At 31.8% G+C, this 71,270-nt stretch overlaps 7 protein-coding genes across 14 annotated transcripts in view; 6 read left to right on the top strand and 1 right to left on the bottom strand.

Moving 5' to 3' along the window:
- LOC109356490 (phosphoinositide phosphatase SAC3-like) overlaps positions 1–7,851 on the top strand; it is a 10,016-nt gene extending 2,165 nt beyond the window's left edge. For 2 of the 4 annotated variants that reach the window (XM_019599817.1, XM_019599809.1), the window contains exons 5-17: positions 246–468; positions 634–710; positions 1,493–1,680; positions 1,794–1,891; positions 2,277–2,410; positions 2,511–2,639; positions 2,801–3,161; positions 4,146–4,267; positions 4,603–4,704; positions 5,836–6,027; positions 6,477–6,644; positions 7,023–7,137; positions 7,307–7,851. In XM_019599817.1, the coding sequence (XP_019455362.1) occupies positions 246–468; positions 634–710; positions 1,493–1,680; positions 1,794–1,891; positions 2,277–2,410; positions 2,511–2,639; positions 2,801–3,161; positions 4,146–4,267; positions 4,603–4,704; positions 5,836–6,027; positions 6,477–6,644; positions 7,023–7,137; positions 7,307–7,423 (2,026 nt within the window). In that variant the 3' untranslated portion in view covers positions 7,424–7,851. The remainder of the gene's footprint in view (positions 1–245; positions 469–633; positions 711–1,492; positions 1,681–1,793; positions 1,892–2,276; positions 2,411–2,510; positions 2,640–2,800; positions 3,162–4,145; positions 4,268–4,602; positions 4,705–5,835; positions 6,028–6,476; positions 6,645–7,022; positions 7,138–7,306) is intronic. The other 2 variants (XM_019599826.1, XM_019599832.1) reach the window with 2 other exon arrangements.
- LOC109356508 (sucrose synthase-like) lies at positions 13,795–19,091 on the top strand. 3 transcript variants are annotated; one of them, XM_019599843.1, is made up of 15 exons: positions 13,795–13,897; positions 13,928–13,929; positions 14,717–14,839; positions 14,951–15,077; positions 15,300–15,451; positions 15,542–15,734; positions 16,068–16,403; positions 16,500–16,595; positions 16,693–16,866; positions 16,959–17,075; positions 17,180–17,346; positions 17,451–17,675; positions 17,758–18,321; positions 18,495–18,633; positions 18,831–19,091. In XM_019599843.1, exons 3-15 carry the CDS (start codon positions 14,739–14,741, stop codon positions 18,861–18,863), a joined length of 2,424 nt encoding a protein of 807 aa, XP_019455388.1. In that variant the 5' UTR covers positions 13,795–13,897; positions 13,928–13,929; positions 14,717–14,738; the 3' UTR covers positions 18,864–19,091. The 3 variants fall into 3 exon arrangements, with proteins under 3 accessions (XP_019455388.1, XP_019455397.1, XP_019455408.1); XM_019599852.1 differs by lacking the exon at positions 13,928–13,929 and having other exon boundaries at positions 13,811–13,897; XM_019599863.1 differs by lacking the exons at positions 13,795–13,897; positions 13,928–13,929 and adding an exon at positions 14,068–14,081.
- Positions 29,711–30,509, top strand: LOC109356482 (auxin-responsive protein SAUR50-like). The gene has a single exon (XM_019599797.1). The coding sequence runs from the start codon at positions 29,779–29,781 to the stop codon at positions 30,142–30,144; it is 366 nt and encodes a 121-aa protein (XP_019455342.1). The 5' UTR covers positions 29,711–29,778; the 3' UTR covers positions 30,145–30,509.
- On the top strand, positions 35,141–38,329 carry LOC109356462 (2Fe-2S ferredoxin-like). 2 transcript variants are annotated; one of them, XM_019599785.1, is made up of 7 exons: positions 35,141–35,378; positions 35,529–35,596; positions 36,383–36,498; positions 37,063–37,169; positions 37,513–37,562; positions 37,660–37,742; positions 37,838–38,329. In XM_019599785.1, the coding sequence occupies exons 1-7, from the start codon at positions 35,321–35,323 to the stop codon at positions 37,950–37,952; spliced, it is 597 nt and encodes a 198-aa protein (XP_019455330.1). In that variant the 5' UTR covers positions 35,141–35,320; the 3' UTR covers positions 37,953–38,329. The 2 variants fall into 2 exon arrangements, with proteins under 2 accessions (XP_019455330.1, XP_019455336.1); XM_019599791.1 differs by having other exon boundaries at positions 35,143–35,378; positions 36,392–36,498.
- On the top strand, positions 41,362–50,980 carry LOC109356452 (RRP12-like protein). The gene is made up of 18 exons (XM_019599776.1): positions 41,362–41,926; positions 43,351–43,870; positions 43,950–44,210; positions 44,372–44,463; positions 45,433–45,642; positions 45,726–46,127; positions 46,415–46,593; positions 46,739–46,832; positions 46,934–46,990; positions 47,355–47,495; positions 47,631–47,702; positions 48,544–48,657; positions 48,820–48,981; positions 49,087–49,215; positions 49,338–49,439; positions 49,508–49,587; positions 49,833–49,973; positions 50,268–50,980. The coding sequence occupies exons 1-18, from the start codon at positions 41,426–41,428 to the stop codon at positions 50,842–50,844; spliced, it is 3,834 nt and encodes a 1,277-aa protein (XP_019455321.1). The 5' UTR covers positions 41,362–41,425; the 3' UTR covers positions 50,845–50,980.
- Positions 51,848–54,480, bottom strand: LOC109356435 (20 kDa chaperonin, chloroplastic-like). Of its 2 annotated transcripts, none has more exons than XM_019599759.1 (6): positions 54,368–54,480; positions 54,037–54,238; positions 53,635–53,814; positions 53,156–53,311; positions 52,844–52,921; positions 51,848–52,161 (listed from the first exon to the last, which is right to left on the bottom strand). In XM_019599759.1, the coding sequence occupies exons 2-6, from the start codon at positions 54,211–54,213 to the stop codon at positions 51,985–51,987; spliced, it is 768 nt and encodes a 255-aa protein (XP_019455304.1). In that variant the 5' UTR covers positions 54,214–54,238; positions 54,368–54,480; the 3' UTR covers positions 51,848–51,984. The 2 variants fall into 2 exon arrangements, with proteins under 2 accessions (XP_019455304.1, XP_019455310.1); XM_019599765.1 differs by having other exon boundaries at positions 54,037–54,232.
- LOC109342740 (ethylene-responsive transcription factor ERF017-like) lies at positions 64,888–65,644 on the top strand. The gene has a single exon (XM_019580713.1). The coding sequence runs from the start codon at positions 64,958–64,960 to the stop codon at positions 65,603–65,605; it is 648 nt and encodes a 215-aa protein (XP_019436258.1). The 5' UTR covers positions 64,888–64,957; the 3' UTR covers positions 65,606–65,644.

The following is a 71,270-nucleotide window of genomic DNA, read 5'->3' as shown; positions in this document are numbered from 1 at the left end:
ATATATTAATTTTGAATGCTGATATCTTTTCATTGTTTTCTTTTACTGTTTAAGACAAAAAGTCACTTCAGTTCTGTTCTTATTTACATGCATTTCTCATGACCTTTCAGTTTCCCCCTTTCTATCCTAATTCTAAATTATTTCCGTTATCCTCCTTTTATATATCTTTGAAGTTAATATAAAAACCACTGGAAACTTTATGTATAAATAACATGATTGTATTCTTTTTCCATTGGTTTTTCTAGATACAAGAAGCTCCTATGCACGGTTGACCTTACAAAGGACTTCTATTTCAGCTATTCATACCACATTATGCGTAGTCTTCAAAGGAACATGTATGATAATGAGTCAGGTCAAGTCCTTTATGAGACCATGTTTGTCTGGAATGAGTTCTTGACTCAAGGAATTAGGAATCACCTCCAGAATACTCTTTGGACAGTTGCACTAGTATACGGATTTTTTAAACAGGTGAAAATAGGAGGCTCTTGAAATATGTTGGATACTTTATTCATTGTTCAAGTAATCTTGTTAAGTACTTGGTTTATTTACAATTTAGTAGTATTTCCTGCTCAATTGAAGTAATTTTGTCATCATGTGCCTGAATATCTGATGCCTATCTTATGGCTTCGTTAGGACACACTTACAATATCTGGGCGGGAGTTCACACTTACGCTCATTGCGAGACGATCACGTCATTATGCCGGCACCAGGTCTGTAAATTCGTTGTATTTTATTTCCAAACACATTAAATGCATTTAGTCAATTTTCTATGTGATTACCGCAGAGTATGCTTCAGTTGGTTATACATCTGATCTGTATTTTGAGAATGTTATGCGCAAACTTAGCTAGTCTATTAAGCGACTCCTTTGACGATTATTTCCTTTTGTGTTGAGGAACTGGTCCGTACTCCTTTGCCACATTTTGTATTTTCTAGTTGTTTTTAATTGTCACAATGCCTCTGAAGTTTGCATATAACATGGGTATCCGTCTTCCATGTTCTGATGGTGGGATACACCTTTGTTTGCCATTCGGGTTTTGAAAGAAAAGAGAAGAGGTGGACTAAACGCAATCTTTTTAGCATATTAAATATTTTTTTAGCTTCAAAATTACTAAGAGTATATACTTGAAAGCACCAGGCATCATGCTAGATTTTCTAGCGAAGTAAAAAGAAAAGAATATAGGCGATACAATCTTGTAAATTTTAAGGATGGGTATGAGGAAATGCTTAAAAGCAGCAAGAATGATACATATTTGATATGATGAATGATGATATGTGCGATTTATGGCTTCAATTATTTGATGATGAGATATGCTATATTGTACTGTATGAAAACTGAGGAATGAATTGATGACCAACCAAGTGTTAGCTGACCAAACATGTGTGGTAAAAAAAGTAAACAAGGCACACATATAAGAAGTTAATGTTGTTTTTTAAGGTTTTCACAAAAATACTTGGTACTAATAATCTTTTCCAATTGATGATTATGGGTAGGTATTTGAGGCGAGGTGTTAATGAGAAAGGCAGAGTGGCTAATGATGTTGAGACAGAACAAATCGTGTTTGAGCGTGTTCCAGAAGGTCTTCCAATCCGAATAAGCTCCATTGTCCAGAACCGTGGTTCAATCCCTCTTTTCTGGTCACAGGAAACTTCTCGTCTAAATATTAAACCAGATGTTATATGTATGTCTTTCCATTTCATGAACATTGTAACAGTTGCGGAGTTATTTTTCTCTTCTCTATTTTGGTGTGGTAGTGTCCATTTGTTTGTTTATGTAGCACTTGTTTTCCCCCAGTGTCAAAGAAAGATCAGAATTATCAAGCTACCAGACTTCATTTTGAAAATCTTGCAAAAAGATATGGGAATCCCATAATAATTTTGAATCTAATAAAGGTAACTTTCCTTCTCTTTTTAAGAAAATGAAATTATTTTCTCATTTATTACATGTCACCGTCTTTCTCGTTTTGTTTATACTATAAAAGCTTAGGGTGAGGAGAATCTTTCTCACTAGGGTAGACTATTAACCTCAGTGAGGTTTTGCAGTGGGGCTACATAATCTACTTAGTATTGAATTATCTTTTATCTTGATTGTGTTGACACATGTTGATGTTATATTTGGATTTTCCTTGACTAGTTTAATGTAATAATATTTGCTAAAATGAAAGAGTGATATTTTAGTGACAATGTGGATATCCGCCAATGAGTCGTACTGTTTTACGCGTGTTTAATTTTCAATATGTTTCTTGGGTGATTGATATTTTTTCTTCGTTTAAAACAGACCCTTGAGAAGAAGCCTCGGGAGTCCATACTTCGTGCTGAGTTTGCTAATGCCATAGATTTTATTAATAAAGATTCATCTGAGGAGAACAGGCTTAGGTTCCTTCACTGGGATCTTCACAGACATTTTCAGAGGTTGGTGTCCTTTATTATATAATAATTTTATCCTTCGTAGCAAAATACATTGCGTGTTCTTAGTAAGCTGATTAATGAACACACTTTTCTCTACTTTCAGCAAAGCTACAAATGTTTTGCTGCTTTTGGGCAAAGTCGCTGCATATGCCTTGACATTAACTGGGTTTTTCTATTGCCAAGCGACACCAACTTTAAGACCAGAAGACTGTCTAAAACTGTCATCTACAGAGTAAGTTTTTCATTTTTTCAATTATGTCTCTCAACATTCATAGATAAGAACAACGATGTAATATTTGCCATAGAATAAACCAAACAATATTAATAAAAAATGTTAATGCTTGATGGAGAACTGGCTTAATTACATTGTATTTCTTGTTTACTGATTTTAAGTTTTGCATCCAGCACTAGCCTTTCACCTACTGGACATGATGATGACAATGAGGATACTAATAACTTAGAGAGGAAACCTAGTAAAGGAAACAGTGTTTCCGATGGAAATCATTATGTCAAACCGCCCATGTTGCAGAGGGGGGTGCTCAGGACCAATTGCATAGACTGCTTAGATCGCACAAATGTTGCACAATATGCATATGGGTTGGCTGCTCTTGGCCACCAGCTCCATGCTGTGGGAGTTATTGACCACACAAGAATTGACCTTGATGACCCTGTAGCTGAAGATTTGATGGGGTTTTATGAGCGGATGGGTGACACACTTGCACATCAGTATGGTGGTTCTGCTGCACACAACAAGGTGATTTGTAGTTATCAGGATTGTTACAATTGTTCCGGTTTGCAGATTTGGGAATTTATTTTTGCTACTTTTTTCCTTATTACTTTTGAAGTCATTTAAATAGTTTTCTATAAATTTTGTCATTGGGTTTAAACTTTGTAGTGAGTAAGATAATCATCAACCTTAGTGAATTATTTTTGTTTTGGCGGGGATACAGAAAGGATAATCTTTAACAATCACTTGCTTAAAAGTTTAGGGGTCAACCACATTTTGCAGCTTTCTAATAATGCTGTCTGCACTGGATGGTATATGATAACATTGTTAGATTTCTTATTGGTGCTGTGAGAGTGGACTTATCTACTATATTCCATGTGTCATTTTTAGAGAGCATGGACAAATTTGGCATTGTGACTAGCTTTATATATTGTGGTGCATAATGTAGAGTGTTAGAGTTAATTTTACTTTTGTTGGAAAGTAAGTCTCACATCGCCTACCTCATTATCTCGGGAATGATTTAAATACCTGTTGGACTACTTCTCTCATTGCCAATTGGTTTTGAGATGGAACCTTGACATGGTATCAGAGCCAGAGCCCCACTTCTTTCCGGTTGTCATGGACCAAAAGATGCCCTTTAGTTATGGGTCAAAGATAACCCTTCGCCTGGTCCGACAGGCTTATGTGGAGGGGGCATGTTGGAAAGTAAGTCTCACATCACCTACCTCATTATCTCGGGAATGGTTTAAATACCTGTTGGGCTACTCTTATCATTGCCAATTGGTTTTGGGATGGAACCTTGACAACTTTCATGAGAATGGGGATTGCTTAATATTTAGGTTCTCTAGTTCTTGCTGTTGTAGTACACTTCAATGTTAAATGGGCAGAGTAGCAGTGGTTAGAGGATTTTCATCATATAAAAGCTCATTAAATCGTTTGTACATTGTTATAACATAACTGCTTTTTACCCTTTTCTGATGGTCCTTTTCTATAATTTATGTTTCTATGTAGATATTCTCTGAAAGAAGGGGTCAGTGGAGAGCTGCAATACAGTCTCAGGAGTTTTTTAGGACTCTTCAACGCTATTACAGCAACGCATACATGGATGCTGTGAAGCAAGATGCAATTAATGTGTATGTGCTATAGTCACGAATTTTCTTACTTTTTCTATGTGCCTCCAAGTCATATTGTTTTTTCTCTTATGTTCTCTATCTCTAGCTCTCTTATAGTTCTTTTTGTTTCGGGTAATAATTTACCTTAGATGGTAAGAAGTATTACACATCGGGATTAGGAATCATCCACAAACACTGCTAAATAAAAAACAAAACAGAGTTTCCAATCCCTCCGCGAAACTATTTTTGGCAGCTGTTGCATTTGTGATATATTTTCTGTTGACACGTTGTCTTTGTGGTGTCAAGTGGTTATTCTTTTCAACTAATGACATACTCTTTCTATTTTATTGGGTCAGATTCTTGGGGCATTTTCAGCCTCAACAGGATAAACCTGCTTTATGGGAATTGGGTTCGGATCAGCACTATGATGCAGGGCGACTTGGGGATAACGATACAAGGTATTTAAATGCAATTTATGGGTAGTATGATACCTTTTGCTCTTCACCTCTATGAATTGGTCTTTATTGAAGATCTAAGAGTTTGCTGACGGGTTTGTGTCTGTATAACTTACACAGTTCACCTTCCGTTTCCTTGTCTTTCATATCGTGATCAGTGAAACATAGACACTTCAAAATAACAAAATCTAAAAAAAAATTGGTATAAGCTAAAAAAGCCTAGTGTTAAGTTATTGCATTAGGAGAGGTGAAGTGATGTGGTTTGTAGCCAATGGAGGGATGAACTTTTTGGATAACAGCAAGTGACAGAATAAATTCTTCTGTTGTTAAGAAAATCAGAGCAATCCCCTTGCAACCATAAAACCCCCTTTATATAGGATACAAACCGGAACCTAAAAACAAGTTGTCACCCTTTATATAGGATGCCTTATGAAAAATACAAATAAGATAGAGAATAAGACTGCTGCGAACAGTTAATCATAGTTAACCATGTTTGTCCTGCATCGCAATGACATGGCATAAGCATATTTTAAACAATAATAAAATTACCACGGTATTAGTGTCAAAGGATCAAGAAGTATGCCATAATATAGCTAATATGCATTTTAAAAAGTGACAAATGTCAAATATTAAAATGAATGTTGTTTGATCCTCGAGTACTATATTGAGGTGTGAGATAATCAGCAGCAAACTACATGTGACAAGTTTGGAAGCTTCTTTATGATACTGAAACTCAGGCAGGATAAAAAGTCCTCTAAACTAATTAAAAAAGAAAGAAAACTATGAGCCATAGAACATATTGTTCTGTAAGAAAGTAGTTTCCTTTCAATGCAAAACTTACCGAGCTCCAAATGAAACACTCAACTAAAAATAAATGAAAGAAGTATATGGTTTTTACTTGAGAGGCAGGCTGGAGGGTTGATGACATTCTGCAAAAAAGTGACGAAGCAAGAAAGTAATAAAAAGGTTTCGCTCAAGATATGGAAATTATTTGGTTTTGTCCTAATCGTGATGAATTTGTTCATACTGCATATCATTATAAGTGGTTAAAATATATCATGATAACTTGAAGCATGTACATTGAAGATGCCTCTCAGTGAAGCTTATGCGGTAACTTTGAAATTTGTTTTTTAGGCCATATTTTAAAAGATCCTTCTCAGATGGAAACATTCTTCAAGAAAATTCTACACCTATGTCAGCCCCTAATGCCAATCATGAAAATTTTCCAAACCAAGGTTTGCCGAACCGTTCAGAAGAAGGAAGCAAGATTTTTAGTGAGTCATCTCCTGAAATATCTACTACAGAGAGTGATGTATCATTGTCAAGGTTTGGACTCTATCAATGTTGTGTTAAATATTATTCTGTTTCGAAGTATACTGGATAGCTTATTAATTCCCCATTTTCTTTCTTGTTCACTGTATTTATATTTATTAGTCATAGTCACCTTATTCTGGAAGATTTTTTTAGGCCTTTCTGTGTGAGAACTTTTGTATAGAACTAAATGGTAAATAATCTTATTTTCCTGGAATATTGGAAAAATGATTCTATTTGAGGGTCTTCTCTTTTCTCTGTCTTCTGCTGTGTTTTTATATTAAAATGTCCATTTGCAAAAATCATAATTTCTAGTTTGTAATATATAATTGGGTCAACATGCGCATACTGTACCGGTGCAAGTTGGAAGCTTGTGTTGCTTGTTTACACGATCACATGTTCTGCCATTTGCTGCTTCATTTTGTCCATTTAAGTGAATGATGTGAAATTCTTTGCTTGTGTAGGTACACTCCCTCAATGCCCCGGAGACAGCTTTTCGGAGTCATGCAAACAGTTGAAAGTGATCATATTTACTATTCCGAACGCAGCGATTCTCTCAGCTTCTCCAACTTTGTTGACTTGGATTGGCTATCATCTTCTGGAAATTCATGTGAAGAAGACGCATATGAGAGGTAATGCTTTCTAATAAAGAAATTGCACAAGTACCTAGCAAGAATGTTTTGTTAAAGGAATATTGAAGTTATTGGAAGAGATGCATAGGCAACAAGGCAAGGTAGAAGTGGGAAAGTGAGAAGTATTTGTTCGCTTCTTCCTCGTGATGTATATTTAATCGAAAGAAAGTTGTGTTTATTTTAGAGAGTGAGCCTTGGCGCGGCGCTAAGTTGCTTGCCTTGCGACTTGGAGGTCATGGGTTCAAACCTGAAAACAATTTTTTCACTTGTGAGGGTAAGACTATGTACATATCCCATTTCCAGACCCGACTAGGTGTGTCTCGTACAATTTTCTTTAAAAATGTGTTTATTTTAGTGGCCTATTTGTACCTAATGCAGGTCATCAATTACCAACTCTCCAATTCCCGGGCTTTCTTCAGAAAATATTGCCAGTGGCATTATAGTAGGAGAAACAACTGCCTCCGCTAGTGATTTGGGTGGCTCCAGCCGGAAGGTACGACCCCTTCTTGCATAGCATACGTTCACAACTGCCTAATTTCTAGAGTCATTGTTCCTACGATATAATCATTGAATCATATAATCATCCACACTAGTCTACATTCACTAGATGCAATACATGTACATTTGTAGCATAAAGTTGAAGCTATTTGTCGCATTCTCAGGAAACTGACCGAACTGAACCAGACTTATCCTATGGTGATGCACGGCCCGATGTTCCGGAGGAATTTCCGGATACATTTGTACAATGGGTGAATTATGGACAGACACTTTGCCATTGATAATTTCCTTTGCACTAATATATAACTCACATTTTGTATAATTGATTTGGCTTTGGTCTAAAGATGCTGATTAGAACAGACTAGAGAGAGTTTATAATAAGGAAGCCGGTGAAGGAAAGAAACATGCATTCAAGTTGGTGCAACCATGCAGCATCAATTCTGTGGTGAAAAAAATGGATCAAATCCTAAAAGAATACTAGATTTGAGTATATAACAAAAGGTTGTAAAATTGTTCTGTTTTTCTTCTATGTTTATTTTCTTTTTTTTTCTTCCAAATCTGAAGCTCACTTTTTCATTATTTTTTCATCAGTTGGTGATAGTAGGTTCACATGTAAATATTATTACCATGTTTGTGGGAGCTCAACATTTAGAATTGCGGATAATTGATTCTTTTAAATAACTTTGCTTATTTTAATGTTTGATTTTCAGATTTATGATATTATTATGCATGGTGTCTCAACTCAAGGGTACTGTTGTGTTCATGAAATACATTTGTGAGATGACTTTAAATTTTTTATATTTTATTTTCATCCAAAACTCGACTCATAAATAGCACCTTATTATTAGAATTGAGTTTAAATGATGCATGTTAAACAAATGCACATCCTATTAAATCTCGTGTAATTTTCGTTTTCCCAATTCTTGGGTTTATTTGGACAATATGGATGTCAGGAATTAAAATGTGGCAATGAGAAGATGGAAAACAAAATTCAATTTATGAGTTTTTCCCCCTAAAATGAAGTGAAATGAGCTACTTAAAGCACTGTTGTAGATTTAGTTTTACAATATATGTTTTCCATTCTTGAAATAAAAAAGAAGAATCGTGTTTGGTAATGGTGTAAAATGAATGCTTTGGCAAATACTATTTGGGCACATGGTTTCTTACCGTGGATTTTGGAAACCATTCTTGAAATTTGAGTTTATTATATGTCTCCAAACTTTTATTCATTTGACGCGTAATGGGTGGCACACTAGTAATATTATGAAGGGTATTGTCAAATACACTAACAATTTTTGCTAAGTAAAATAATAAGAATGAATTTTCCATAATTATATTTTTTAGAAATAAAAAATGGATTTAATATGTATATACTGACAGTGTAAGTGTTTTTTACACTGTTAGTAAATCATCCACCATTGATTTGTTAATCACCATTGACTCTCAAACAAAAGTAATACAAATCAATGGTGGATAATATGCTGACAATGTAAAAAACTTTACACTGTCAATGCACATGTTTTAAACTCATAAAAAATATATATACACTAATAATATAAAAGGTTCTTTCATTATATAATCCGTCATTCATTCTTAATCATCATTGACTTTTAAGTATAAATGACACATGATATATTCACTGTATAAATTTTTTATATCTATGATACATATTACACTTTTGAAAAAAATGGGGTAAATGCGTTACAGTTCATAGAAAATTTGGTCGCATGCATCATGCATGGCTCGTCATTTATCACGCCCATTCATCTGATACACGTAATTAAATTGTTGATGTCCCCCTCATCCCTTTTCATGTGTCTCCATTGAATTTGATGTATCAACAATGTCTTTGTTCTTGACGTAGATTGGAATATGATATTCTTTTATATAAACACAGCCATAATCATTATTATCCACCACAATTAGATATCTATTTTTTATGATACGACACTTAGTTTATATTATATTTCATATGTTATATAGAATAAGTATATAGTTATGGTCAAATTTTGACGGTAAATATACATAATACATGCAGAATAATCACCAAAAATACATGTTTTCAACGTAAATAAGCAAATAACTATATATAATATTAAAATGCTCTAGAATTATATAAAGTGAATTAAGTAGAAAAAAACTACCGTGTGAAAACTTCACAAAAAATTGGAAGTAAAGAAATGGATCAATTATACATATGTGTTAAGATAATAAGAATGAATTAAATTAAATAAATTGGATTTTAGTATTCATAATGTGGCATAAAGTTTCAAGAGTATTAACTTGAGTTACAGTTGATAAATTACTATTGTGACATAGTCTTGAGAATATTGAAAGTGGTGATACCAAAAATAATTATATATAGGAGAACTATTTACATTCGAGTTAAGTTACATTAGTTACGTTCAATCTCAATCATTTATTTTTAACTTTAACCGATCAAATGAGTGTATGTAATAAAAGATGAGAGAGAGAAATAGATATCTTAAATAACTTAATGCAATTACCTAATTGGTTTATTGGATTTAAGAAAATAAATGAGAGATTGAGTATAACTAATATAACTTAACTTGGGTAAACAAATCTCTCCTCATATATATATATTTACACCCAACTTAAGTTACACTTTCAATCATTCATTTTCTTAAATCTAACACACCAAATAGGTAAATGCAATAAATGATGACAAAAAAAGAGAAATCTTAAATAATTTATTACAGTATCTCATTTGTTCAGTTAGATTTAAGAAAATGAATGATATATATATATATATATATGCAAATCCCCTCCCCACCAAATAAAATATGTATATATCTTTCTAATATCCAGAAGACTCGCCCAGTGCCATTGCCCAATATGCAATGTGAATAAAATATTGAATTTTGTTAATGATAATATTTTTAAAGTTAAAATAATATTCTAATGTGAAGATAAAAGCATGATAGTAAATCCATAACATATATTTCACCAACTCCATCATTGCTGGATTCCAATATGATTCAGTGGAAACTTCAACTTATTCGTTTTCTCGCTTTTCCAAATTGAAAATAATTTTAGTAACGTAAAAAATAAACCTGACAACATATCCCATCTTATTGTGTAAGGTTAAACATGTGTGGGTTAGAGTCACACTTATTTGATAATATCAATCACACAAAATTAAAAAAATTAGTTCCATAACATAACAATAATAGAAAGATGATACATTTGATTATAAATACAAACTGTTCATCTATTGTATTCTCCATATTATTTACTAATATAAATATATAATTTGATATATGAAATAAGGGATAGATCTACTTACGTTAAGAGTAAGTTTTTTAAACTTATTCTTCATCTTAGTCATCAGTTTTAAAGAAATTCAATTATTTGAGTTAATGAGTAAATCTAAACCATTAGATGTACTAGAATTGATGGCCAGATGGAGTAAGTGAATCTCTACTCATGAAATAATATATATGTATATATATTTTGTTAATTATTTATATATATAATTAAAAGATTAGAGAATTGATGATATATGAAATAATATATACATTTGACAATGAATCATTTATACAAGAATGTTTAACTAGTAAAAACAATTGAAAAAACACAATTAAAATTATGAAATTATATTTATAGATAAGTTATTGTAACAAATACATTGTCAACTTAAATCAAAAAAATATTATTATTTTATACGCAATTGAGAAGATACCTACAAATAGATATTATTAATGACAATGTATCTAGACCATATCTTCTTTATCTCTTACTCAATCCCAAATATTAGTTAAGTTTAATATTTAAATTTAAACTCAACTCTAAATCTAATAAAACTCCACTGTATAAAAGCCTAATTGAGATCAAGCTTAAGGCTATGTTTGGTTGGGGTAAAAATGGGAGGAAAGAAAGTGGGAGGAGTGAAAGAAAAAGGAAATTTTTTTCATTGCATTAAAAAGAACGAAGGAATAAAAGAATTGGTGGGGCCCATGTATTATGTTTTCTCTCCATTATTGTGAGGAAAACGTGTAGAAAAAATTATACCAGAATCGATTGTCACAAAGTATCTCTTAAACCATGTTCCAAACTAATGGCGATGAAATAAAAACAAAAAAAATATTTAATTTTTTAATTCACATTGCATGTTTTTATTGGTTTAAGACATGATTTAAAACATACTTTAAAATATTATCTTTTTGATAGTACAAAGAAAATATCATTATTAATAATAATTATATTATTTTCTCTTCACTTTCTTTCCATTATCTATTATACCAAACAACTAAAAAATCATCACATTTTCTCTTCAAGATTTCCTTACTTAAGAGTGGGATACTTGTAAGTTCTAACGAACCAAAATGAAGAAATATGGTTGACAGCTATGTGTAAACTCATTACTGACTTGACTATGAAATAAAGTGTTGGGATGGTAGCTACTAACTATCAATGCTGCAGTGCAATTCCTAACAAAAAAACACTAGATTTAATTTGTGTTAGGCATAACTAACCAAGAAAGGTACTCACATTATCTTAGACTGATAAAAACTCCTAAATCACGCAACAATATAAATATAAAAACATTGTTTCATTTGAAAGAAAATTAGGTGTTGGTTGAGTTGAGTCATTCATCCATCTTCCCAACAAAATGGAAATTATAGTAATATGGGAGGACAAAAATCACATGTCTCAAACAATGTTTCACTTTCTGTCTCAAACTAATCAGAGTACTATTTTTTATTTGTTAAAATTTTCTTTTATTCATATATGTAATTAACTTGAGACATGAAATAAGACACGATTAGAAATAGATGATTTCCATCACGTATTGGATACCACAATCAGTGAAGCTTTCAATCTAAGAAAACTCATTTTGCACAACTAACAAACAAATAGTAGCCAAATATTATATTCAATGATTTAATGTTTATCCATTTGTAAGTAAGACTTTTTATGTTATGAATATATTAAATGATAAGCAAATAATGTATTTATTGTGTAAAAAAATTATATTAACTCTGCATAAATAATAAAATCATTCAAAAATATATTATGTTGTAATTTTATTATCAACTCTTATTAAAAATTATATATCTCATTACTGAAAAATAAGTAAAATTATAAATGTAGCATGGAAATATAACATATATTGTAAAAGGAAAAAACACTTATGTTTATAATTAAGTGTGACTTATAAATATAGATATAAGATATACTGACAGTCAAATTTATATACAATTAATATATCATATATTTATATTAAATATGAATAATAAATAATATAATAATAGTGTATAAATCTCTTACGTTGTTTTTTTTATATGATGAATATATATTAATATCCGGTACATGAGATCTGTGTCCCTGCAAAACCAACTAAGTTCCCCCCTGATTTGATTTACTGGCAATTATAAATCTAGCAGTAACATGTATTGGACTATTGGAATTGGGACTCATTGCAACTTGTTGGTAAACGACCCCACATGTTTTATTTTTTCCAATGAAGCATTACCCATTTTTTAGCATACTTATCTCCTCATATAAGGAGATACTCCATTCCCTTATTATTATTAGTTCATAATTCCTCACCCCTCTTGAATGAAAATAAGCAAAAACATGTCCTTCTTTAAAATAAAAATACATATCCAATTTTAACTACAATAGAGACTTCTATAGACTATAGCAATTTTCAAATTCTTTCTGACTGATTCTAGATTATTTCTTTAATAATGTTCATAACACTTACTACATTCTTCAGTTTCTAAATAGACTAAACCTTCAACAGTTTTGAGGTTCAGACAACAGTTTTGGGTCAAAGACTATAGGAACCACAGAAAAACCAAGGCTGCTTAGACATAGCATTGTTTAATACAATGAGGAAATTAACTAATCAACTAGAAATGGATAAGGAGGTTATTACTAAAAAGAAAATAGTTGATGGCAGGACTTAAAATATAAATCTGGAAGAGACAAGTGGATAAGAAAACAAGTTAAAAAGTGTATTGATGAGTAGGAGAGAGAAGGGAAGGGGTTTTGTGATGGATAAAAAGTGGTTTTAGTCATAATAAGGAAAAACCATTGGTGGGTTGGCAGTAATAATTAATGAATTGTACTTCCATATAGAAATGTAAATGATATAAATATTTGTCGGGGACTATTCCTTTTATTATCAATTAGTTTTTGAAATGAAACTTTAATATGATATCAGATCAAAGTTTTATATTGCCTACATCACTATTTCGATCTAACATTATTTTTTGTCAAATGTTACGATACTCATGAAGTTCATTTACCATGCTTGCATTATCAACTAAAACATTTAACAGAAGACTTGCATGATAGTTTTCACTCACACCACCATTTATTTCAATTTCTGTAAAAAAAAGATCATATATAGTTGGAAAGCTATCTAAAGAAAGATCATTTTTTGGGTAATAATACACCAAAAGAAATACAGCTATGATGTGCCATTTATCATGTAATAACACATTGAATTTCAAGCTACTTGTAGCATATACTTTTACATTATGCATTTACAAAACTACCCTCAGTGGAGGTAAGAAAAAAGAAAAAGAAACTTTTTTGACATGTGATGACTCTACTCTCTTAAATAAACTAATATATTTTTCTATATATAATGTGTGTGAAATTCCAATTTTGTCTGAGTCTCCAAGTCTATAAATTGAGTGATCTAGCACCTCACTTATTCATTCACTTTTCCTTCTTCTTATCCCTCCATTTACTATTTTGCGTTTATTCTGTTTTCATAGGTATACTTTTTTCTCTTCTCTCTTTCTTAGTTGTTTCTCACTTTCTTCTGTTCACCACCTTTTCTGCATGTCCGTTGTTTTCTGACCATTATAATCATTTCACTCTATGCTTTGTTTATAAGGGTCTCTCTTACTTTTCTGTTCTTTTTCAATCTGTTACTTAACTTTTATCTTTTTCATAGGTGTTACTAGATAGTGGGGTGGTTACTAAACAGTGAAAATGTTGGTAGATAATGGTGTTATGTTATCTAATCCACTAATCCACTATCTATGTTGGTTATTCAAAAGGGTCAGTGGTTAATGAATTGAATATATTATTCCTCCCAGTTATCTTTTACACTGTTGCCACATTAACACAATCTTCATCTCACATGAGTTGCATGTCTTTGGTTGGAAAAAAACACTACAAGATAACTTAGTTTCTAACACCCTGGTCTTGAACTAAGAACTTGTTTGTTGGTTTGTCATTATTAAATTGTTATTTTTGAACAGAAACTGTGGTCAGTTTCTAACTAGTGGTTTTATGAGGGTTAAGCTTAGAATGAAATAATAATAATAATTTTATTTTTTAGGAAAAGAGATCAAGTATTGTGTTTCTGCTTGATCTTGCAGTTTTAGTCCATGACTCCATGCAATTATTTTATAGAGAAACAACATCTTCAATTATTCTTCTGCACTGTTTAAGATTGAAATCCTATACAGTTTTGTTAAAAGTCATTTTATTTTATATATTTTTTCACTTGGTTATTGGTTTTGTATTTTTGTAATGATCATTGATTAACATTCTATTTTGTATAAATCTTGATCTTATTGTTGCAGTTGAAGTTTTTTCCTTGTGACAATGGCTACTACTGATCGTTTGACCCGAGTTCACAGTCTCCGTGAGAGGATTGATGAAACACTCAGTACTAACAGGAATGAAATTCTGACCCTTCTCTCAAGGTATCTAATCAAAATCTTATTTTTCCCCCTATTTATTTAAACCCTTTTGATCAAAGTTGTAGTTTTGTTGAAGCTTGTATTCTAACACTGAATGTGTTATGGTTTTAAAAGGATTGAAAGCAAGGGAAAGGGACTCCTACAACACCATCAAATCATTGCTGAGTTTGAAGAAATCCCTGAAGAGAATAGAAAGAAACTAAGTAATGGTCCCTTTGGTGAAGTTTTGAGATCTACACAGGTACTTTTCTTCTATATGAACAAGGAAATTGTTATCTCACTACTTGTTTTTTACACCTAAACTTGATCATTTATCAGCTACCCATTATTATTTTCAAATTTTTATGGTGGTTATAAAGTTCTGAAAAGCTATGCTGGTAAAACTAGTGTGAGAATATCTTTACTATTTTGTAGGTTTTTGCTTAAGTTTTTTCATTTTGTTGTGTTTTTTCATACACTATAGGAAGCCATAGTTTTACCACCATGGATTGCTTTGGCTGTTCGTCCAAGACCTGGTGTTTGGGAGTATCTGAAAGTGAATGTGCATGCTCTTGTTGCTGAGGAGTTGCAAGCTGCTGAGTATCTGAAATTCAAGGAGGAACTAGTTGATGGAAGGTAATTTAAGGCTTTTAAGGCCTTTGAGGTTAATGGTTCTTATAATGTTACTTATACAAATTAACAACATTTCTCTCATTCTTAATGCAGTTCTAATGGTAACTTTGTGCTTGAGTTGGACTTTGAACCATTTAATGCATCGTTCCCTCGCCCAACTCTGAACAAGTCAATTGGAAATGGTGTTCAATTCCTCAACCGCCACTTGTCTGCGAAACTCTTCCATGACAAGGAGAGCTTGCTTCCACTTCTGGAATTCCTCAGATCTCACAGCTACAATGGAAAGGTACATGCATATTTTCTCCTCTTCAGTTGAATTTTTGAGCTAGATTACTGTAAAGTTGTGAGAAGTGTATGTTTTTGTATTATCCAAATTAGTAGTGATTGACATTGTTATGCATGAATTCAGCCCTTATTTAGTGACAACAATTATCAGTAATTACTTTGTAAGGCTTTTTTCTTCAATACTTTAATGCTTTTGATTGTTCACATTCATGTTTGTAACATGTCTAATAACCAGATCTAGAGTAAAAATCTAATAGCCAATGTATTTAAGATAAGATATAGTTTTATGTTTCTCTTGTTTTATTTTACTAACAATGATTTGTTACCTATGCAGACATTGATGCTGAATGACAGAATTCAGACACCAGATTCTCTTCAAAATGTTCTAAGGAAAGCTGAAGAGTATCTAAGCACACTTGCTCCTGAAACACCCTACTCAGCATTTGAACACAGATTCCAGGAGATTGGTTTGGAAAGGGGGTGGGGTGACACCGCCGAGCGTGTCCTTGAAATGATCCAACTTCTCTTGGATCTTCTTGAGGCACCGGACCCTTTCACCCTTGAGACATTCATTGGAAGAATCCCAATGGTCTTCAATGTTGTTATCCTTTCTCCCCATGGTTACTTTGCACAAGATAATGTCTTGGGATACCCCGATACTGGTGGCCAGGTTAGTTGAAAGATACATGGCTCTCGGTAACTAATTATCTATCTATCTATCAAGGAGCTGGTAATTCAACATGCTTTTCTTGATTCTCTAATCCAGGTTGTTTACATCTTGGATCAAGTTCGTGCCTTGGAGAGTGAGATGCTCAAGCGTATTAAGCAACAAGGCTTGGATATCGTCCCTCGTATTCTCATTGTAAGTCCTTGTGTAGTTTTGTGAAGGGTAAGCCTACTTGTGTATATAGTGTTTGGAGATTTCTCTAATTGTTAATTGTGGATGCTGATAAATGCAGATCACTCGTCTTCTCCCTGAGGCAGTAGGAACTACTTGTGGGCAACGTCTTGAGAAGGTATATGATACTGAACATTGCCACATTCTTCGAGTTCCCTTTAGAACTGAGAAGGGAATTGTTCGCAAATGGATCTCCAGATTCGAAGTATGGCCCTACCTAGAAACTTACACCGAGGTAAACTCTTGACTCATAATCGGTACATGTTTCGATCATTTTGATGTTTTCTCATGAAATTAACATTCAAGCCCACTATTTCTTGTCATTAGGATGTTGTCCAAGAACTTGCGAAGGAGTTGCAAGGCAAGCCAGATCTGATTGTTGGAAATTATAGCGATGGAAACATTGTTGCGTCTCTGTTGGCGCATAAGTTAGGTGTCACTCAGGTTTGGCTACATAGACACTTGCTATGTTGTTAAAAGTTGTAACCACTTATTCACTATAATTTGGAACTCAGAGGCCTAAGTTTCTTTTATCTCTATGATTGTAGTGTACCATTGCTCATGCACTTGAGAAGACCAAATATCCGGAATCTGACATTTACTGGAAAAAATTTGACGAGAAATATCACTTCTCGTCCCAATTTACAGCTGATCTCTTTGCAATGAACCACACAGACTTTATTATCACCAGTACCTTCCAAGAGATTGCTGGAAAGTGAGTTATCCTTTCATTGTTCATTATTTCTGTTTGTTCTTTTGCACAATTTCATTTGGAGATTATAGCTAACTGAAATTCTTGTATCCCTTGTACTTATACAGCAAGGATACTGTTGGACAGTATGAGAGTCACACTGCCTTCACCCTTCCTGGACTCTACCGTGTTGTACACGGTATCAATGTCTTTGACCCAAAGTTCAACATTGTCTCACCTGGCGCTGACCAGACCATTTACTTCCCGTATACCGAAACTAGCCGTAGGTTGACATCCTTCCACCCTGAGATTGAAGAGCTTCTTTACAGCTCAGTGGAGAATGAAGAGCACATGTAAGTTTCTCTTCTCTCTTTTATTCGATATGTTCTTTATGTTGTCATAGAAAATCTGTCTAATGCAATTCCATTGTAACAGATGTGTATTGAAGGACCGCAACAAGCCAATTATCTTCACCATGGCACGGTTGGACCGTGTGAAGAACATTACAGGACTTGTGGAGTGGTATGGTAAGAATGCTCGCCTCCGCGAGTTGGTGAACCTTGTGGTTGTGGCCGGAGATAGGAGGAAGGAGTCCAAGGACTTGGAAGAAAAAGCTGAGATGAAGAAAATGTATAGCCTGATCGAGACCTACAAGCTGAATGGCCAATTCAGATGGATTTCCTCTCAGATGAACAGAGTAAGGAATGGTGAGCTTTACCGTGTGATCTGTGACACAAAGGGTGCTTTTGTGCAGCCTGCTGTGTATGAAGCTTTTGGTTTGACCGTTGTTGAGGCCATGACTTGTGGTTTGCCAACTTTTGCTACTTGCAATGGCGGTCCTGCTGAGATCATTGTGCACGGAAAATCTGGATACCACATTGATCCTTATCATGGTGACCGTGCTGCTGATCTTCTTGTTGAATTCTTTGAGAAGTCTAAAGCAGATCCATCTCACTGGGACAAAATCTCCGGCGGAGGCCTGCAGCGTATTGAAGAGAAGTAAGTGCATTATTCTAACCATCATTTTACTAGTATTTGGTGTGCCAACAACATAGAATGAAATTGTTCTAACCATCATGTTTTGTTTCATCCAAACAGTACTTGTTTTCTTCTTCTTTTACTTAGTTTGTATACACTGTAATTGAGATGTTTCTTTTGCTTTTGCTTCAAAGGTATACATGGCAAATTTACTCGGAGAGGCTTCTGACTCTCACTGGTGTCTATGGCTTCTGGAAGCATGTGTCTAACCTTGACCGACGTGAGAGTCGCCGCTACCTTGAGATGTTCTATGCTCTCAAGTACCGCAAATTGGTATCTTTCATATTCTATTACCTTCAATTTGATCTTATCAAGTTCAACCATATTTTGACAACTTATATTTTAACATGTGCCTAGATAGTTCATCCATAAAAATATAGTATGTTATTACAACACTCGAGTTTTGTTTTATCAAATATCAATATTCTGTTTGAAATGACTAACGTATTTTGTGATTCTTGTAACTTCAGGCTGAGTCAGTGCCCCTTGCTGTTGAAGAGTAAAACAATGTTGAAGAGTACATAAAGAAATGGAGGATCTGGCATTTTCTTTTCTTGTTTGCACTGTTTGTTGAGTTTCATAAATGTCAATGATTTTTATTATGTGATTAGGCTTTGGATAAAACAAAAATCAACTAGTTTTATTTTTCTTTTCCTGTTTGCATGATTGGAATTTGGGTATTATACCCTCAACAATTCTATTTGAAGCCATGCTTTCTAACTTTCTGTCTATATTCCCCTCCAACTTTATTTTTTCATCATTTGTAGTTACTTTTTGGCTTTATCAATCCATAAAATAGACTACACAAGAAAGCATGAGTAGAGTAATCTAGAACAAAAGGGTGCAAATTCATTGGCAGTTCCACTTCCACCTTAGTCAAAGAATAACTACCTTTTATTTGATTCATTCTTATCAGGCACATACATTGGGAGAAGTATCTTCCTAATTCTTATAGCATCATTTTGGATCTATGTGGAGTATTGATAATAAAAGATTTTATATTAATATTAAACTAATGTTACTGTTGAAAAAACATAAAATTCTATACATACTAATTTATCTACTGCTATTTGTAAAATAAAGAACACTAAAAATGGAAAATTATTGCTTACACTTTAGTAAATGTAAGAATTTATACTAAATCAAAAATATACAAATCAGAAATGCTTTGATTCTTGTGGGCATCCTATTGTGCTTTCAGCATCCAACTTCTACTCACATTTCTTACCAACAAGGTGTTAATCTAGTGGTGTAAGGTATCATTGAACCCTCAAGGTCGAAAGTTTGATTACTGAGAGCTACACTTGTTGGGAGGGGCTGTCACAACCTCGAAAGATATTAGTTTTTTTCCCAAAGGTGAGGGGATATCCTTAGTAATATCCAAAAAAATCATTTTGACATTTCGTTAGCTATTTCTCCTCAAACGTATACTTATGTAACATATTATGGTTGGACCATAGGAACATCTTTATCTCTTTTCATTGATTTTGTTTATTGATGTGAAAGTTGAAAATGAACTAGAGAATGAAATAGAAGAAAATAAATAAAGCTTGAAACATCTCATTTCTCACCCACTGTTTTGGAGGGATTATTAAACAACCTTGTAATTTATGGATTCTTATCTTTAGCAGCATGCTCCATAATTTCTTTTCACTTTTCAATATATGTTTTATTTCCATTTGTCATTTTAATTGTTGATACTTAGCTATACTTTTATTTTCTAAAAAAAAATACATATATTCACATGTTTATGTTGTTAAATCTTAGACTGAATTTAATTTTGTACTATAAGGGACTAAATTTATTTTTGCATACATTTGTACTCTAAATTATGCCCGGGGATCGAATTTATTTTAACACTGAAATCTAGGACAGATTTGATGTCATCCAACCTAATTTTTTATATTCTTAAAAAGAAGAAGAAATAACTGTGAGAGATATTTCCAAAATATCTGAATTCATATAGTGAGTATATACATATTTTAGTTTCATAATATATGAAATAGAATGATAATTGGTTTAGTGGTTGTACCTGACAATGAATTGAAGTTCATGAGTTCGATCCTGCTTGGATGGTTTTGTCCATGTTTTATTCATTATTAACGTGAATAAAAATGAAACAATGCAATCGCAGGGATTCAAACCAAGGATGTGTTACTTGCCAAACAGTATACTTGACCACTAAGTTACGGAACTCATTCAGATAATAAATGAACCGTGTTAGTATATGACTATTCATGAATTAGTGTAGAATCCCAAAAGTGTTTCTTTTCAGCAAGTGACATTTATTTCTCTATAAATGGAGACACTTCCAGGCATAATGAGACATCCGAAAATCCGAAATTTCTTATCTAAGAAATCATCCAAAATTTCTCTAATGCATGAGAGAAATGTAGGAAACATAGATTTGTAACCTACTATCGAAAGATATGTTTGGTGTGTTGGTGCAAAACACATCAAGGTTTTCCAAAGTATTTTGAAGGGGATTCGTTGTTCATCCCATTTGTATCCAATATACTTAAATTGGTGGGGGCGAATCGAACCTAAAGGTTAGTGTGGCAACACACACTTTGGAAGTTTCTACATACATATTAATCAACCATTTATTTGTTCAATGATGCAACATCTTCCCAACAATTCAAGTTTTTCTCAACAAAAGTCCATTTACTAGTACTGCATTCTATAGTTTGTAAGAACATAACAGAAAGGCCCAACAATATCCATATCCCATGTTGGTTGCTTCTAGGATTCTTGCTAATGATGTTTTAATAACTAAGTGATGACATCTTCTATCCAAATCAATGTACCACTTCATATGTTATTATTTGTGATTGATCAAAAAAATACTTAATTATTAAATTTTTAATTTAAATACATTTTTCAATCAATCATATATGCTCATAATAACTAATTGGTTTGCTGCAAATGAAACCTTGATGATACCTCCATTGCATCACCATCTTCCCACTATTATTACTATAGTTACCACTACTACCACCTAGCTACAGCTATTATCAGTATGTTTTTGCTCAATTTTGACAATTGAATTTAGAATTATAATTCTATACAGTAATTAATTTTTTCGTGTAAAATTTATGATTTTGATTCAATTTTAATTTTTTTGAAACTAAAATTAAAATTTGAATTATAATTTAAAACTACTGTTCCAATTCTTGGTGAGATCTTGTATGGCAAATATTTATTTTAAGGAATAGATATTACTTCTCTATTAAATGCAAGCAAATTTATGTAACCAGACAAGGTTTATAAAAAAGATTGTGTGTGGTATCTGAAAAATCAAGTAAAAGGATGAGAGATGGGTATATATATATATATAAAAGAAGGGATCCATTTACTTCAAAAGTAAGAGTAAGTTTTTTAAACTTACTTCTCATCTTAGTCATCACTCCTATGAACATCTAATGGTTTAGATCTATTCACTAATTCAAACCATTGGATTCTATAACAAAATTTGTTTCTTCTAAAGAAGTAGCTCATTTGATAACACCACAATCATTTATGAGACTAACAAGACATGCATCTAGAATGCCAGAATATCATGACATTTGAGTCTTAGTCTTCAAATAACGAGGTATCCAAAGAAAGTATCATTTGTATATATAATCTTATATACTCCATAATACATTCTACAATCCATGGAACCACGCATCCAGAATTTATCATCATATAGTCGCCTCTAAAGTGAAGATTATCCAGTTTAATTAATATTGCTAAATACATGCAATCAATCATCCACTAGTAACATCAAGCACATGGGAGAGACATTGCTATAGAATCCAACAATGATTTCATACCGATTCATGTTTTTGTTTGAAACATGCACATGCTTCCCTTACTTAGAATGAGAAAACCATCTTTCATATTCTTGTCGTGTTTCAACTTTCTTCTATCCACCTCCTTTGTCTCTTTATACAAATACATTCTATTTCCTTCTTTACGAGAGAGTATAATACAAACTACAAGTACCTAGCTTAAAGTATTAATTATTGACACACACACATAATTTTTATGCAGTAAACATGTCTCAACTAACAGTATTTACCAAGTGTATTTTAGTATTGTACCTATATATATATATATATATATATATATATATATACAAAAACCTATATTGAATTGCCACATGATTTTGTCCTTCCTCTGAGATGTTACTAATCCATGCCTTTGACCCTTGTGCCATTCTTAGTTTGGATTGGCAAATACCCTACATAACTCTAGAAAATGCTAGTGTATAATAGTTTAAATAATCTTAATTTATTAATCATTTTAAGACTCTGTTCGGGCGATTGATGAGATTTTTTTATAGTTAATTACTCTCGTGATTAAGGATAAACGCTTACATTATTTGGTGTTATTATAACATGATTGATATGATATGTTTCTTCTTAGGACATATATGCATGATATAATATGCCACTATGTTGTGATTAACTCCTGCATGCAACCATAAATCCAAATATACTTGTGTTAAAAAAGTATGGTCACAATTTATGTTTCTGGTTCATAGAACACCAATTGCATATTCTTTTTACGAAATTCACATGGCAAAACATTAGTCATGAATATGGGTGCCATGATTTCATTAATCATGTAAATGTAAGAGGGTTCAACCATATGGGACATGCTGAATCCATGTGTTGCTCACTTGGCTCTTCCCTAACATGGTGAGAAGCTATCATCTTCTGTACTGAACCCTTCAATACTCGTTAGAAATAAACTTCTAAAATTTTAATTTATTTAATGCAAAAAAATAAAAGATACAAATCCTTAATTATTTTTTGTTGTCACGTATCAGAATCCAGCTCAATACTACTCTATTTAGTATTGAAGAGTATCTCACCCAACACAACTCATCTGTCTCAACTATTATTAGAGCTCCTTCCACAAAGATTATGTGGGTTAAAGTTTTACTAATGGAAAAACTGTAGCTTAGTCATACTATAATGTGTGCAAGTTACTAGCTCAAACATGATTTTCTAATATATAAAAAGGATCCTTATGGTTTTGCCTAATGGTTTATCTTTCATATTACTTGTTTGGAAGGACTATAATTTATAAGTAATTATGATTATCACCTAGTATATATGGGTTAGCACCCCTGATTAATTAAATTGGTTTACAAACAAATTAACAATTCATACTTTTAACAAACATTTAGAAGAAGTGTTAGATGAAAGAATTGTTCCTATATTTTTGGTTCAATCTTGAAATGAAATTAAAGTTTTGACTAATCTATATTGAATAAGGAAGAAAGACTTATTAAGGGGACAAAATCATCTCAACTATTGCTGCTAATAATGTGTTTGATAGTTGGTTTTTGGAGTGAAAGTAAAACAGATACTTGAGAGTCATTTTACAAATATATTTTATATCTCTTAATTCTTTATCTTCCCTCTATTACTTTCCAAAAACCTACTCTTAAAAATGTGAAATGAGGGAGAGAGAAAAGATATAGGACATGAGTGGAGTATAGTTGGGGAGGTTTATTCACACACTAATGTTTTTGTATCATAGGGGGTTAACCATGTTTTTGGACAATCCACAAGTATTTTTCATATGAAGCAATTTTGTTAGATTTGAGAAAATTCATGATATAAATGGACTAGCTTTCTCAATGATGTTCTTTCCCATGTGCAAGACATATCAAAGTACAAATAGATTTGAGAACATAAATTCATGTATATATTTGCAATCCTTGTTTTATTTTGTGTGTAAGATTCAAAATTCTTAAAGGATTAATTATTTAACCAATAAGGAAATTCTAATACATGCAAGAAAGCAAACCAAGGAATACGTTAGTTTGTCTCCATCAAGAACCTTTCAAGCATATACAACAACATTTTTAATTAGCTCAATGATATTGACAGACATATACGTTGATACGTTGAATGGGCAACAAAATTTTAGAATTTTAAATATCTGACCCTATAAAATACTTAGATTATAAATGCTTTCTTTTTCCAACAACTAAAAAAGGTGCTTACTTTGGTACTCTCAGTGATTTAAAACGAAGGTAGTTAGCACCCGTTGGTTGGTGCCAGTTCTAAAGAGAGTGAGGTATTGTCCTTGTCTTTGTAAACCCCAAATTATAAAATTTAAAACAAAAAAAGGAAAGAGAAAAAGAAGAAAACAATGTGATAATGTACTAGGAAATATTACTAAATGAAATTTCAATACAATCCAATTAATTAACAACACGAGTTTATTAGAAAAGATGACATAGACTATTAAGGTTGGAGAAACCTTGGCACCATATATACCAATGCACATGCCTGTCACTTTCACTGCCAAACAACAACCAACTAATAAAAAGGATGACAAAAATTTAGATTGAGGTGACATTTTTGTTTGTTCCAGAAATAAAAGGTAGAGAAAGTGAATGTTAGAATATATCTGTTTATTTTTCAGTGAAAAAATATGTTTTTCTAATCTAAAAATTATGGTAAAAAGTGTGTAAATATCATTATTCGGAGACTATTACTAACATATAATGTATTGGTCTAGTGGTGTAAGACCTCACAGAATCTTCAAAGTTGATGCTTCGATTCCTGAGAATGACATTTGTTGCAAGGGACAATCACAAATTCTGAAAGAAAAAAAAATTCTTACCCAAAAAAATATGATGATACCCTATAAAAAAAAAAGTTACACTATTACTACTTACCAGTAGGACGTTCAGCATGACTGATAAGTAATATAGGTTTAGGAGACTAACAAAGATCAAAGTGTCTTCCAAACTATATTTTATATAATAAAAATATGTCATGTCAATTAAAAAATTAGATATTTATAATTTTTTCTGTTTTTACTTTAATATTATTGATGTAAGATATGGTTTAGAGCCCACTTGGGACAACATATCATTGTTCCGCGTAGAGTGGCATCCAGAAACTTGGATGAATTAATGATTCAGGAATAATCGCACTTGTTCATTTAATTTACTCATAAAAATAAGGTTTTTAATATATGAATGTAGATGTAAATAATGCCCAAGTTTAATATATTTCTGTATTATGGATGGCCTAAATTACTTAGTTGTATATAACAGGGTTTGATTTAATTAAACAAGGGCAAGGTAGATTTCTAGTTTTTCTACCTGCTTTTAATTTATCTTTTTAGTTTGAGGGGTCACTATGGAGTGAAAAAGAAATTTCTACTACCAATGATATTTTTAAGACTAATCTTTTTCAGGATCTATGATTGTCCCTATTAACAAATGTCATTTCCGAGAATTAAATTAGTGACTTTTTGGTCACGCCGGAATCTAATAGGGCTTTATTCCACTATATCATCACGTTGTTAGTTATCAAGTAGAATTTGATTTAACCGTGAAAGAATTTGAACACCAAAGATCAGCTAATATTTAATTCTCTTGAGCAAAGGGAGCAAAAAAATATACCTTAATTAACACCAAAAGTTTTGTGGTGTCTTAATTTTGGTTAATAGGAGGGGATGCAATCTGTAAGTTCTTTGGATGGGTGATGAATGGATTTCAAATAGGTGTTGGGGATTATTGTTAGAGTAAAAGATGTATACATATTTTATACACTGTCAATACATTATCTATGAATTGTAGATGATATATTAATTGTGTATAAATTTTTATATTGACACTATGTATATATATTACATTTTATTGTTAAGGGTTTGAAAAATAATTGTGGTATGTGTAAAGTTAAAGTAGTTATGAGTTCTATGTATGCTGGATATTCATTCTAGCTCAAGTTTTAAAATCAGGTATAATGGTTTTGTTTAGGATCCATCATACCCACATTATATAATAGGGTTTGATTTATTTGGAATCATGAAGTAGACAATTTATGAAAACATAATCCTCTTTAATATTGGAGGAAATGATGAGGTGTTATTAAAAAAGTTTAACTCTACATATTTTAAATAATTTTTTTAAATCATCAAACCTGACTATCTAATATCGGAGATGATTTCGATCCCAATATGAGTGAGTTGTATTGGATGACAGTTGACAAGTAATGAACGTTGTTTTTCTTTGGTTCTGGACACTTGTTTAATTTAAACTTATGTTTCATTTTGCACGGGTGTGGGCCTAGCAAGTAAAGGCATTACTAAAACAACATTTTCATGTAGCAATGGTTTTTGGGCACTATACAGTGCATGTATATTAGATTGCGTGTGAAACTAAAACTTTAAAGTTTACCTATGGTTTTAGCAGTATGAGTGTGATTATATACAAGAATGTTTCTGCATATAAATTGCGATCAAGTATATAATGAGAATAATGAAAAACACAGCACATGCTAGCTTATTTTGGTTATTTTTCTACCTTACTTTTCAGTTAACAATTTATACGGGAAGATTCTATTTTTCTTATATTATCAAAGGGAAAAAAATGAGAAAACTTAACGACAACTACAAGGACACCAAGAAAAAGAACTTCTCTGTAACTTCTTAAATATTGAATATTCCTTGAAAGAAACATAACATTACCTTGAACAAAAGAATTGGAGAGAAGTAAACGAAAATGAAAGAACTTAGGCAACCGTTAACACAATCGAACAACGATTTTTTCATTAATAGAGAGACAAGTGATTATTTTTTTTATATTTCAATAATAAAAATGTGATTTCATTGTAAATAAAAAATAAAAATATTATTACATATTATCTTTTATGTGTTATTAAGTAACATTTGCCTCGAGAGGATCCTTACTCTAAAGAATCATGATAGAATGTGAAACATTCACTTACTATGGCCCCAAGTGCCACTAGTGATGCGGATAAAGAGTATAAGTACATGAGCTACAGTGTTATTAAATTTGATTCGGTTCAAACTAGCTGATCTGATATAGAACAGAGACATAATCGCTATGAGTCATTCATTTGATTGACCATGAACTAGAGTTGGTATTTTTTTTTGTAATAATGAACTAGAGTTAGTATGTATCAATATTTTATGCATAAAAACATCAAAACAATGCCCTTGTGGGAGGAAAATGAACCTTGTTTTTTCAAATATTACATTTCTAGTTAATAGAGTTTTGTTTGTCATTCATTAGTTTATCTTGTATTAAAATCTTAGTTATTTAATTAAGTTTTCAACTTATTTATTCACTTTGTTACGATTAAAACGTAAAATTTATGTTGTTTGATGATATTTTCAAGTAAATCTTTCTTTGTTAATTGTTTAGTTAGGTATTTCTGTGACAATAATATTTTTTCTTAATTTGAAGTATAAAACTATTAAATAATATTATAAAAAGTTTATAACTTTTTCATATCAACCGATTTAACTCGTCTAACTAGTGACATATAATTCGACCATTGATCCAATTACGTGATTGAGTCAATGACTGGTCTAAATTTAATAACAATGATTAAATTATGTATAATGTTTTAGAATATGACAAATGATTGATGTTGGTACAACTTTATATAACTAATAGTTACACAAACATTAAATATAAAAGGAATTCATATACATTTATTTGAGGGTGTGAAAAAATGTTTGTGATATAATGTAAGTTATTCTTGGAGAAATTATTATATGAACTAAGTATATTTTAAAATGAGCTATGATATGATGTTTCCGCACCTAATTATAAAGAAGAACTAGCAAGTTACTTGTGCATTCGCACGAGGCAGTATTTTTTGTAGTATGATTAATAACATATATATTTCTCGTGCATTCGACTGGATTAAAACACATATTTCCTAAACTATTGTTGGTTTCATGCATAGTCGAAACAGATGTTTCAAAAATATTAAACTGAAAATGATAAATAAACAACTATAAAATAAACAATTATAATAACAAAAAGTTTTGATATTAATTACCTCAAATTAAACAATGATATATACTGTCAATGTACACCGTTTATGACTCAAAAAACCAAAAATTAACAAAATAAATACATGTTTACAACATGTGTAAAGGGGCCATGGTAGCAAAAAATATGGTCATGCATGCGACTGCAGAACCATCCAAAATATATACATAAAACATAAATAATCATTCATTTTTCAAAGTGCTCATTAGTCGAACAAACTCGACCAGGATTGTTGTAAAATTAAAAACAAAAACAAATAAATTATAGCTCCATTAAAAAAACAATTATCATGGTTGGTAATGAAAGTGAAACCAACAACACAATACAATTAACAGAAATGATTAACAAAAATGAAATAGATTCAAATATATAATAGAATAAAAAATATGAAGAGATGCAAGTTACATCATGAAGCAAAAATACTTTGGTAAATGAAGAGTTAACATCAATCAGTGTTATTTTGGTCATGAAAATAAACAAATGCTTTAATAGGTAATAACTGAAAAGTCATATATAATAAGTAATTGTGCATATTTTAAAATGATGAAGAGTTATTATTGATGATATCAATTTATGTAAAAGTCATATATATTGGTGTTATTATTATTCATTAATTAAGCAAAGGATAGGAAATGTCAAATATGTATGAATTGACTTTGATCATGTATGGTAGGGTGTATGGTAGGAAGTAGAGCCTTTTAGGAGGGAAGTTTTTTGTTGAGAGCTTGACACGTGACATCAAGCTTATTTTCTTATATCGTTATAGATAAGTGTTATTGATACATGCAGCTTACGCATACACTTTATACCTTAAACACAAAAGCATAGATTTTGTTGTGAATTCTACTATTCAAATAGGAAGAAAATGGATGTCCTCAACCGTGTTTCATTCCCTGTCCCAAACCAATCATGTATTAATATATGAATAAAATAAATTTTTTTAAAAACAAAACATAATAAAATTGAGTAATTTGATTGACTTGGGACATGGGGTGAGACATTATTTAGAACAACTAATTTCCATCTTTCAAATAGAATTACACTAATTGTTAATATTTATATACATATAATATATTATTTATTACTTATTATATTAACTTTTTAAAAAGTCAATTAAATATAAATAATATATAATAGCATATATAATTCATTGTTTTTATATACATTTTTTTCACCAACAAAAAATGATTTTTCTAATATTATAATAACATTATTTTCATATACACTTAAATTTGGGACTCATTATATAAAGAAGAAGAGAATTTAGTGAAAAATACGTCTAGGTCCCACTCTACCATGTCCCAATTATTGCACTCTTTTATCATAAAATATAATATTTATATATTGTTAACTAAAAATTATAAACAATTATTACATTATCACCATTTATTTAAACTACTCTTTTTCATAAAAATGATTAAAATAATAGATAATAAGGTGATATATAAAACATATACAATCTGAATAAATACATCTTTTTCTCTTTATCATTCCTCCTTCCATCTCTTTCTATATATATTTGGAACCTTCTCTCAATCTTCCATCTCTCTCCCTCTTCTTTTTCATCCACTCAATCTCTTTCTCTCCTCACCATGCCAAAAGCTGTGAAGCTAATGAATCTCAAGTCATTACTCAAGAAATGGAACTCATTCGGCACAAGCCACAACCGCCACAGCGTCAGCGCCGTCGCCGACGATGAATCCTCTTCCTCCACATCAGACCTCCACCCTGTCTACGTCGGAAAGTCCCGCCGCCTCTACCGTGTCACCTCCGACGTCGTGGACCACCCACTCTTCCGGGAACTTGTGGAGAGGTCACGTGATGATGATGAACATCAACATAATAACATCAATGTAGCATGTGAGGTTGTTCTTTTTGAACACTTGATCTGGATGCTTCAGAATGTTGACCCGCAACCTGAATCTCTTCATGAACTCGTTGACTTCTATGCTTGCTAATGCTACCTCATCACTACCTCATTTGTATGAATAATAAGGTTAAAGGTTTTCGCAAGTCGTCACCAAAACTGTCGTTACAAAAACTATTACAGTAGAATCGACCATTGTTACGTACCGTAATAGTTTCTGAAATATTGATTTTGATGACGACTCCGGTAGAAATCTTTAACATTATATAATACTATATATATAAAATTAATACTTTATATTGTATTTGTGACTGTAATTTAATTAGTATGGACTAAGGTTAATTAGAGTGGTTTCATCATTCATCTTTGATACTAGACCACTCTTCTTTCCGTAAGTTGTTTACTTATAGTGTTGTACATATTTTCGAGTAATATTTCAATAACTTGGTTAGTTCACTTATAGATTTTAGAATGGAAGTGAGGGATGTTGAATTGGTTGTTGAACTATTGCTAAGATGATAAGCTTTGGAGAGTATAATCAATGTAGTGAATGGCATGTAGTACGCAATATAATGTAAGTGGTTGTTTTGTTCATTCCTTCTTGAAGAGATAATAATCTATTTCACCTCCTAAAATGTGCCTATGGATAAAGCATGTATGTATATTCATCATATACTCCCTCAATTACTTATATTTTGATGTTTTTCTTCTATTCCAAAAAACTAAATATTCAATTATACATTTTAATTATATTCTTATTTATTATATTTTATGCAGTTTAAATGTTGGAACTTCTTTTATAGATCCCCAAATGTGAATGTTTGATTATAACAAGAGAGTATTAATGGAATTGAGCACAAATTTGATTCACAAAGCCTCATATTGCTTAAGTAAAGAAAATGGAAGTTTACTACTTCTTCAAACTTTTTTGTACTCCTAAAAGTATATTCTCACTTTTTGGATAAATAACTATTATTATTTTGGATTTATAATTACATCTCTCATGAATTAAACTATTAACTTTTTGGTCTTTTTAATAATTTAATGGGTCTGACATCACTAAACAAATGCATTGTTTATGACTCTTTTTGTCGATTAACTAAGACTTATATTCCACCTGGCTATAGAAATTGATCGATTGTGTAGCCCGGGATGAGGTGGGGACTCATTTTACATGATCTCACATACTATATTCACTAAATGAAATATTCTTTTATAAATTAATTTAACAATCTTCATACACCTTAGATGCTGACACGTGTTATAAAACACCACTTAAAAATATATTTTGAAATATTTGTTAATTTTTTTATAGTATAAGATTAATTAATTTTAGATTAATTAATTTTAGATTAATTTTGTTGAATAATATATCATTAATTTTAATTTGAATCGTTACATCACCCGTAGTTATTCTAGAGACAAGGTAACATGCCTCGTGTACGTAGAAGCAAGGCCAACAAGTATTTTGTACTGAGTTGCTGGTCTAAATTCATGATGTATTCTGCAATTACTTTTTCAAAGTCACTTAAATGTCCCACTATTAAATATAGTATATATGACCATTCACAATATTCTTTAATAAAGAATCTTTATCCACTCAACCTAGTCAAATAAAATTATCTTATCTTACGGGTAATATTCCACTATTGAGTTCATATATACACCAGTAAATTATTCACTAAACATAGACTAACACTTTATTAATAAATTACTACATAACTGAAAACACTCATGAGTTGGTCAAGTAAATTATTTTATTTTTCTTGGTTGTTCGATTAGGAATAGAACATGCTAATTACATCTGAGCCACATACACTACTACTAAGAAATATATATAATATTAAGTATATAAAATATATCAAATTAATTAATCTGCAGCCAGAGGAACCTACAAAAGAAGTTTATATATTCTAAGACAGCAATGAAGTCAATCTCTTTTAAGCACCATAAAGCAAAACTTGTGCATACAAAAGTTGATGAGATTTTATTAAAATAAAGGGGTCTCATCAACTCTCAAATATTGTTAAATGATTATAATATATAGTAACTAATGATTAGGTAGTTAGAGATGCCCTTGTTTTTCCTTACATAGCTTACACGCTCCCCGTAGGGTTTTGTTGCTTAGTATTGGAAAGAAAGAAAAGAGAGCTTTTGGTTAATCTGATTGAGGATTTTAGATTGAGAATTAAGTGGATGGCACGTAAGTCGTTTAGTACACGCATTAGTATCTTTAAGCTGTATGAAAACGCGTTGCCAAGGTGCCATTGCCACCCCATAAAAGCATTTGTTGCATGATATACTTCAACACCACAACAATATTTGAGTTATGTGATGTTAGTATACCCAACAATTAGGAATGGGACAACGGGGCCGGGCGGGGTCGAGTTTGTACACATCCGAACCCGAAATTCAAAACTCAAACTCAAATTCAATAGGATTGAAAATAAAGATATCATCCTGAACCCGAAAAAACCCAAAAATTATAAATTTATTAAAGAAAGTATAATATCATTTTTGTTTCATTTTTCTCTAGCATTTTTATTTTCTCTTGTATTATTTCATTTCTTTTATGTTTGAAGATCGAATAGTATGTAAAGTCAAATTAGAAATTAAAAACAATTAACATATGATATAAATTTCAAATTTAAATTGAATTACATTAGACCTATTGCCGATACTAAGTAGCAGCCAAAAATTTGTATTCATTTTTCATGATATTATGCATGGATCAGATATATCATGGCGAATTCTTCAGATTCCATTGCGGAAGACACAATTTAATATGATAAGTGAAATTTCGAGTAAGTGTTTACACAATCTTCTTCTGTTCGAAGAAATTATTCATCAAAATAATGAGTCACCATTGATATCAACACATCTGAGATCGCTAAATGTTAGGGAGTTCCTCTATTCTATTCTTTTTTCTTCTTCTTGTTGTTGGATATCTCGTTCATACACATCTTGTCTTTGTTTCCCGAGCCTATAGTGAGTTACACATAAAGTTCGAAAATGTCAAATCTTTGTGATGATTCCATCATACATGATTTGGACAGGTTCGGGTTCGAGTCTTTGCTATATCAAACTCGAAAATTAAACTCAGGTAAAACTCGAACCCAATCACATCAGGTTTTCCCCGTTAAACTCGGGTTCAGTTTGGGTGGGTACCCACAAGTTTGATTTTCATTGTCATCCCTACAAACAATGATGATTTAGAAAATAAAAGAGTTATTAGAAACATTAGTTATGTATGGATTAGTATTCGCCCATTGAGAAATGTTTCAAAAAACAAAGATAAATACAATTTTTAATAATATATTTACCTTTTTAATTACAATAAAATTATACTTTATTAAAAAACAAACGGAGAAAATCTCCATGCATTTGTTTATCCAGTAATAAAGAAGATATGTGTTGGTTAAGTTTTTATTGCTCTTAATTAAAATTGTGATATTTTATCTTGGTTACCTAATGGCACATAAGAATACATCAATAGTTGGCAATTAACAATCTTTGTTTGTCTTAAAAGGGTGGGTTTTGAACTTTGGAACTTTGAACATAATGAAGTTGAACACCTTGCCAGCTATTGTATAGTGTAATAGTAGTGTCTTGAAAATTTAGAAGTAATCACCTACTTCCCATCATTAGAATACTCTAAAAGTAAAAGGAACAGAAGATTCAGAAGAAGGGATAATGAATAAAAGGAAGATGAACATAAAATAAAAGGAAAACAAAGTAGGCAGACAATGGAAGGAAATTTAGTTTAGTGGAATGGTTCCTCGAGTAGGGTCAAGTAAATGAGTATGGTATATAAAAACAATTTTTACAACAACAAAAAATAATCATTTTCAAACCAAACAAAAGTTCAGTTTTCTTTATTTGTGAGTAGATATTATTCTATAATCTATTGTATTTGTATTTATCATGGAGAGTACTTTGTTATGATAATTGCATCTCCTACAACTAAATATGGAGGTTTTCTGATACAAACATCAAGATGAACTACTACATTAAACTTTTTATTGTTGGAGAAGATCTCGTACCCTAATAAATGAGGTATTGTGATACTTAAGTCGTTAAAGAAATAGTGGTCGTGTGATGTTACCCCTTTCTTTATGATCCAACTTTTGTGTAGTAAATTTAGATGTAAAAGTGTCTAGCTATTTATCTATTAATTTAAGATCTAACTTTTGATTTTTGTTTTGTATAGACCGATAATATATTTATGATTGACAATTCACAATGAAAACATCCACAATATAATGAGAAAATTGGGTATAGTTGACATTTTATACGAAATCATTATTCTCTCCACTTTCTCCCCAAATTAGTCTATCCCATACATTTTTCATTCTCTCCTCTATTTTTCTCTTCCCAACCAAAGATGAGAAATCCTCTCTCTCTTCAATCTCTCTCATTCTTTTCTTTCCACTCTTACTCTATCACCAAATGAAGGCTTATGCTCCATTTGGTAGAATAGAAAGATGAAAGAAAGAAAAGGAGGGAAGAGAGATTGAAGAGAAATAAACTTTTTCCCTCCTTTGGTTTAGAGGGGAGGATGGAAAGAGAGAAAGAAAAGTTAGGTGGAGCCCAAACTTTCTGTTTCTCTTCAACTTTGGAGAGAAAATGAAATAATGATGTATTGTTCTAAATTATATTCCAAATTTTGTTATGTACGAATGATAATGAAAAAAAAATAGAAAAAAATAATAATTAATATTTAATTTTTTAATTGATATAATATGTTTTCATTATTGTGGGATAAGATTTATAACATTGTTTGGGATAACATATCTCTCTTCAAAATGTTTCATATAAATCTTTCTCTTCTCTTTCTCTTCTTTTTATCTCAAACCAAACAATATAAAAATCTACTATATTTCTCATCTATTTCTCTCTTTCTAGTCTCTTTCTCACATATTTCTTTCTTTCTTACTTTCTCTTATATAACCAAATGAAGCCTTAGTGTCCAAAGTATAAGCAACCAACACTAATTGGGCCAGATCTTCTATGGGCCAAAGTAATTGGGCTTTAGGAATGTGGGCCTTTGAACCCTGAAATCTCAAACAATGGCTCTGGTTCTGTTCTTCTGATTGCACTGCTTCTTCTCCATTACTTGCCTCCTCTTTCTTCAACCTCTTTCATTCATACGTGGATCTATTTTTCACCTCTCATCTCATTTCTTCAACTTTCTAATTTATTCATAATTTCAATTTAATCCACTTTCCCCAATATATTCCATTTCAGGGTTTTATTTAAACCCCATTATGCTAATTTCAAGAGTAGTAAAACTTGGAGCATGCCTCGCTAAAAATCTCTCCACAAGTACATCTCTATAGTTTTCTTTTTACCAATTTTTGTATGTTTAGTATTTGCTTGTTATTATAATTTGTGTAACATTATGAGAATATGTTATTGCATTAAATTTATTATTCTAATTATCTTTTTTTTATTTTATTTCTTTCACTTTTACAGGGAATTGTGCTGCTATGTCTAGATCAACGTATATTCAAAGCACCACCAACCACCACATGCAACCTCCGGTTAGTAATTTCAAAAAACAAACATGATTGGAATGTGTCCAGAATTTGAATTGTGTTTATGTTTTTTTTTCCTTAGTGAAGTTTAAGGATTTTTTGGTACTTGTGAAGTTTAAGGTTTTTTTGGTACTTGTGAAGTTTGATAAGCTATGACGGTTAAGTGTGTTCTAAAGCGTTGTATAAAATTAGATTGCTGTTTACAGTGTTACATAATGTGTTGGTTTAGCTTCATATGTTGCTCTTACTAACAGGGATTTGGTTTGAGATTGATTCTATTTTGAGAAGTTTTTAGTATATTGATAAGGGGGATAAACCAAAAGTATGGTATGTTTATTGAATGATTACGTTTGAAGAAGGAATTTTCTAGGGAGCAAGGGAGGAGAGATTCCAAAATTAGGGGTTTATAATGCTTACGTTTTAACATTTTGTCAAATTGCTAGTTTGAGGGTGAGCTTTGGCGCAACGGTAAGGTTGCTTGCCTTGTGACTGAAGGTCATGAGTTCAAATCCTGGAAACACTCCCTTCACTTGTGAGGATAGAGCTGCATATATCTGTCCTCCCCATACTTCATTAGGTGAGAGCCTCGTGCTCTCGTGCTCTGGGGCGCCTAGTAGTTGGCAACTTGCCAGTTTTGTTGGAAAATGTTTGTGGATTCCGTAAATATTAAAAATTGTAGATGTGCAAATGCTTATAGATTATTGGAGAAATAGTTTTATTGAATTTTTTCTTTTTATGCCATTGGTTTATGTTTATCTCTGATTTCAAATGTGTAATTTTTTTTCTTCTCTACATCAACAGCTTTCATTTACGATGTTATACAATGGAGCCATGATTAAAAAGCATAATTTCTTTTCAACGTTGACTGCTAACAACACATCCGAGGAAGGGAGTGAACAAAAAGAAACGTAAGTTCTTTTTCTTTTGACGTGTCAGTTTCTGTGGTAGTATGCTGTTCTCTCGTAAACATGTCAGGATTCCAAAAACAGTAATATTGTGTTAGATCACTTTGGATACAGAATCATTGTTGATGATCTAGATCATTTAACCATTGCTTTGTTAAGATTCCCGGAACTTATCTGAAAAGTTATTGCTTATTATAAGAATCCTTTGAAAAATTGGGAATCTCAATGACACACAGATGAATGAACTTTATTCACACACAAAATATAAATGATTTGAAAATAGTAGTTATGGGCCTCAATTGTTGCATCAGGTTATAGTCCTGTGAAATATTTTTCATTCCATGTCTCATGTCAGATGGAAAGAAGATACCTAACAACTTGCCTTAAGACAGATAGTTCAATTTCTGCAAAGTGCATCATGTGTGTATGATTTATCAGTTAACTAATTGAATTGTAGAACGGATAGCACCTTTGAATTGCATTTGAGCACTTTATCTTTGCCATCATTCAAAAGAAAAATGCACATTTGTCTGGCTGCTCCTTACACTTTGATACAACTTTATGCAGGATATCTGTAACTTTTGTTGATAAGGATGGTGATGAAAATCATATTAAAGTCCCTATTGGAATGTCTATGTTAGAAGCTGCACATGAAAACGATATTGAACTTGAAGGTGGCGTTCTACTCTGTCACAGTTTCACCAGAATTCATTTCTTCTGATTACTTTTTATTTTTATGTTTGGTATAGCACAATGGCTTTATTTAAACCAAGTAGTCAACCTCATCTAATGGGATAAGTTATGTTATTGTTGTTGATCTTTCTAATATAGCCTATTTTGGGTGTTGCTTTGCTCAATTTTCAATGTATGTTTATCCTTGTCATGTGCCCTCTATTTGATTGAAATTTGATGCTTGTGTCATAACACTTCAATTTTGAATTTGCATCCTCTCAAGCTTCTTGATTTAGATTATATCTCTTCTTTCCAAAGTTAATTTCTTACTTGACGGTGTTGCAGGAGCATGTGAGGGCTCACTTGCATGTTCAACTTGTCATGTTATAGTGATGGTATGCCATGGAAAATACTGCTTTGAATTAGTTTTGTTGTTTTTCTGATATACCGTTTTCCATTTACATGACAGTCATATTGCTTAACCTTGTGCAGGACGTAGAATATTACAACAAACTGGAAGATGCAACTGATGAAGAAAATGACATGTTGGATCTAGCTTTTGGACTCAGTGAAACGTGGGCTTCTTTTCCATGAAATTTGGACTAGAAATTGTTCTTTTATGTTTTTGTCCTCTCTGTTTCCTTGTATACTAATTTTGGCAGTTGTGCAGATCACGTTTGGGTTGCCAAGTGATTGCTAAACCTGAACTTGATGGAATTCGTTTAGCTATTCCTGCTGCCACTCGGAACTTCGCTGTTGATGGATATGTGCCAAAACCACACTAAAAAGGTTTGGTGCAAAGGAAGTGGCTGTCAGTTTTGCAGCTTCATACCAAGTTTGATAAATGAGCATTTACCTATTGATCCTGGGCATTATTTTGTATTTGTATTGAAATTTTCATGGATAGGGAGCTCCTCTGTATGAGAAATCAAGTTGAAATTTAGGCTTGCTAGTGGCTACAATTGTTTGCCAATGAGTTACCATTAGGGCACTCTTAACACAGCCCTATTTTGTTTTCCATTCCTGAATGAATAAAAGAAAGCGGAAAAAGACTATCTTGGATTGAAACAAGTGATAGTTTATAGTTTCCTTTATGATTGGTAAATTGCGACTTGATTTTGAGTTTTAATCCAAAAACTAGGTTGATGATAGCATATTTGAATTGATAGTGCTTATCTGAATCAAAATTCAGGTATAGTGTGATAAAGCATTGCCCTGTTAGGGCTCAAACGTGAACTTTTTTTGTAATCATAATGCGTTGGTAGAAACCGTGAAGTGTACCAAAAAGACGATGTTTTAACGATGTAAGGTTCCACTGGATTCTCAGATGACCTAGAAGGTTAATAATTTGATTTAATGACACTTGTTGGGAGTGACAATTAGATACTTAACAAATATTAGTTTCTTGTTCATGTGGTGAGGGTATATGTTTTGTTATATGAACAAAAAAAATATGAAGTGCAGAGCAGATGCTTTCCACATTGAATAACTATTTTCTAGATCCTTACCTGTTCACCTAAACTGAACTCTAACTAACCAAATTAAAACCTATAAGGTGAAGAGAGAGTGGGGTGCAGGTGCATGGAGATTTCTAGTAGAGCATTGCCTGAAAGACTTGTGTTCTTGATAAAAATCGGGTGTTTTAGATCATGTTCAATACTCAGTTCCAACCAGAAAAGCATATCGATGAGACAGTATATTACTTAAAAAAAGCATTTAAAGTTCAATTTTTGTGTTCCATTCCATCCCCATTGGCCGGATTCAGAATCAGACAAGTGTTTAACTATGAGTTGTAGTCATTATAATTATGAGAGCCATATTTTCTGTCTTAAACATTGTAACATTTTATGTACTTATTGCTTTTGATTGGTTAGAAAAGTTAAACATAAATTAAAATTATATTAACTTTTTATTTTCTAACTAATGAAAATTAAGGGGCACGTACAATGTTTAGAATCAAATATGTGCTCCGTTAATTATGATAGCTTAGCTAATTTTGGATCCTTTGAGCTGAAGGATATGATAATATATCGTATTTTTCAACAGAGCAAATAGTTATGACCTCTTTGGATGGAAATTATGCTTCAATTATCTCAATTAAAGTCAAATTATTATCTTTTGGGTATCGTATGTTTAGCTTTCATTGATCTAGTGGCTATCCATTATAATTTTCTTTTTTTCTGGTTCCTTTTTGTGTCTACAATATTTAATAGTTCTGGTGTGTTATTTGAATTATTAGGTTTTATTTACTAGCGTGATTTTGAAAGAGAAGAGAAGGAATAATTTAGAAAACATCATCTTATTTAAAAGTTGAATGAAAGAGATGAGAAGGTTTTGGAGGGTATTTCACATCCTTTAAAACCATCTGTGTTTATTTTTATAGTTTCCTTACTTTGAGGTTTTTTGGAGACAAAAATGTAAAAATACTTAAATATTTTTAGTAAAATTGTATAATTATATATTATTATTCATTTCTCATTTTTAGTTTACTTTTTCGTCTAAATTTCATACTACATAACAATAGAGATGATTGTCTTCCTTTCCTTTTTCATTCCTCCCCTTCCTAGCCTTTTAATAATATTTTCATTCTCTTTCAACCATAACTCCCAAATATAACTTTAAGTTTCCACAATCTTCATGATTTATGTGGACAATGTTACTATAACCTTAACACCATGTTTGGTTTGTGAGAGAAAATAAGAGGAAAGAAAACTTAAAGAATAAAAGTTGGAGGAAAGAAAAACAATAGAAAGTAGAATGTTTTTTTAGTTGTTTAGTATGAACGAAAAAGAGAAAACATAGAGAGGAAAATATATATAATGAGAAAAAATAACATAAATATCCATAATTAAATAGATATAAATAATAACATACAAATATTCACTTTTATTTTAGAATTAAATATTTCTATAAATAATAATGTATAAAAAATATATTTATATTAAATTAATTAATTAAAATATTATTTATAAAAATTTCAATGTCACTCGGTCTATTGTGTTTTTTATCCTATATATCATAGTACATCATCAATGATTTTATGAGTAAGATTGTAATTTTATATTGATGGTTGATTTCTCATTACTTTCTCTCCACATTGGTGTAGAAAAGTTTTTTGTGAGAACCACACAACATTTTTCTTTCTACCGTACTTTTCTTTGTAAACTAAAAAAGGGAAAACATATAAATTCATCAACTTTCTTCTCTTTTTTTTCCCTTCACTTTTCACCTCAACCAAGCATAGCCTAAAGTAGTTAGTATACCTACATTTACGAGACATGACTATACCTAGCTAAACTACATTTAGTCGATTGTTTTAAATTATGAACTTTGTCACGTATCTGTGGTGATCGTCATAATCATATCATATCCCCATTAAATTGTGATATTGAATGATAATGATATGGTCTCAGCGCTCTCGTCCCAGACTACTTTAGACCATACAAGATTAAAAAAAATTAATCAAAAAATTTGATATCCTAATAACCAATTAACCATAATTACTAATGCCACAATTTTTAGAGAATATTCCTTTCTAGGGTTATGATTTATGAACGATGATTGGTGCCAAAATTTGTGAGAGAAATATTTTGTTACAATCCAAAGTTTGGTAGATCAAGAGATGAATGTTTCTTTTAGTTGATCCTTATCACATTTTATGTCTAGAGCTAATTTTTTATTTAGTAGTTCTAGCAGTTAATTCTTGGTGAGCTATTTAAAACTTGATAGACTAATTTGATGACAATCTTTAAAATATTATGTCAATGGTACTGTATATTTGAAAAACTAAGTCAATAACCATATAATAATATGATGACAATTATGTACATGTCTCACTATTTATTATTGTGAAATGATCTTCACTCAACATTAAGTCATCCATCCAATCACATTAATACCCAATTACTAATGAGCAAATATATAGAAGTTAAAGTTAGAAAATACTTAACTTATGAAGTTATGATACATAAATAGAACCCTAGCTGAATATATCTTAAGCAATCAAATATGTGTGTCCCATGTGACACAAGTTTATATTTTTATTTTCCCAATATAGATCACATATGTGTATATGACTTTTTGCACTAAGGGGGTGTAAAAAAAAGTTCCCAAAAAACAAAGGCCCAAAAAGAATTTTAAGATTCTTAATAGCCCAAAGCCATATATATAATATATTTTTTGCCATATTTTGTTGCAGTGTTTGCATAAAACTTAGCTCCCACAGAAGCTGCTAGGGTTTTACTGAACCTTCATTCCAATGGAAGGCATTGAAATCGAAGAACCCTTATTTTCCATTCCCGAATCAAATAACGATTTCTGCAACTCAATTCTCTCTCGTTTCTCCAATTCCACCGATGAAATTCACCAACACCTCTGCGCCATCATTGGCGCCATGTCTCAGGAGCTTAAGGACCTGAACCTTCCTTCTACTCCAGTCGCTTACTTCAGTGCTACATGTTCCTCACTTGATCGCATTGCATCTGAACTAAACCCTTCCAAAAACGTCATCGTTTCACTTCTCACTATCTTATCACTTGTTATCGCTAGAGTTCCTCTTCCGGTGCTGAAGAAGCAGAGAGAGTTTTTGTCGGGTTTATTGGTGAGACTTCTTGGTCCTGAGTTAGATTCAGAGAGTGGCGTTATATCTGGATTGAAGTGCCTATCGTATTTGTTGATCAATAGGGATAGTGTCAATTGGTCTGATGTGTCTCCTTTGTTCAATGTCTTGTTGGTATTCCTTACTGATTCGCGACCAAAGGTATCGATTTCTAAACTTCAATTTTTATATTGGAAGTCTGAGTTTATTAAAATGTCCATGAAATTTGTGAATTGGAGCTTGCCATGCTGTAGGGTTAAGGGTGGAAACAGGCCAGGCCGCCTACCAGAGGCCTATTACCTGGCCTATAACAGGCCAGGCCAGGCTTTCTTCGTAAACAGGCCAGGCACAAGCTTTTTGAAAAGCCTATTTAGTTAAATAGGCCAGGCTGTAGGCCATCCAAAAGGCCTATTAAGCCTAACAGGCCGGCCTATTTAATTATATTATGTAATATGTTCATATTATACAATTTTAATATAAGTAATATTATTATACATATGTAATATTAATATAAAAAATATAATTTAATTGTTAGGGTTAGAAGAGTCTAATTAAAAGTAGGAATATTAACCTATCTAAATGTAGATATGATGACCTATTTCAAGATGATATAGTAAAACAGGCTTTTAAACAGGCTAACAGGCCAGGCCAGGCTTTTAAACAGGCCAGGCCTAGGCTTTGAACTTTTTTTTAAACAGGCAGCTAACAGGCCAGGCTCAGGCTCCTACATACGATATAGGCTGGGCCTGTTTAAGGCAAAGCCTGGCCTGGCCTGTTTCCACCCTTATGTAGGGTGTAGGGTATATCTGAGAGTGATTTCTCCTTTTAGGGTGCGATTCGGTATATAGCTTAATTAAGTACTTATTCCATAGTCAATACAAAGATATTATTTGAAGCCCAAATAAACTATATAAGCTATTCCAAACTCCCCTTTAACAGGACTAGGATTATAGAAGGTAATTTTACATTACCTTTGGATTAGTCTTTCCTAGTGTTTAGTCTTCCATCATCATCATTTTTATTTTATGAAAGGTATAAAATTTCCCAATGGCATTTCAAAGTGACATTTTGTATGTATAACTTTTTTGTTTTTTTATTGATATGTCCAGTGTTTTAATGTTACTGTGATTGCGGTCACTGCGGCCATTGTGGTATGAATTACTTTGTGAATAAAGATTTTTTTTTAAATCAATGCGGCCCAAATGTGGACCGATGCGGTTGCGTTGTGGCCCATCGTGGTCACATCATTGTGATTCGTTGTCACACTGCAATTGCGGTGTGATGCGATTATGGCTGTCACCGCAACCGCAATATTATGGTCGCATCACGTGTGATACAGTCCATGATTTGAAACATTGGATATGTCCATAATATTATGAATTAGAAACGAAGAAAGTAGGTAATAGCGTTAACAATCTGCACAGTTTTAATTTGTTGAGGTGGGAAATTAAAGTACTGATGGGTGCAAGGGAAGAATGTTATTTGTCAAGGAAGGTTACATGGGTTCTGATTAAGGATGCACAGTGACTACTTGCTAGACTATAGTATATACTTGAATCTTGTGTGCTGACTAGATATTTGAACAGGTCAGAAGGCAATCTCATTTGTGCCTCCGTGATGTCTTATTAAACTTTCAAAATTCATCATTACTGGCATCTGCAAGTGAAGGTGTCACAAGCCAACTAGAAAGGCTTCTTCTGTTTGTTGGTGGAGCAAACACTAGTGCTGGTGAAGGAAATAAGGGAGCCCAACAAATTCTGTTTATTCTTGATGCTTTGAAAGAATGTATTCCTTTATTGTCACTGAAATACAAAACTAATATTCTTAAGTACTTCAAAACGCTCTTAGATTTGCGTCAACCCTTAGTTACGAGGCGCATAACAGATGGGTTGAGTTTCCTTTGTCATTACCCAGCATATGAAGTTTCCCCTGAAGCACTACTTGAGCTGTTAAGCTCATTGGCTCTTTCTATATCATCAAATGAGACGACTGGAGATGGAATGACTGTTACTGCTCGCTTGCTTGATTCTGGAATGAATAAAGTTTATTCTCTTAACAGGCAAATATGCGTAATTAAGCTCCCTGTTGTTTTTATTGCTCTGAAGGGTAAGATACTGTGAATCATGTGTGCACCATATTTGCAAATGCAATTATTGAAGTATACATTTTACCTTTATATGTGCAGATATTTTGGCATCTGAACATGAAGAGGCCATATATGCAGCCACTGATGCACTCAAGAGCATGATAAATTCTTGTATTGATGAAAGTTTGATTAAACAGGGAGTGGATCAGATATCTTTGACAGATAATAAAGACGAGCGGAGGTCAGGGCCAACCATCATTGAAAAAATTTGTGTAACTATTGAGAGTTTGCTTGATTACCACTATGCTGCTGTCTGGGACAGAGTATTTCAAGTTGTTTCAGCCTTGTTTTATAAATTAGGTATTTTGATTGCTGTCCAGTCTTGTTATACTTTATTGACTTATATAATTTGTTGGCTGGTCATCATATTTTGAAAGTGCAAGAAGTATTGTATCTTTGTCATCTCATTCTTCAAATGATCCCATTGTTAATGTTTGAGACTAATAATATTATCTATACAGGAACATATTCTCCTTATTTTATGAGAGGAATACTAAAAAACTTGGAAGAGGTGCAGAAGCTGCCTGATGAAGATTTTCCCTTCAGGAAACAGGTCTACTCATCTTTTGTATCACACTTAATTTTTTCCCACCATGCTAAATTAATTTAGAAATGATAATCTTATAGAAAGAGATTTGATAATTTTACTATGATCCTAGAGATTAAAACAAATTAGGTTGTGGTGTCAATCTCATCATTCAAGGTGATAAATGTGTCTATCCCATGTACCTGGGCATTTAATGGTGTCGATCGACGATCATGTGCCATTGGACGATTCACATGCCAATTGATGATAACAAAATATAGCAACTCAGTTTTGCAGTGTTTGTTTATTGCATTTCTTCTGATTTATATATTCAACATTTGTTGCAGAATTTGACTGTATCAGTTTTGACTTGTTGATTGTCTTAGTATTGCATACGATTCATATCCATTAGTTTTTGAAAAAAATAAAGGATACAAAATGTTCGAGATTCATATATAATAATCATAAAATATAATAAATATATAATTGCAAAATGCAAATCATAAAATCAAACTAAAAATATACTTCTTAGACATTACTTAATATTAAATAGAAATTGCAAGCCATTGTCTTCCAAGAATCCAAACTAATAACATGCTTCATAGATATTACCAAACATAAAGCAGAAATTGTGAACCATTGTCATAAAAGAACATTGCTTGTTGTATATCACTAAAAACATAAATAGTATCGATGAGTATCATCTGTGAAGAGACAATTTCTATTCAGTCCATTAATAGAAAATGCTGCAAAATGTATCTAAAGGTTGACAGTCGTGTATAAAAAATGTAACAAGGTAGCTATTTATTTTTAAAAATTAATTCAAGCGATACTGCTATATGTATTGATGAAGTATTAGATAGTAGACACCAATAAGTGAAGGAAATTGAAGTATCAATGCTTCATAGTTCTCATTGAAGAGTTTTTGAATTGTTTGATATTGTAACTATTTTGTGTGTCAAATGACTGATGTATTTTACATTCTACGGTGTGCAGCTGCATGAATGCCTTGGATCAGCTCTTGTTGCTGTGGGTCCTGAAACTTTGTTGTCCTTCATACCTCTGAATTTGGAAGTTGAAGACTTATCTGATGCAAATATTTGGCTTTTTCCAATTTTAAAACAATACATTGTTGGTGCGCGATTAATCTATTTTACAAAAGAAATTTTGCCCATGATTGAACGTGTTAGGGGGAAGGCTCGAAAGGTAAACAAAACATTTTATTGTTGATAAGGTGCAGTTTTATTCTTTTTGCAAAGTATTCATTTATTACTTGCTATCTCTTGCAGCTTGAGAATCGAGGTTTGATGGTCTCGTCAAGGAACGCTGATGCACTTGCTTACTCATTGTGGTCTTTGCTGCCTTCATTTTGCAACTATCCTTTAGACACTGCTGAAAGTTTCATGGTTTTGAAGGAACATTTATGCCATAAGTTAAAAGAAGATCATGACATTCGTGGAATAATATGCAGTAGTTTGCAGCTTCTGATTCAACAAAACAAGGATATTGTGGATGCAAATGGCAAGGATTCTACTGAGAAAGATGTGGTCAAGGAGCAAAATTTGGCACGTTATTCACAACAGGTTGCAACAAACAATTTGAATGTCCTGAAATCATCTTCTAAGAGCTTGCTAGATGCTTTGTCAGAAGTATTTCTGAAATCTAGAAAAGATGATGGTGGCTGTTTGCAGGTACAGAAACATGTAAATTTGTAATAGTTGCAGTGACATCCCCCATAATTTGAGAATGTATTCTGACAAACCATGAAACTAGAGTGTGCCATTTTGTGTACACACATAAATTACTGTAACATTAAAATTAAAATGTTTTTTATGTATTACTTACCAATTTTATGGAAGGGCTGAATCTTCTAATTTAATGAGTTTCTCTATTTCTTGAGAATTGGGTTGGTCCTTTCTTTATTAAATTTAATTTGTGCAAAAACTTTGTAGTGGTGATGATTTTTCTCCATTTGCAGCGCACAATAGGTGATATTGCTTCCATAGCAGATAAAGCGATGGTATCCAGTTTATTCATATACAGAATGAAGGAGCTTCGTAAACGCACACAAGCTGCCAGCAATGTTGACATTTCCACAAGTTTTAGTTCTATGCAGATTGATGATCCATTAAGTAATATGCCTCTATCAGTTGTCAGGTGTTGATAATCATCTATGTCTCTCTACTCTGTTTAAATTGTTTACTTGTAATGTTTATTTAGTCTATCACATTTGTGTTTTACTTTAATAACCTTATTTTCATGTTGGGTGTCTGCATTTATTTACTGTTTTTTGTTATTCCAGGGCGCTGTATCTTGATTTTGCAGTTTCACTGTTGCCTGGTTTAAATGCTAAAGAGATAAATACATTATTCCTTGCAATAAAGCCAGCATTGCAGGTTTGGTTGAGATTGTGTGCTTAAATTTTTATTTACAAGGATTTTCCTCAACCATTCTTCTAGTCGGGAAGTTGGATGATTGTAGTGGTTATCATCTGCAGGATGTTGAAAGTGTCATGCAGAAAAAAGCATACAAAGGACTTTCAATCATTTTCAGGGTATTTCTCTAGTTTTTATTTGATTTTCTCGGTAAATGACTTACAGTATATGTTTTACGTTTACGTAGTTACTTCATGCGAAATGTATTCATTTGGAATTTATTGGTTACATTGAGTCAATCATAATCATTGTTGCTGTTGTCATAGGTATGCATACTGTCAAGTAGTACAATTCCTTGGCTTTTATTTATCAGTGTACTTGTATGATGTTTTAGTTGCTGAAGTGATCATCAATGATTGTTATTATCTATAAGCTGTCTTTCTTGTGAAGTTAATTTAAAATTTGATGTTTGCACTGCTATGCTATTTCATGTTGGTAAGATTTTCTGCTGATGGATTTTTTTCTTCGCATTTTTCGTTACAGAGCTCAGATAGTTTTGTTTCGTCGAACATTGAGGAACTGCTTGGGCTTATGGTTGAAATTCTCCCTTCGTGCCATTTTTCTGCTAAACATCACAGGCTTGATTGCCTTTACTTCTTAATTGTCCATGTCTCAAATTCAAAGGTACTCAGGCTGGGATTTTTCTTTCTTGTTTGTTCCCTTGAGCCATATTTTTGTCGTGGCACATTTTGTATGTTGTATAATATTGACATATCAAGTATAAGCTGAAATAATAATAAAAAATTGTACATCCCACAGGATAATATGGAGGACAGGTGGCGAGAAATTGTTGGTTCGTTCCTAACTGAAATAGTACTTGCTCTGAAAGAGGTAACATGTTGATGTCAAAAGTTTCAAATCATGCGGAATAAGTTTGCAATGTCTTCTATTGTCTGTCATTTTTATTTCTTGTGCTGGCATATTTTAAGAAATTATGATATGCCCATTTGTTGCTTTTACACCGCTCGGTGCATACAATAGCACATCATGCAGGACTTCAAATTTTCACAAAGCATGAAAATAATTCTTCATAGGTTTTAAAGCTTCTTGTGTTGCCCTAGCAACACATGCCGAATTTTGCAATTTATTGTCTCATGCTGTGCATGCCATGACCAACATTTAAATGACGGCATTTGAATGGTGAATCCTAATGTCGGTGATCTTTGCTCATCAAACAGACTCATTGCCCCCTGATTCCCCATGCACTGACAGCCACAAATAGGAAATGTGTCCATTTCTATTTTAGATTTTGCTACTGTACAGTTGAATGTGTAAAGGCATAAACTTTAACAATCTATAGTCCAATATGGCTAGGTGTGCTTTATTATAAAAAATGTGTGGTTTTTAAAGTTCTTGCCGATGGCAAGTTAGTTGTTTGTACTTCTGAACATCAGTAGCATCAGTTCTTGGCAATGGAAATCCATGTTGCTTTACTTTCATTGGAAATGCTGGTCAGCCCTGTCTCCCCTCAGTCAATTTGTTACTGTTGCTAGTAGGGTAGTTGCTGTGACCAGTGGCACAGATGGCAGGCTAAATTGACTGTTAATAGTGTGTGGTGTGTTGGGAAAGGATGTTCTGTGTGACCATTACTTTTGGTTGTTGCTTGCTTCTGAATTCACTTTATAGTTCATGAAATTGATCTGGTTCTAAATGTGTGAAATTATCCTGGCAGTCTAATAAAAAAACAAGGAACAGGGCTTATGATACTCTCGTCCAAATTGGCCATGCATTTGGTGATGAGGAGAGAGGTGGAAACAAAGAAAACCTGTATCATTTTTTTAACATGGTAAATATCTCAACTGGTTTATTTAATGTAAAGCAATCAATATCATCCATTTCTTTATTTAATGTGATTTGATATAACCTTGAACTCATCATGCTTAAATTTGTATAATTTGTAAGTTGCCCATATGGAGTAATTTGTATATGTCCCGTTTTATGATCTCAGGTTGCAGGAGGCTTGGCTGGGGATACTCCTCATATGATAAGTTCAGCAGCCAAAGGCCTAGCTCGCTTGGCGTATGAATTCTCTGACCTTGTTTTAACTGCTCTTGATTGGCTACCATCCACATTTCTCCTTCTCCAGAGAAAAAATAAAGAGATAATTAAGGTTTGTTTCCTTCTATATTTTGTTGGTTAAATGCATTGCTGACTGAAGCGAAGTTATTTTCTTTACCTTATGAATTAAATGTTCCCTTTTCACTTCCTGTTGCAGGCTAATCTTGCTTTATTGAAGGTATTAGTAGCCAAATCACAAGCCGAAGGTTTGCAGGTGCACCTGAGGAACATGGTGGAAGGTTTGTTAAACTGGCAAGATAACACCAAAAATCATTTCAAAGGAAAGGTTGCTATTTTTGTTATCTTATGTGATTTTTTAGTGCAATTTCATTTATTTGTTGCTGATGGATGTTTTAGAATTGAGCTACTCGCACATATTGTCAACACTGAGATTCGTTTTACTTTTAGGTGAAAAATATTTTGGAAATGCTCGTTGCGAAGTGTGGTCTGGAGGCTGTTAAAGCAGTCATGCCTGAAGATCATATGAAACTTCTTTCCAACATACGCAAGGTAACAGCATTCCATTGTAATTTTTTACAGAGTAATATTTCTGGATTTTGAGTATTATCTTTATACAGATCAAGGAGCGAAAAGAGCGGAATCGTAGTGCTAAATCTGAGGAAGCTAGATCTCATTTTTCAAAAGCAACTACATCCAGGTAATAATTATGCATTTACATCTGGTGGTAAGTTAAAAAAGTGACACAGCAAAGGTGTTCTCAATTTGGCCCATTAGTAATCTTGATACGCCATGCTAAGTAGTGTGATTGATCTTATTATGATTTTAAATTTTTAATATTATTCATCATCGTAGACTTGGCCATTTTATTGTATACTCACTATACTATGCCATTTTGTAATTGCAAGTGACCTCTGGTACCTGCTTCATTTAATTCATTTTCAGGCAAAGTACGTGGAATCACACAAAACTTTTTTCGGACTTCGATGAAGATAGTGATGGTAGTGATTCAGGGTACCTGAATGGCAAGACAGTTTCTAGAAGGGGCAAGTCTTTACATCTCAAATCAGCAGCGTCTTCATCGGGGTAAGCTGTAGCTTTTAATTTGTACATTCTCCTCATGACTAGTTGGATTCTGTTGTTGCAATTTTGCTTGGATTAGAGATAATTGTAAGATAAGTGGGAAGAGCTCACGTTCTTGGATTTACACCTGATCTCAATTTTTCCTGGCAAAAATTGGAAGTGCTGAAAATGTTGAGAGATTTAATTTAACAGTTGATTGCAATTTATTCAATCATAAACAGACTCAAACTTATCCTAGCAAAAAGATTTATCCTGAAAATCAATTTTTGACTAAGTATGGTTGCTTGTTCTACATAGGCCAAAAAATACCAGACTAAAGAAGAATTTGCATGAGCACCTCTCTGACCAATCAGATGACGAGCCACTTGATTTACTAGATAAGCAGAAAACAAGGTCAGCTCTTAGATCATCAGATTATCTTAAAAGAAAGTCAAGGCCAGATGATGAGTTTGAGATAGATTCCGAAGGACGCTTGATTATTCACGAGGAAGGGGACAGAAAGATTGAAAAGCCTTCAGACCCTGATTTAGATATTAAGAGTGAGCGTGATAGTCACATCTCTGCGAAGTCAGGAACCAAAACCCAAAAGCGGAGAAGAACATCAGAGTCTGGGTGGGCTTACACTGGGAAAGAATATTCTAGCAAAAAAGCAGGTGGAGATGTGAAGAGGAAGGACAAGCTTGAACCCTATGCATATTGGCCACTTGATCGGAAAATGATGAGTCGTCGACCTCAGCTACGAGCTACGGCTAGGAAAGGCATGGCAAGTGTTGTAAGGATGACAAAGAAGCTTGAAGGCAAGAGTGCATCTGCTGCACTGTCCATAAAGGGTTTGAAACCAAGGACTCAAAAGAAAGGTAGCAATAAAAAATAAATGAGTAATTTGATTGTTACATCATGTTTTGTAGTATATCCTATATAGTTTATCATCAGGTGTTGTTATACCAATTTTGAAACTTCCTTTAATGTTCTGGTACAATAATGTTATTTATGACAATTTATTTTTTATTTGTGTTGTAGCACAATTTGTCTTACAAAATATTGAAGTTATATTACATGGCCAAATTTTTTATTATGTGTAATTTGTTTATGTTTCCAATTGAAGCAATTAACACTTCAAATATGTGAGTCTGTAAAATATTTGATCTGGCCGATATTTATGATGCACTATGAATTCATTTCACGCAATCAACAAATGAAGAGAATTGTTTTTGAAATGAGTATATTCTTTATTGAGAGTTGTATTTCATAGCTCTCAAGCCTTCCCCTTTCCTTCTTTCCCCTCTAAAATCTAACTCCCAAACTAACTTTAAGAAGTCAAGCCAATTTTTTTAATAAATAGGTGTGGTGATCTAAAATGTTTATGTAGCTTTGTAGACCGGTTTATAATTGAAATTAGAATATATCAATAATTAAGTCTTTAATCTTACTAAGTGAAGAACTTTTTATTCTCCTTACAAAATCAACCCAATAAAGAACTTTAGTAAAGCAATTGGATATTTCATTGAGAATGGTTTCTTTCTACTTCAAATAAGTTGGGTTGTTGCTGAACTTTTCAATCTCTAATTCTAAGAAAGTTTCAATTTTTATTGTTACCCACGTAATATTTTGCTTCGGGTATTAAGTGTTTGATTACTTTTCCACTCCATAAGCTTCAGATGAGAGAAATGCAGAAGCTTGAAAAGCTTGCGTTTGAGAGAGAAGAAAGAAAATGGGCTTAACTATGTCAATAATATAGCTGAACAAATATAATATGTAAATAATTAATAACTTAATTCCAACGTTTCATCATTTTACTACAACTGATCTTTGTTCATTTTGTTTTGTTTAATTTCTTGTTCTTGGAATCGACTACAAATCATTTTCTCCTATAGCTCATAAAAGGGAGCTAAACTCAGTTCAATGCAATCAACTATATTTCAATTCAAGCATGGCATTACAGTAAAATAGAAATATATTCATTTCCCTCAATGAAAAATATAAAATTTTAAATTAGAAAAGCAAAAACAAATTATCACTGGGAGAGAACAGCAATAACATCTGAGGCCCTCAACGTAATGTAGTCAAAACCATCTTTGGCCTTGAAGTCATTCCCAGCATATTTGGAGTACAAAACTGTGTTCCCAGGTGTAACTGACAATGGTCTTTTATTGCCTTTTTCATCCACAGAACCTGGACCAACTGCTATCACCTGTAACATCCAAAGTGGAACAGAATTATTAATATTATTCTTATTATTATGGACTATATTCTTAGAAACTGATCTAGCAAGATTTATTATAAAACATTTTCTCTACAACAAAGGTATTCAACTTCAAGTAAAACTAGGAAATACATCAATTGCAAGTATCTGTTTAAGTGTAATGAGCATACTTTTCTGTCTGCCAAAGCAACTTTCATCAAGTATGTTATCAGTTCTAACCTATGATCAATGATGCATGGGTACTCCAAAATGTTGGTACTTACCCAATGCACATGATAAGTACATACATGATATCACTCAATTATAAGTATCAGCCCATGCAAAACACCAAGTTTTGTTACTAAGTTTTTGTTTTTTCTATTAATTGAAACAAAACTATGATTTCACTTCTTTCAAATCAGGTTCCTTCTTTAGATATTTTGCCTTATCTGAAAATACATTATGAAAGTTCGTTAATGTAGTTAAAACATTATAAAAATGGCATTCGTCTTGTGATTCAATCACTTCATTCTTTATATTTTTATATCTCTATATAATGTATTGTGTCATACTGGTACCCCGGTAGTTTTAGAAATTTTTGGTACCTGAAACCATTCTACTTAGTTTCTAACTAAACATTTCTTTCAAACATAATAACAAGACTAATGATAATGAAAAGCAGAAAGCTCACCGTTCCAATAGACGGTTTATCCTTTGTTGCATCTGTGAGAAACAAACCCCCAGCAGTTTTCTCCTCTGCTTGAGCAACCTGCAGTAAATATTTAAGCAATCAATAGATATAATCATATCAAAGGCCTAAAAGATAAACAAAATTTCTCTGTATACAACACCAACACAAAAATGGCTAATGCAAATTATTAAATGGACATAACATCAATACACCTAATTATTAGATGAATAAATGTATGATTGACAAATGATCCAGTGGCATTCTCCACCGAACTTTCCACATAAAAATAAAAAAGCTCGGAAAGTAACCCACCTGTATCAAGATTCTATCGTTCAAGGGTTTAAGATCCTTGACCTCATCGGTTTCAAGGATGCCAATAATATCATCATCCTTCAGTATAAGATGTTTTGAGCCATTGAAGTCCACCTCTGTCCCTATATACTTTGAATACACAACTCGTGCCCCTGTCTGTGCAAAGAAAACACACCACATAAATTTTATTGGGTAGATAAAAAAATTAGACTCAAGAGTTACTACCCCATTCTGGGATGGCATCCAGGACCAATGAATGGACATATGCAGAGGCATCCCACCAAAATTTTAGAACATGGCAAGATTGGAACTCGGCCAACCATGGCAAAATCAAAACTCGGCCAAGCATGGCACAGTTCGCATTTACCAGTTTTGTCAATGGTTGGCTACATTACATAATTTAAAGTTAGAGAGCAACCCAACCACCCAACAAAAATGTGAAAATATTATCATGATGATTTCCCAACACAGTACATCACCTTGACACTAATTTCCACTTTGCTCTTCCCAACCGACTTTCCTTCTCCAACAGCAACCACCTCACCCCCTTGAGGCTTCGTTTGAGCAGTTGTTGGGAGTATAATCCCACCCTCGCTCTTCTCGTCCGCTTCATTAATTTTGACAAGCACTCTATCACCTAGAGGCTTAATAGAAGTGTACTACATAATCAAAATAACCAATCAGCCATATGAACAATAGAATTGAAAAACATTTATATACAAGCAAACAATACAGCAAACAAACCCAACACTTGTTTACCAACAATTTAATCAATCATAGCAATGTCATCAACTATACAAAACATATAGAGTAGACAAAGCAAATTATGAGGAAAAATGTTCCAATTTTTTCTGAAATTTCCCTCAAATGAATTTTTTTACCTTGAGGGCAGAAACAGTGGAAGCTTTGACAACAAAACGTGGGAAAGACTTTTGGGTAAGAGTGTCCATTCTTAAATGGCTGATAGAAGGAAATTGAAGAGATGAAAGTCGAAACCCTTCAAATGATGCCAAATTTCTACTAGAAATCATTGATGCTGTGAGCTGAGAAGTTGCCATTGGAGCCTGTTATTACTAGCTGTAGCTTCAACAAAAAGATTGAAAGGTGAATGAACCCAATTTCAATTTTTTAAATTTGCCCGAGAAATAAGGTAGTTGGCAAGAAAAGATTATAGCTTTACCATAAAAATAGGCATAGAAGTAGAGGGTATACCTTAATTCAAGAGTGAGGTTCGAAACTAAGGACGTGGGAGAAAGTGTGAAAAGATAGAACCCTAAACAAGATTGGGGTTTCGGAATCTGATAAATAGAATGTTCTAGAATTCTGAAGTGAGGAAAACAGTGTGACCGTGTAGGACACGCGCCCGGTCTGGTTAGGTACACAAATATCCTACAAAAATAAATTGGGATAACAAAATAAATAATCTAAAACAGAATAAATAGTATCTCTTTATAATATATGTACTGTTTTGTATTAGAGGTTTAAGCGCTTCCTGTTTAAACCGCAAAACCGTTGGAACCGAACCGAATCAAATCATAAAATGTGGTACGGTTTGGTTTCGTCGTTCGTTTCGGTTACTTTTTTAAGGAACTGTTTATGTTCGGTTCGGTTTATGGTTTTAGAAATTTAGGTTAGTATTATATATGTTATTAGTTACTAAATTGTTTCCTAGTGTCTTGATGATTTGGAACATATTTTCCAACTTTTGTAATATCGGGTTTGAAACTAACATATATTATATATTGTTATACAAGTATTGTTACATGTGTTACTAATTGTGAAATGTAAAGTTATAAATGTAACTATTATATATCTTACTAATTGATATATGTTACTAACCATGAATTGTATTGTTATATATGCTATTAATAGATATATATGTTACTAATTGTAAATTGTAGTATTATATGTGATAATTTGCTTTTTCTCTCCATCAATTACATAATTGTTATATATCTGTTACTAACAAACAATTATGAGTTTCAATTTTTTACACATTTATATATGATTCGTAATTTTTTATAATAATAGTAGTAATGTTTATCCTTTTATGGATAAACATTATCTCTGGTAATACATTTTGAATTTTCAATTGATGCAAGATTTTTTATAAAAATAATAATTGGAAAAACTGTGGAACCAAACCGAACCATCCAAGAGCGGTTCAGTTCAGTTCGGTTCTTATAGTTAAATTTGTGGTTAATTGAGTGGAACCGAGCCATATTTTTTTGATTGGTTCGGTCACTAAATGCTCAAAAAATCGATCCGAACTGAATTTTTATACTCCTATTTTGTATAATTTTAGAAATATTTTTATAGAAAATAATCAAATAAGATACTTGTCATGATTTTAGTGGCTACAAAGAAATAACTTATCTGTTCATGCCAGAAAATATTTTATTCTTAATCTGAAAATGATATATTATCCTATTATATCATTTTATTACTCATAATAATAAAGTTTTATTACATTATCACACATGTCATTTTTGATTTATTTCATATCAACATATATTCTTATTCAATCTTTTCAACACCAAATTATTCTTAATTTGAAATTCAATTAATTATTTGTTTATCAGGTTTATTCATTAATAATATTGAACTTTGTGATATTGTAACTAACACTGGTCATCGGATTTATTTTTAAAATGTTTCTTATCTAATATTTTTAAGTATAATTTTTTTTACACATTAAATCATGTTAGTTCAAACCCTCTTCATTCCTTTGAATAGCGTATGATCATTTAATTTATAGGTATAAATTAGATGATAGAATTTTTAAGCCATTAAGTAATTTTAATTAAAATGTAACTCACATGTTTTTTTTTGTTGGATGATTCTTCGTCTTGATTCTTAAGGGCATTTTGCCACCTCATTACTCTTCCTCCTATTATTTGTGGCAAGTCTTTTATCGATCTTGTGACTTTTTGTGCAAATAAAAAAGGATTTATATACAATGTAAAATTCCACTATATTTTTTGTTTTTTAGAAGGAAATAGATTCAACCGTGTGATAGTGAGACATTGTTTTGGTTTCATTTTCATTATTTGTTCAGCACGAACATGTGTACATTACATTATGTCACACTTGATTTTTCATAATGAACATTTAATTTTCTATTTGTAGTGGATACAGCTTAATGTTGTGCAATTAGTTTCTTTCCACACAAAATATTTTGGCTTGATGTTACCTGCTTTTTTAAACTATTAGGTTGTTCTTTTTTTATTAGTGCAGAAAACTAAGAGTAACAGTATAACTCATACTAACCAACAAAGTGTTGGTTTAGTGGTGTAGGGTCTCATTGGATTCCCAAGATTGATGGTTCGATTCCTGTGAATATTATTTGTTAGGAGGACAACTACACACCCCGAAAAAAATTAGTTCGTTACCAAAAAAGTGAGTACTCTTTGTGATAGAAAAAAAAAGAAAAAGTCTAACTCATACTAGGGCATGAACTCCTTTTAGGGAAGATCTGGGAAAATGAGAAGACTATACTTATATATTTTACAAGTGCATTCCTACTAATGCTTAGATTTTGCATTTAGTATTTTTTTCATTATCCATGTAAGAAGTTTGAATTGAAATGTTATTTGATTGAGCATGCTTTCATTTTAAAATTTGTTTACCGTATCATCTTTCAAAATGGAGTTTATCCAGAATGTTACAATGTTATTTTTTTAAGTTTTAACCTTCATTACTTGTCTTAAAAAAACTTTATTACTTAAATTTGTATATTACTAACTAACTACTTTAAAATCATTTTTATTTTTATTAAGATTATGTTTTCAAGTTATTTTTTATATCTATAGTCTATTAGGCTATTACATAGTTGGAATTCAAAATCCCAGATTTTATCATATCTTTACTAATTAAGTTGAGTTTCCAAGTCTTTTATAATTCATTTTTACAAACTAAGTTGACTTTACCACATTTAATATAATTTTTATTATTATGAAGATGACTTATTAGTAGTGCTCAAAGAGATTATAATTATAGATGGCAAAACATAAAAAACTAATAAATTTTTACAGATAGTTCATATAAAATTGATCATTTTGTCTGTTTGGCCTCACCCATTTGTCTGCCATATTTGGTGACATTTCTATTAGACAACATGGGCAATCTAGGAACACTATGTAAGAAAAAATCAAATAAATCATGAGGTGATTTATTGTTTCAAATTTTTTGATGGGATAAAATTTGTTAAGTTTTATATAAAATATTAGTTTTGTCCACACGGTGCAGCCTAACATTTGGTGTGTAGGAATGTTTTTTACTTTTGTTGATTCAACATATGTTGTCGTTATTTTCCTTTTCCCTAGCTAAAGTCGATCTTCTGGAGGTTATTGACAATTGTGTGGGTCAAATCTTGCTTACTCAATTGCAGGTCTAATTAATAGTGACCGGTCGATATTATTGGTCCTGGCATCAGGATGAATGAGCTATATTCAGTTAGCTGCAAACATATTGAACAAAACGCATCCAGTATGTTGGTAGAAGCCTTAACCTTCCACAAAAGTTCCACCTCCACTCATTTGTATATGTTTCATTAAGCATGATATGTAGGTCAGAAGACAACAACTACTCGCATACAAAAAACTGCACCAAACAAATTCTCGATTCCCAATGTTGTTAAGAACATCCTATCCGTTTAGACAACGGTGACATGATACACAATCCTTCTATTTGGTACAAGTAAATAGTATGCAATATAAACCTTGTGAAATATGTGAGTACATCTTCTATTTTATATTATGTGTTACTCTATATATTATAACTTGTCATTGGTAGGACATAAGATGTACTCCCATCAAATACATGGTACGTGTGAGAGTATACTTATATGGTAGATTTGTTGGAATGTTGTGAGGATTGGACAACTTGATCGCTGACTATAGTTAAAAATGACTTTGGTTTTTACTTTTAACTTAATAACGGGTCGTACCACTTTGAATCAGAAAAATTTTAATCTAATTATGTTAAATTTGGTTAAACTAAACTAACTCGGAAAGAGAACTAAATGATTTCCTTAAATTAAAAAAAAAAGTAGAACATATACTACTTTTTTTTTTTACTCTTAGTTAAAAGAGGTAAACATATCTTACTTCGATATAATTATATATAATTATTAATTACGTAAAATTTTACTTTCATATATAATTATATATTTATAAATAATTATATATGAAATTACTGGTTCGACCAGATGGTTAAATTGTTTAAATAATTTAAGTCTAACACAAAAACTTTTCTAGTTCAATGTTGGACTCGAATTTCATTGTACATTAGTTAATACTTCTATTTTTTAGATTAATTATATTTTAATGTACCACTTAAATGAGAATTTGTCTATATATTAAAAAAATCAAAATAAGATATTAAGTCTATTTAATTTGCCAAAATAATTAAACACATTAACTAATAAAGCTATTTAGAATTTAGGGTATTTACTTTACCAAAAGTAAAATTAATAAATAAGTCTATTAAGATAAGATTTTTTTTGCATTTTCTCTATTCATCCCATGTCTTTGTGTTTTTCTTCTCCCATGTGGGGAATGCTTTTCTAATTTGTCTCATAATGTAACTTCAAGCCATAGTGTTGGTTGTTCATAATATGAGAATGACCCTATATCAAAAGCTTTGTTTGAGAGTGAGGTTTTAGAGGGGAAGGGAAGAGAATGGATGACTTTGGAAAATCTTCCCCTTATTTGGGATTGGATGAAGAAGAGAGGAAGGTTTTGGAGGGTTTCTCAAATCCTTCGTGTATCTATTTTTAAAGTTCCCCCAATTTGAAGTTTTTTGGAGATAAAATGTCTAAATAGCTAAATATTTTTAGTAATATTATATAATTATAAATTATTGTTCATTTTTTATTGTTAATTATATTTTTAAAGGAAAAATAAAAAAAATATTCTTACATTATCATTAGTTTATCATCATTCATCTAAATTTTGGATGAGGATCATCTGTCCCAATTTTATGTACCAAACTTTGTCCCCTCCAATTAAAACTTGACACGTCAATTATATATGCCAACTCATTTTATTAGAAAGTTGTCTCAATTCCATTTTTACCATTTTCCCTTCTCATCCAAACTCAATCTAGGAGTCCATTTCATTTTGACACTTGCTCAAAGACTGAACCTCCTCATCCCTTCCATTTTATGAAATGAAATATGAGAGTGTTCATTACCAATCCAAAGATTAACAGCTCCAGACATCACTCCAATAGCGTGTGTAGCCCATGGAAGATGAGAAACACAGGCATTAGCCAAAGCAGAGTACTCTGTTCTAAATCAATCATTTTATTGTTGTGCGTAAGCCAGAAATGCGAAAGAAGAAGAGGTAATGAGGTGAAGGGCTTGACGGAATGGAAGGCGCTGGACGTGAGCATAAGCGAAACAGAGAGGGGGAGAGGGTGGGGCGATGGTGAGGTGGAGGGAGAAGGAGGAAGAGGAGAGAGTGAGAGACGTTGGAGTGAGGGTTTTCCATTTTGTCACCGAGAAGGGGTAAAGATGTTCTACATTGAGTTTGAATGAACATGGGAAATGGTAAAAATGGAACTGAGATAACTTTCTAATAAACTGAGATGGCATATATAATTGATGTATCAAGATTTAATTGGAGGAGACAAGGTTTGAGACATAAAATTGTGATATGTGATCTCCATCCTTAAATTTCATACTCCCAAACAATAGAGATGATTTCCTTCCTTTTTCTTTCCCTTCGTCCCCTTTCCTAACCCTTTGATCCATCTCATTTCCTTTCCCTCCTAATTCTCAAACAAAGCCTAAAGAGTCGGACGACAAATAGGAAAACGAATTTTATGACCATGATTTGGGCACACTACTATTGGAGATGATCACAAGCATATTTGACACCGATAATAGCAAAAACAAAACTTTAAAGGTCCAGATTTTAATTTATTTTTAATTAAATAATTTAAAAATTGCAAAAATACATTTCCCATCACATTTCTAGTAATGTCTAATATTGGATAAGAATCTTATTCACTACAAATGAACCATTCCACATCACTTTCAAATCTGTCCATGTAGCATAGGTCCTTCAACCATGTAGAACTCTTGGAAAATTTTACATCTCTTAGATTTTTTGTAAATCTACTTAGTATACCTTTATGATTAAATAATGTATTTAATATCTAGGGACATCACCTATTCATTTTTTTTGTAAAGCGTGCTTTTCCTAGGGTCCTAAACATGTATTTATAGATATAGAATGTGATTTGTGATAAGGAGTGTTATAAGAACATTACAAAATATAAGAAACATTGGAAAGTACAACTTATAAAGTCTTAAGGCTTTGACAAAATTTTACTTGAAAATGATTTTTACTCCAATTCAAAACAATTTCAACTTGACATAAAAAATGTATCCTAATTTAGTTTTTTAGTTTAAAAATGGTACAATCCTCACCATTAATTCTTCCTCTATCATCACGATTACTACATCACCCCAATAACTACGACCATCATACCACAACAACACTTACTATCACTAGCATTCTAAGGACCATCATCACAACAATCACTAATACTACCATTACTATCATAACCACCACTATTAACTACCTCTAACCGAACGATAACATCTACTATCATCGATGTACCTACATAACAATGATAACAACAACTAATACCTCCATCATTATCACCACACCAATTTACATGACCATCTCATAACATGATTTGATATGAGCCACACATAAAGCCCTAATTATAAAGGCCTTGTTAAGGGCCCTTAACTTTTTAGGAGGCTTTTATAATGTAACTCTAAGTATAAAACATAAAATAAAAATTAATGGTTCGCCCAAAAAATCTTTGGCAATGACTAAATCATGACTTCACTTATTTCTCTCATCACATAAATTAGTCTCTCATTCAACATTTAAAAAAATAAGGACCCTTTCAATGATTTGAACTTTGCATTTCTCCTATATACTTTAGTTGCAATTCAAGTGACCTAATTATTTATTTTCAAGTGAAAGTTCACCATCACAACTCTAATTTGTAATAAAAAATGATCAAAATATATGGATTGTAAAATTTTATTTTGATGATTTACGTTTTTCTCATTTTGAACGGCCCGTTATTGATTTAGGAGTACCCCTCCACTCAACACCAGCAACTCAACGATGGTAATGACAACCCCATTACCACCAAGATAGTTAATTTTTTTGAAATGGTACCTTCACTTTTCTCATTTAAGACTTTATAACCAATTAACCTAGCAATGGATGCATTTTGTATAATACGCTATATATAGAATAATTTTTACAATAAAAATGTATTTTTATAAGTATTTAATATGCATATATACTTTTTATTTATTTATATTTTTTCATATTTTTATACATTTTCTATGATTAGTTATAAACATGTAGTCCTTTTCGGAAAAAAATACATTTAAAAATGTCTTACGCCTAAGAAAATAAAACTGCATACATCTACTATTCTAGATCTTATTAGGTAAGAACCTTAGTACATTATCTTGTGTAGATTTCCTAAGGAGCGATATATTTGTCTATTTCAATCAAGGTGGATATTGTTGGGATTGTTTGAAATATATTATTATATGAAGTCCCACATTGCCTAGTATTAGAATAGAGGAGAGTATCAATGTTATATATTGGACTCATGTCCCTTGTTGTAATATGCACTAGATATAAGCACCTAAAAGAAACACCCCAAGGGCAGGTGGGCCCATGGGTGTGTTAGGGTTTGTAATTCTTATTCTCTAATAATATCTTGGTAGCCGCTCAGCGCTCCCGGGGACGTAGGCACAATTGGCCGAACCCCGTTAACAAATTCTCTTGTTTCTTCTCTTATATTTATTCTATGCCTTTATTTGATTGCTTGTGGCCAACACTACGCAACGATCGCTTCCGCTGCATCAACAATTGGTATCAGAGCCGATTGGTAGTTTGCTCTTAACCCAGACGTCAGATAATGGCTAAAGAGGGTGAAGGCGTGATGGCTAGAAAATGTGCGTCAAAGGTAATGACAAAGATAAAGTAGATGAGTTGAAGGAGAAGGAAACATGATGGAACTGTAGTGTGGGCGTTGTATATGTTGATCCAGAATCCCATAAATTCATGTACTGGATTAGGATCAAGGTGGAGATAGGGACTCATGTGTTGAGTTTGACCCAGAGACAGGTGCTGACAATATCTCTCTAGATGTTGAGAGAATGTTAGCAGATGCACAAAAGCATAGAGGCGCTGATTGACTTTGATATAGGGTGTAACATGTGCATTGGCTTTGATGCAAATTATAACACGAGCATTGATAGAGATGCATGGGTGTAACATGGGCATTGACTTGGATGTAAGGATGTGACACATACATTAGTTAGCATTGATGCAGGGTGTGCACTATGGGTATACTCCTTATGGTGAAGTATGATAGTTCTTTTGAACTAGGATTGTCGGAGTAGACAATGATGATAGCGATTAAGGCTTTCCAAGGAAGCTCCAAGGTTCAGTTTGACTGAGTATTAAAGAGGACGATTGTTGGTGAACTTTTATGTAGAAGTTCCAATATATCGAAAGACTTCCTAGCAATAGGTGGCTAGGCGGTGTGTTCCATTTTATGGCGGTACGGGAAGCCGCACTAGAAGTTTGGAGAGCTAGGCTCTTGGTAACATCGTCAAAGATACTCAAAAGGTATATGTTGTAGGGGAGCAGTTAAAGAGAAGAGACATTAAACAAGGTGGAGTCATATATTCGCTAAGGTGGAGATTCTTGTGTAGATTTCCTAAGGAGCGAGATATTTGTCTATTTCAATAAAGGTGGAGATTGTTGGGATTGTTCGAAATATATTATTATATGAAGTCCCTTGTTGTAATGTGCACCAGATATAAGCACCTAATAGAAACACCTCATGGACATGTGGGCCCATTGGTGTGTTAATGTTTGTAATCCTTATTCTCTAATAATATCTTGGTAGCCGCTCAACGCTCCCGAGGACGTAGGCACAATTGACTGAACTCCATTAACAAATTCTCTTGTTTCTTCTCTTATATTTATTCTATGCCTTTATTTGATTGCTTGTAACCAACGCTACACAACGATCACTTCCGCTGCACCAACACATTAGATCACATTTTTTACATTTAGAAAATTCACAAGACATGCATATACTTTGATTTATCTCGCTCTCTCCCTCCTATTATTTATAGATTCATCTCTCATTACTATATATTAGAGGTGGAAATTGGTCAAATCAAATTGTCTTAAAAAACTCTACTTACGTAACATATATTACCTTAACTTGACTTGTTTATATGTTTAATATTCTTAAGGCATGTGTGTAACATATTTAAAAGTTTGGTCTAACTTATAAGCATAATTACAAGTATACTATATTATAAGACTCTTAAATACGCTAACAATTCTATTTTTAAATATTCATATCTAACACCAAAAATGAAATTTTATTTTTTATATACATTTTTATATTCAAATTTCACGTGTAATAGTTTTTTATATATTAAGATAATATAATATAATTAAATAAGTTAATCTAGTAGATTTAATAAACCTTTTAAATGATCTAAAATTTAATATGTAAAGCTAAATATGCTTTTTTAATTTATCCTCACTACCATTTCAACCAACATTCTTTCCATGTCGACCCATACTCTTATTTTTTGATGTCAAATGTATATACAAAGTTTCTATAAACTTTTCAAGTTGTACCTCTAATAATGATTATTGTGTCATTGAATGTTTTTTCGTGTGGGTCAAAATTATTCATCTTGGATTGATGAAAAGAGAAAATAAAAGTTAAAGAATATGTAGAATAATAGTGATACATTGATGAAAAAGAATAAAAGAACATGTGAAAATTTCTTATAATTATTATTGAGATGTTATAAAAAAATAAATTGGAATATGAAAATTATGTCATTGATTAATAAATAGAATTGAATGAAATTATACAAGTTCAATTACCTGAATAATTTTTAGGTATATGTTGCATTTATATAATAATGAGTCAAACTTAGAATATAGAAATTACGCCTATTTAATTATCTAAAAATCCGTTAAGATATTTTACCTTTTAGAAGTATAGATAAATTTTGAAAAAGCTTGGTAACCTATTATAAATTAGGTAATAAATTATTACATGGAGCCTAACTTACTTTCACTCTAATTATCATTTCGGTATAATCGCCAACTTACCATCAACATAACTTTCATGAATAAATTTGTGTACCATCTTTATAGGTCTAGAGAATATAGATTATCTTAATAATTTGGGAAAGCCAATTTTTCTCTATATGGGCAGTTGTGCTAGACTTGAAAGTACCAAATTTCAACATTTTCTTAAATCAAGTAATAATTCCCAATGTAAGTATTAAGTTCACGTGGAATAAAAAAACACATGTTGGTCCAAGAATCTGACATGTGAATGTGGCAATGCGTAGGGACGAAAACATTAGCACCACATGTAAGAACCATATTAGACATTTAAGAGTCCTTGATTACGATGAAGCGCCTCGAAAGTGTTGACCATTCACACTACTCTAACATGTTATTCAATAAATAAGTGACAATATATAAAAAGAAAATTCATAAAAACAAGTTTTTTTTTTGAAACATGAGATATCTCTCATATCTCTCCACACTTTATATATACCCGCAAACTCTCCACCATTAAGCACTAACAAAAAAAAAACTTAACCACCTAATGACAAATTCTTAAAACATTGTTTTTGTTCTTTGCTTTGTAACCTTGTACTGTGACTGTCAGGTATAAAAAAAGGACATACCATAAATGGTGAAGCCAAGCATGGAAAATATGAAGGAGCAAAATGATTTAACTTGTCAGTTCAAGGGTGTTCGAAAGAGGAAGTGGGGAAAATGGGTGTCAGAAATTAGACTACCCAATAGTCGTCAAAGGATTTGGTTGGGATCATTTGATTCAGCTGAGAAAGCCGCACGTGCTTTCGATGCAGCCACATTCTGCTTACGTGGCCGCAACGCCAGGTTTAATTTCCCTGACAACCCACCTGATATTGTTGGTGGCATGTCCATGACACCTTCTGAAATCCAAGCGGCCGCAACCCGTTTCGCAAATTCCGAGCCACATTTGACACATTCGATTCGACCCGCTAAAACTGAATCACATGTGGAGTGCTCTTCGGAGGGGACAATATTGTTGCATGCAGAGTCATCTTCCCAATGTATTTCAGAAGAAACTATGGAAACGGTTAGTGATGTCACATTTAACGGTTTGTTTCCAGATTTGTTTGCACAAATCGGGTCCGGTAACATTAATTTTGCACATGAATATGGGATATTTCCGGGTTTTGATGAATTTAGTGGTCATTACTATGTTCCTGAAATGGAGAGTGTTAACTATTATGGAGAAGAAAATATGGATGGTTTCACAGTTGATGACTCATACTTGTGGAATTTCTAAGGATTAAGAATGGACGAAGATTAGGGTTGATAACCCAAGTATCAATTCAGGTTTGGATTGGTCAATTTTAACATGGCCAAGAAATTACTACTAAATTATACAAATCTCTCCATGTTAGCACGAATGAGTAATTAGTAATTGCAATTGTTAATATCATTGCATACTTGTCTTCTGTAATGTATTCTTTTTTCCATTGTCAATTGTGTAAGAAGTAATGACATATCTTTGTCCCAAGGTAAATAATATATTTCATTGTAACAACATATCTATTAATAAAATTTCATTTTTTAATTGTATTTTTGCTAGTTATTTTAGATACTTTTATTCAAATGACTTATTGTCACGATATCTATCATTTAGTATATCATTGATTACCTAATTTTTTCTTCATATATATTGTATATGTAAATAATGAAGAAAAAATATCTACATAATATCATTTCATATGTCAAATTATATATCAATAATAATGAATAATATCAAGAATATTTATCTAACCAAATATGCAATGTATTTAATTGAGTCTAGGGTCAAATTTGTGTTGAAAAACTATAAATGTTCAAAAAATAATCCAATCAACATTTAGTGTTAGATAAGTGATGTATGCTCTAATTAAGGACATTGGTTAAGAAATTCGAATATAGAAATGATGTATTAAAAAACATAAATTAATCTCTTTATATATTTAAAACCATTATTTTCAATAAAAAATTATTCTTTATTTATTATGTTAATATTAGAATATTATTAATAAGGTATTGATGTAATGATACAAAGTTATAGTGGTTTCTCAAATAGATTAGAATGTTAAAAATTCAATTTCTTATAACAATATTTGTTAGAAATCATAATCACACATCTAAAAAGGACTAGTTCCCTACCGATTGGGTGAAGAAATAACATTTGCTTTACCAAAAACATATTAGAGCATTGGTGAAGATTTTACCTAACATAAAACCTAGGTGATTAACCTTGTGCCATTAATGTTTTTGGCTTACTCATATGTGTTTTCGGAAAGGGGACATAATAGTAAGATAGATAATCTATGCACAATAACTAGATTCCATTACATATTTCTCCAATTGGGGTGACTAAGGATGAAGTTGACAACATTCAATTTCATATTCTATTTCATCCTAATTTACGAATCCAAGTAATTTCAATAATCACATTCTTTCTTATTATTATATCCATCTCATTTTTGATTTTTTGAATATTTAAAATTAGGCACACAATTTAAATAATCATTAAATGATGTAAAAATTGATATAATTTGCATATAATAATTTTAGTTAAATCAATATTAGAAACTGAATTAAAGAAATGTAAAAATAACAAGTAAAAAAGAGAGGTTAAAAAAAAAGAATATTGTTGAAAATTATAATATAAGTGTGTGTTATATTTTTAGACTTTAGAGCATGATATTTTTTTTGAAAAGTTAAAAGATGAACAAATATTGCAAAACAAATGAATAATTTCCTTATATTGTTCTATTTGAATAACGATCATCTCTATTAATTTTTTTTAATTTTTAATAAAAAATGTATTTTTAATATAATCAAAAATATAATTCCTTATAAACAAATATATATTTTTTTTTAATTTTTAATAAAAAATGTATTTTTAATATAATCAAAAAGTTAAATATGTCATTGAAAATTCTCTTTATTTTTGAGGTATTTAGCTCTTCATTAACAGAGATTCATCTTTTCAACAGTTCACAAGACTAAGCATTGGAGAGCAATACCGTTTGACTATAACATGAATCCTTCCTCTGCTTGATCATGTGGTATTTAGGGACAATTTATTTTTTGTGATGTGGAGGTGTAAATGAGAAAAAAGAGGACAGGTTACTGGACTATAGTACAAAAGACCAGAAATTGAAAACACTAATCCCAGAGTCATCTTCGAACTTTGATATAACAATTTCAATCAACACCAAGATGAAGCAATACTTATGAGGAATAAAGTTTGGTGTCTCATATTATTTCATATAATAATTATTTTTGTTGGTAAGGAAAATAAAATCTAAAATTAATATATATTAAATTTATATTTTCAGATCTATGAGAATATAAACATTACATAAAAAAATTATATTTTTGGAAAGAAAATATGTTCCATTAATGTGCTCACTAATATCTCCACTTTTCTTTTTGAGAAGGATATCTATCAAGGGAAGTTGGAACAATTTTAAGTTTTTTCCTTTTGAGTTTAGAGTCATGGCTGAAATGACAATAATTATGATATATCTAATTAAACAAATGTATAAAAAAGGAAAAAAAATAGGAATGACCCGTTGTTGAAAGTTGAAACAAATGTTTCTGATAGGAATCAACATTACATTTTATTAAAACTAAAATTCAGTTTTTAATCTCAGAAAATTGTGTTTTTTAATTTATTTTAGCGGTTTAGCTATGTAACTAAATGTTTTCTCAAATATCCCACACTAATGGTTACAACTAAAGGAACTGGTTAAGAATAATTCATTGAAATTATTATATCAAAGTTCGAAGAATACTTTGGGATTAGTGTTTTCAATTTTGAGTCTCATCCTCTTATCAATAACCTCTCCTCCTTTTCTGATTTACTCATTTACACCTCGACATCACAAAAAGTTACGCTTCCCTAAATAACCTTTCCCTCATTTTTTTGTCATGTTATTTTACAAATACTTAAGTGTTTGTTTAAGTAATAAAGAAAGAATTTAGTTTTGGAAAACTAACTCTCTGGATTTTATAAGACATTTAATTTTAAAAATAAGAAGATTACCTCGTATTCTTTCTCAAATAATGGTCTTGGAGAATTGCTCACCTATATTTAGTTGCTTTTCAGTGGGGCCAATACAAAAATCAACCTAACAGGAAAACAAAAAGAAAAAACACCTCATCATGTGGAGTTTTCATTGCTTACATAATAATAAGAAAGAATTTTGCCACCCCAATTCAAATAATAAAGAATTCATATAGTTTAAAAAACTATAAGGTGATGTCTTCTTTTGTTTCATTCATTCCATCCCCAAAAGAATGAGAAACCCATGTTGACAAACATTTAGTAGTAACTTGGCAATTCGGTTTAAATAATTAAATATAAAAATCATATAACATCCCAATGATCTACTTGACAATAATAAAGAACACATTTAAAAACATTTCAATATTATATAGAAAAGAGAAGCTGGAAAACAATAAATTACACTACCATATTGTAAATTCTAAACTCTCATTTTCTTATAGTGATTCTCTTACTTTAATATTTTTATTAAAAGAATTAAAAAATGAATTTCAATTTTGAAATGCAACATTCAATAGTACCACACATATAGATAAACCCTCATTGTTTTGGTCTAGTTTCTATCTGAATAGGCTTACACATGCATTGGAGATAATTATCAAATCATATTATATATAAAATAATACAGAATATAAAATAATTGCAGAAGTTAAAATAGTCATATATGCTTTGTTGAAATTCATTTCGAAATGTGTATGAGTTTTCAATTTTTTTATTGAAATTGTTTTAAAATATTGATTTTCTTCAAAAGTATTTTTAATTACAATTATAAAAATCAAACATTGGATAATCAATCCATTAAAACAGATGTAGGATGATTAGATGGATTAGAATTCACACAATAAGTTTAGATATGAGTGAATTTGATAATCTAAAATATGATTTTAATGTATTTATATGAATTGATAAATATTTTTTCATTCATTTATTAGGATCCAAATTCAAATTCATTCATTTGTTACCTATATCTTAAATCACCATAGCAAAGTATGATTTGTTCCTTTCTCTCTTATTACATGAGTTAAACCAAGATCCACAAGTGTTTCCAAAGTACATTGCAGTTTGCAAGGCCAACGCTTTTGCCAACTTTGGTTCCATAGTTTCCAGGCTAATAAGGGTTGCTGATGCCATGAACTTCCCATGAGCATCATCTGGTATAAGACTCATTCATGTAACCTTTAATTAAGTCATCCATTAAGTTTGACTTCATATTCTACTTATCAATTTCTTTGTTTTAGACTTTTATGGCTCTTTGATTGTGTTATGACTCCTTGTTTTAGTAAGTCATTTTTTTACCTCTCACAAGTGACATGCCTCATATCTAGAGTAACCATGAGGCCAATGACCAAGGCTGAAAATAGGTGGAGTTGTCTATCAGGGACTTATTACTTAGTATATATCAGGCTATGTCAAACTAGAGTTTTTCAAGAACATGATAGATTCAGGCTTTTTGAAAAACCTATTTAGTTTAACATGTGAGGCTTTAAGTAAACCAAAATGCATATTAAGCTTGACAGACCGACTTATTTGATTATATTATGTGATAATGTTCATATTAAACAATTTTAGTATAAGTAATATTATTATATATGTAATTTTAATATATAAATGTATAAAAAATATAATTTAATTGTTAGGTTTAGAATAGTATAGGTAAAAGTATGTCTATTAGTCTATTTAAATATAAATATGATGACATATTTCAAGATTATATAGTGTAACATATCTTTAAAGAAACTAATAGGTCATGCCAAACTTTTAAACATGTCATGTCTAGGCTTTAGATTTTTTTAAGCAGACCAAACTCGAACTTCTATATACTATATATGCTCGGCCTGATGTAAAGTATGAACTAACATATTTTCATCCTCACCACCAAAGTAAGGCACCAGAAAAGTCTAAATTCCTCATTAGACTTGCAACTTTGTCTCTTTTTAAGTAAAAGTTCAGTTTGATATATAAAAGTTGTCTTCATATAATTGCAAGTTGCAACATTTAACTTTTGATTTAATTTTTTTAAAAGATTAAAGCTCGTGTTTCGATCAAAGTTTTGACAATATCTGAGATTCTATGTAAGATATTATTTGAGGTAGAGTGCATTGCAGGAGTTTACCAGCATACTCAAGATTCATGTGAGGTGCTATATTAGAATTATTATTTGACATATATGTTAGAAGTATAAGTGTTAGTTATCCTTGATAGTGTTAGTTATTTTTTGGTTCCTCTTTGTTGAGTTAGTTTTAGATTTATCGTTTTCTGTTTTAGTCTTTGGGCTTTTTCCCTCTTAAAGCCCATTTTCCTCTTTTAGTCTTTTTTGTTAGTTAGTTGGGTATTTTGGGAAATGGTTAGTTTTGTTAGTTTATAAAAGGAGAGTCTTCTTCTCCTTTGAGGTCAAGCTTTTCCACATAGTGAAATATACAAAGAAAGATTCTTCTCTTTTCTCTTCTTAATGTTGAGCTACAAATCCAAGATGGTAGCAGAGCATATCTTGCTCTGATTCATCTCTGTCTTTTCTTCCTCATCGAATCTTGGAGATTCATCATCTACCTTCTCTCATTCTTCTCTGTTTTGGAAATATTGTCTCACCATGTCTCAACTAGCCGTAAGTCAGAATGACTATACTGATTACAACTCCAATCACTCAAATCCATTCTTTCTCGCTTCAAATAAAAATCTTGCACTCGTCCTTGTCAGCCCTTTACTAAATGGGAAAAATTATCACTCATGGGCAAGAGGAATGGTTCTTGCGCTGGATTCCAAGAACAAGATAGAGTTCATTGATAGAAGCTTTCTTAAGCCATCAATGAATGATAACCTATACAGACCTTGGATAAGGTGCAATAACATGGTGCTGTCATGTCTCCAACATTCA

Source organism: Lupinus angustifolius, chromosome LG01 (genome assembly GCF_001865875.1).
Source record: "Lupinus angustifolius cultivar Tanjil chromosome LG01, LupAngTanjil_v1.0, whole genome shotgun sequence".
NCBI classification, from domain to species: Eukaryota; Viridiplantae; Streptophyta; class Magnoliopsida; order Fabales; family Fabaceae; genus Lupinus; species Lupinus angustifolius.
The sequence above is the reverse complement of the archived record's forward strand: the minus strand, read 5'-3'. Positions and strand labels throughout refer to the sequence as shown.

What these genes read in the sequence shown, in the direction of transcription:
- LOC109356508 (XM_019599843.1), top strand. Translation starts at nt 14,739, where the DNA reads ATGGCTACTACTGATCGTTTGACCCGAGTTCACAGTCTCCGTGAGAGG. An exon ending in ACCCCGATACTGGTGGCCAG is followed by an intron (nt 16,404 to 16,499) that starts GTTAGTTGAAAG and finishes TCTCTAATCCAG; the next exon opens with GTTGTTTACATCTTGGATCA. An exon ending in ATAAGTTAGGTGTCACTCAG is followed by an intron (nt 17,076 to 17,179) that starts GTTTGGCTACAT and finishes CTATGATTGTAG; the next exon opens with TGTACCATTGCTCATGCACT.
- LOC109356482 (XM_019599797.1), top strand. Translation starts at nt 29,779, where the DNA reads ATGCCAAAAGCTGTGAAGCTAATGAATCTCAAGTCATTACTCAAGAAA.
- LOC109356462 (XM_019599785.1), top strand. Translation starts at nt 35,321, where the DNA reads ATGCTAATTTCAAGAGTAGTAAAACTTGGAGCATGCCTCGCTAAAAAT. An exon ending in GGGAGTGAACAAAAAGAAAC is followed by an intron (nt 36,499 to 37,062) that starts GTAAGTTCTTTT and finishes AACTTTATGCAG; the next exon opens with GATATCTGTAACTTTTGTTG. An exon ending in AAACGATATTGAACTTGAAG is followed by an intron (nt 37,170 to 37,512) that starts GTGGCGTTCTAC and finishes ACGGTGTTGCAG; the next exon opens with GAGCATGTGAGGGCTCACTT.
- LOC109356452 (XM_019599776.1), top strand. Translation starts at nt 41,426, where the DNA reads ATGGAAGGCATTGAAATCGAAGAACCCTTATTTTCCATTCCCGAATCA. An exon ending in TTACTGATTCGCGACCAAAG is followed by an intron (nt 41,927 to 43,350) that starts GTATCGATTTCT and finishes ATATTTGAACAG; the next exon opens with GTCAGAAGGCAATCTCATTT. An exon ending in AAAATAAAGAGATAATTAAG is followed by an intron (nt 48,982 to 49,086) that starts GTTTGTTTCCTT and finishes TTCCTGTTGCAG; the next exon opens with GCTAATCTTGCTTTATTGAA.
- LOC109356435 (XM_019599759.1), bottom strand. Translation starts at nt 54,213, where the DNA reads ATGGCAACTTCTCAGCTCACAGCATCAATGATTTCTAGTAGAAATTTG. An exon ending in ACGATAGAATCTTGATACAG is followed by an intron (nt 52,922 to 53,155) that starts GTGGGTTACTTT and finishes TATTTACTGCAG; the next exon opens with GTTGCTCAAGCAGAGGAGAA. An exon ending in ATAAACCGTCTATTGGAACG is followed by an intron (nt 52,162 to 52,843) that starts GTGAGCTTTCTG and finishes TGGATGTTACAG; the next exon opens with GTGATAGCAGTTGGTCCAGG.
- LOC109342740 (XM_019580713.1), top strand. Translation starts at nt 64,958, where the DNA reads ATGGTGAAGCCAAGCATGGAAAATATGAAGGAGCAAAATGATTTAACT.